The following is a 71386-nucleotide window of genomic DNA, read 5'->3' on the forward strand; positions in this document are numbered from 1 at the left end:
GAGGGGGCAGAGGGGAGGGCAGAGGCATGTGGGCCCTCCCTGCTCCACCACGTCCCAGCCCAGGGCCCTGGCAGGGGCAGAGTTAGCTGCCCCAGAGTCGGCGGGGATCCAGCTGCAACACGCTGACCCTGGGGGGCCGGGATTTGCAGCCAGCCCTAAGGCAGCTGTCCCTGGGCCACTTCCTGCCTCCCCTGGGGTGGGTACCTCCTGCGTCCAGGCATTGTCCGACTCCTCCAGGTAAACCACAGAGGGCACTCCAGGCCAGTCATCGTCCATGTCTGGGGCGTGGACCGGACTAGGAAGAGGATCTGCCTTGAGCTGTTCCAGAACCAGCGGGATGTCCTTTCCCTCTGCAGGTTTCCCCCCAAATGGGCTGTGGGTCTGGTCTTTTATACTTCCGACCCCGCTCTTCTCCTTCCAGCGAGGGGGGTGAGGAGGCTTAGGCTCTGCCCTCCCAGGGGTGAGTAACGCTCCCTCACTCACCCCAGAGGAGGGAGGCCCTCCTGCCCTACTACAGTCAGTAATAAAAAGATTAAATAAGATTGGTCCCAAAACCGATCCCTGAGAACTCCATTAGTAACCTCCTTCCAGCCTGACAGTTCACCTTTCAGTACGACCTGTTGTAGTCTCCCCTTTAACCAGTTCCTTATCCACCTTTCAATTTTCATATTGATCCCCATCTTTTCCAATTTAACTAATAATTCCCCATGTGGAACTGTATCAAATGCCTTACTGAAATCAAGGTAAATTAGATTCACTGCATTTCCTTTGTCTAAAAAATCTGTTACCGTCTCAAAGAAGGAGATTAGGTCGGTTTGGCACTATCTAACTTTTATAAAACCATGTTGTATTTTGTCCCAATTACCATTGACCTCAATGTCCTTAACTACTTTCTCATTCAAAATTTTTTCCAAGACCTTGCGTACTACAGATGTCAAACTGACAGGCCTATAGTTACTCAGACCACTTTTTTTCCTCTTTCTTAAAAATAGGAACTATGTTAGCAGTTCTCCAGTCATACAGTACAACCCCTGAGTTTACTGATTCATTAACAAGATCTTGCTAATGGGCTTGCAATTTCATGTGCCAGTTCCTTTAATACTCTTGGAAGAAGATTATCTGGACCCCCCGCTTTCATCCCATTAAGCTGTTCGAGTTTGGCTTCTACCTTGGATGTGGTAATATCTACCTCCATATCCTCATTCCTATTTGTTATCCTACCATTATCCCTAAGCTCCTCATTAAAGACTGAGGCAAAGTATTTGTTTAGCTATTGGGCCATGCCTAGGTTATCCTTAACCTCCACTCCATCCTCAGAGTTTAGCGGTCCCACTTCTTCTTTCTTTGTTTTCTTCTTATTTATATGGCTATAGAACCTTTTACTATTGGTTTTAATTCCCTTTGCAAGGTCCAACTCTACATGGAGCTTGGAGAAATTGGAGAGGGTCCAGAGAAGAGCAAGAAGAATGATTAAAGGTCTTGAGAACATGACCTATGAAGGAAGGCTGAAAGAACTGGGTTTATTTAGTTTGGAAAAGAGAAGACTGAGAGGGGACATGATAGCAGTTTTCAGGTATCTAAAAGGGTGTCATCAGGAGGAGGAAGAAAACTTGTTCACCTTAGCCTCTAATGATAGAACAAGCAGCAATGGGCTTAAACTTCAGCAAGGGAGATTTAGGTTGGACATTAGGAAAAAGTTCCTAACTGTCAGGGTAGTTAAACACTGGAATAAATTGCCTAGGGAGGTTGTGGAATCTCCATCTCTGGAGATATTTAAGAGTAGGTTAGATAAATGTCTATCAGGGATGGTCTAGACAATATTTGGTCCTGCCATGAGGGCAGGGGACTGGACTCGATGACCTCTCGAGGTCCCTTCCAGTCCTAGAGTCTATGAATCTGTGGCTTTTGGCCTTTCTCACTTTATCCCTTCATGTTCTGACCTCAATAAGGTAGCTTTCCATACTGATCACTCCCATCTTTCCATTCCTTGTAGGCTTTCTGCTTTTTTCTTAATCACCTCTCTGAGATGCTTACTCATCCAGCTTGGTCTACAACTCCTGCCTATGAATTTTTTCACTTTCTTGGGATGCAGGCTTCTGATAGTTTCTGCAACTTTGACTTGAAGTAATTCCAGGCTTCCTCCACCTTTAGATCCCCAAGTTCTTCAATCCAATCCACTTCCCTAACTAATTTCCTTAATTCTTTAAAGTTAGACCTTTTGAAATAAAAAACCCTAGTCACAGATCTATTTTTGTTTATCCTTCCATCTAGTTTGAACTGAATTAGCTCATGATCACTCAAACCAAGGTTGTCCCCTACAGCCATTTCTTCTATGATATCCTCACTACTCACCAAAACCAAATCTAAAATGGCATCTCCTCTTGTTGGTTCTTCAACTACTTGGTGAAGGAATCCATCAGCTATCACATCCAGGAAAATCTAAGCCCTATTATTATTACTAGCACTTGTCCTCCAGTCTATATCTGGGAAGTTAAAGTCTCCCATAATTACACAATTCCCATTAGTGTTTACTTCATTAAAAACAGTAAAGAGGTCTCTATTCATATCCAGATCGGATCCCAGCGGTCTATAGCACACCCCAAGCACTCTCTCAGGGGAGGCTCTAGTAGCTTTCTTCCCCAATGTGATTTTTGCCCAGACAAACTCTGTCTTATTCATTCCATCACTTCTTATTTCTTTACAGTTTACCTCATATTTAATTAAGTAAAAAGCAGGCATTTTCTAATTTATTAGAAGCTGCTGCCGAACTTCCACTGTGGAATTTAATCCCTGCTTGCTGCAGGGGGTGAAGGGATAGCTCAGTGGTTTGAGTATTGGCCTGCTATACCTAGAGTTGTGAGCTCAATCCTTGGGGGGGGCCATTTGGGGATTGGTCCTGCTTTGAGTAGGAGGTTGGACTAGATGATCTGCTGAGGTCCCCTCCAACCCTAATAAACTATGATTCTAAAAATTAATATTGGCCATTCCAAGCTTGTATTAAACTCCCAAGGTTACAGCTTTTCTCTGACCTTGGATGGGTAGATGCTGCCATCACACAAGTGCAAAACCCCTTTGACAACCCAGGAATGCACATTTGGGAATTCCTTCCTGTGGGGTACCCTTAAGCCCTTTCACTCCCCCCCCCCACCACAGGGAAGAGCTCAGAAAAAAAAATTGCTACCAGCTAATAAAAAAAACAAAAACATGTGCACAAACCTCTTAAGACACAGAACTCCAATCCTGTTCTTTAAAAAGGTAAATTTTATTAAGAAAGAAAGAAAACATATCTGAAAACTCAGGCTATTGCTAGATTTAAAAAGAACAAATACAAAAATGACACATCAAGTATCAGAGGGGTAGCCATGTTAGTCTGGATCTGTAAAAGCACCAAAGAATCCTGTGGCACCTTATAGACTAACAGTCGTACTGAAGCATGAGCTTTCGTGGGTGAATACCCACTTTGTCAGATGCATCAAGAATAGCTTTCTTGAGGTCCAGCTTAAAGATTACAAGCAAAACAAAAACACTTGGGGTTAGCATAGAGGAATCCACAAGCCATAAAGAAATAAAAGCAATAAACCTAATCACACCTTCCTAGACACTCAGTGGTTTGAGCATTGATCTGCTAAATCCAGGGTTGTGAGTTCAATCCTTGAGGGGGCCATTTGGGAATTTAGTTGGGGATTGGTCCTGCTTTGAGCAGTGGGTTGGACTAGATAATCTCCTGAGGTCCCTTCCAACCCTAATAATCTATAATTTCCTGATCTACTTGCATATCTGGGGTTTCAAATGAGTAGTTTCTAGGTATGATCTGATGATTTTTCATATCTGACCCAAGCTTTTTATAGCATAACTTCTCCCTGTCTGTCTTTCCCCAAGAACCACAATAGACAGACAAAAGGGGAGTCTTGTTTCAATCTAAAAAGTTCTAGCCTTCCCCTTGGCTCTTTTGGTCAGCTGCCCATTCCTTCTTTTTACCTATACATAGCAGTGAGACTTTTAACCTTTCACAGGTAAAGTAAATAGAGAACAGCTACTAAGATGGATTATAGTTAACTGGCTGGCTGGGTGTCCATAAAAGGGAGCTACCTCCCCCCCATCTTCATTTATCACACTCAGTCAAGATGCAGTTTGACTGCTGCTCGCCCATTTGGCCCACTCTTTCAGGACACCCATTCCAGCTGCTGCTCTCCCTTAAGTCCCTCACCAGCACATCTCATATCACAAAAGCTCAAGACCCAGACATGAGTTAGAAAATATGAGAATCCTTGATGCCAGGGCCCTTCTGGCTCTTATGGCAAATGTATAGTCCCACCTGTGAACCAGTTAGTGTGATCCCAATACTGTTCCTTATTGTTCACTTCTTTGAATTGGGCTTTTGTATTTTATGACAGAAACTTCAAGCAAAATCAACTACAGAGGAACATGAGATACTCCACAGCCAAGGTGGATGGGTTGAAGGAGGAGTGAAGTTCCTACAGTGATGTTGAGCAGCAGAGAGGAAAGATTTTTTTTGTAGCATGTTTGGACTTCTTGGATAGCGCTCATAGCTTCTTGGAAGAATTTGGATGCCTAGAGCGATCACCAGAATTCCAAGTCACACCGAGCTCAAGTAGAATAAGAAAAGAGGTGGAGCCCTTTTCCCACTGCAAGCTGTAGCATCACTTGACTTGCACTGGAGGTTTTCTGAAGAATACACACATTCTTTGCTATCGACAGGGATTACATTTTTTAGACCCTCCTTCCCAGTAATAGTCTTTCGCTTTCACTCCATTTGTGAATTGCACCTAGGGATTAAAGAGGACACGTACAGTATTCCTGTGAGGAGACAGACCACAGAAGAGCCCTTCTTACCGCGACATATCTCTGTAAAACATGGACTGTAAATAGGACCCCAGGTTAGGCTTGTGATTTTTTTTTTTAACTCTGGTCCAATTTTAAAGGTTGCAAATAAGTTTTCCACTATTCCACACACAGCCAGCCTGAGTGTCTTTCAGGGTTTGTTCTCTCTCTTTTTATTAATTGTGGGGCGCTTTACTGGGATTGGTCATTTCCATCTATCTAGATACATACAGGGGCCCTGTCATGGTTACAGCTGATTACTATAAATCAGAAAGAGGAAGTGTCAAGGCTGATTCCCCACTCTGGTACTTCGAGTGCAGAAGGTGGGGGCCCACAAGGACTCTAAAAATTAATACTGGCCACTCCAGGCTTGTATTAAACCCAAGTAAAACCCCCTGTTGAGAACCCAGGAAGGTGCACTTGGGAATTCCTTCACACAGGGTATCTCCAAGCCCTTTCACACACACCTCAGGGAAGAGCTGAGAAAAAAGCAAAGGAAATCAGCTCTTGCCACTGGCTAATTGAACAACATGTGCACAAACCTCTTAAGGACACAAAAATCCAATCTTGTTCTTAAAAAAGGTAAATTTTATTAAACCTCAAAAGAAAGGAAATACATTTGGAACTTGGGCTTTTTGCTAGATCTTAAAAGAGACAATTACAAAAATTAAGCATCAAGATAGCTCTCTTGAGGTTCAGCTTAAAAGTTACAAGCAAAACAGAAGCATCTGGTGTTAGCACAGAGAAGTCCACAAACCAAGAAATAAAAAAAATAACCCTAATCACATCTCCCTAGACATTCCCTGATTTACTTACACATCTGGAGTTTCAGGTAAGTAGGTTGAAGAGCTGATTTGATGCTTTTTCATATCTGGTTTTAAAGCTGGTTACAGCATTGCTGTTCTGTCTCTACTCTCCAGAGAGCAGCAACAACAGACAAAAGGGAAATCTTGTTTCAATTTTAAAAAGTTTTAGCCTTCCCATTGGCTCCTTTGGCCAGGTGCCCACTCACTTCCTTTTACCTATGCATTGCAGTGACTTTTAACCCTTTACAGGTAAAGCAAGTAGAGAACAGCTACCAAGAGGGATTTTATAGCTAATCAGCTGGATGGGTCCATAAAAGGGAGCAACCCCCGCCGCATTTATCACAGGAAGAGATTTAACAGTGTCGTTATCACAGAGACATTCGTTCACCATTATTCATATCTCAGTCATGCCTTTTCTGTGTATAGTTCTAAAACCCTGAACCAGTCAGCCTTGTCCAGTGTTGGTTATTGATTTCTAATAACTCTCACCTGATACTATATTGAGCTCATGCTATTTGGCAAGTGGCAGTTTCAGATGGTCATGCCACAGACTTGGAAATGGATTCAGCTGTAGTCAAATGATCTCTCATCCCCCCGCACACACAATGGGCTAGCTAGAGAGGGACAGTGCAAGAAACTGGCTCCATCCAGCCTCTCTGGACTGGTTTCTTCTATTACAACATCCCCATGTTTAAGTTAGACAAACTGCCCAAGCAGGTTATTGTTTGTTGTCTCCTGTCTACATTCAGGTCCAGACTACACCATTTGGAAGGTGTCTCCATCTTTCACCTCAGTGATGTGCAAAAGACACCTTCTCTCCCCAGGTATCACTCAGGAGAATTCCAATACGTCTCAAGTCAAAATGCCTCATAATGCTCACTTCATTAGTTCCCTTTACAGTGCGAGGAGTCAACCTCCCCACCACTCCTACCTTGTTTCCTATTGAGACTCAGATTGCTGCTTCTATTTTAGATGCAGAGCATCCAAGGAGCCCTGCCACGAAGACTCCACAAACAGCTTCCTTCAGACAAGCAGTTGCAGCATCCACTTAGTGACAGATCCGAGAAACACTCTCCACTGCTGCCTAACATCATCCAGGGTCTCAACCATATGAACATCCAGACCCATGATCTAACAACCCCAGTCAAGCAGTGCCGATGGAACCTGAAAAGCATGGTATTGGCAGCAGCCAATCTCCCACAGTAATGGTGGGGCTTCTGTGAGCAAGTGCAACCCCTCCTCCCTAGCCTAGAGGTTGATCGTATTTTCAAAATAAAACCACGGTGTTGGGAGGTGTCACACTGAACAATATTTTTGTGGTGGGAGGAGGGAGACAGGTGGGGAGGGCGAAAGAAAAAGTGACATGCTCTCCCTACCCCAGACTCCTCACCTTTCACAACGAACAACCAAGGCACTTAACAGCAAAGGGCAAAATGGGAAAAAACAGAACATATCACTCTGCAACCCATTTCCTATTCTTAGCCCTATCCTCTTGCCCTCATACCCATGCGGGTAACAAGATGGGTAACAGCCATCAATTTCTTCCCATACTGCACCATCCTCTAGTGCAGGGGTGGGCAAACTTTTTGGCCCGAGGGCCACATCTGCGTGGGAAAGTTGCATGCAGGGCCATGAATGTAGGGCTGGGGTAGGAGGTTGGGGTGCGAGAGGGAGTGTGGGATGTGGGAGGGGGTGTGGTGTGCAGGAAGGGGCTCGGGGCAGAGGGGGGGTGCAGGGTGTACAAGGGGGGTCAGGGAAGGGGGTTGGTGTGTAGGAGGGGGTGTGGAGTGTGGGAGGGGGCTCAGGGCAGGGGATTGAGGTGCAGGAGGGGTGTGGCAGGGGGTGGGGTGCAGGCAAGGTGTGGCAGGAAGCTCAGAGCAGAGATTTGGGTGCGGGGTGCAGGAGGGGTTTGGGGTGTAGGCTCCGGCCCAGCACCGCTTACCTGGAGCAGCTCCGGGGTGGCAGTGGCACGCTCCGGTGCCAGGACAGGCTCCTTGCCTGCTGGCATGGCCCTGCACCATTCCCGGAAGCAGCCAGCTCCACATCCCTGCGGCCCCTGGGGAAGAGGGGGCCTTGCCTGTGGGTACCTCCCCTGAAGCTCCCATTGGCCACGATTCCCCATTTCTGGCCAATGGGAGCTGTGGGGGGCAGTGCCTGCAGACGAGAACAGTGCATGGAACCCTCTGCCCCAACTCCCCCAAAGGCTGCAGGGACGTGGTGCTGGCCACTTCCAGGAGCGGCATGGGGCCTGCAGCACCACGGGGGTGGCAATCCCATGGGCCTGATCCAAAGCCCTGATGGGCCAGATCTAGCCCATGGACCATAGTTTGCCCACCCCTGGTCTAGTGCCAAATATACATTTTGCTTGGCATTTCATTTTTTATCCTAATTTTCCCTTTTGTGGCAGTGCTGTTTCTTTTTACGGTCATGGTACACTTTAGCCATGAGCAACTACAAAATCAAGTCCTCCTACTGAAGCTAAATTACAGCAGGCTACTCTGCATTATGCTGAAAAACTGAGTCACTCAAACATTTGCAATTTCTTCATAGCTACATATGATTTTAAGATGGACTTTCACCTGGTGTCAGTAGACTAAAATTTACTTCACACACACAGAGACATGGAACAATTGAGACATGTGCCAAGTGTCTGCTTTGGCCACTCTGCTCTCATGCGGCACTTCTTCCTCAGCCATTCGTCTCTTTAGACTGTAAGATCCTTGGGGCAGGGACCATGTCTTCTTGTGGACCTGATTATTTGTTCACAATGGTTTTTACACTTGTTTAACACTGAGGACTTCCATGGAGTAACTGCTAATTTACGCTGGAGTAACTGGGAGAAGACTCAAACCCTCTGTAGTTATACAGCCTCTGCAAAAGCACACCATGGATGCTAGTGTAAGCAGAGTCAGGAAGAGCTCTACTCTGACATCTGGTGGTGAATTGTGGCGAGTGTGGAAAAGAACTTCAGGGGCTGATCTTGTTTGCATAGGCACACCCACCCTGCCTAGCATGAGCCCACAGCAGCCCAAAATGGTCACTTTGGCAGCTGTGGGATCCCATATCTCTGTTATTGGGGCAGGAGGAATAAAGTGTCATTACCCTGCTTATGTGAATCAAGGACAATGAAACTGTTTTATGATGGAGGGTCTCACCATCAACTAAGTTGCACTCACTAGACAAGGGACATGGGTTCTAAAACCTAGTGAGTTGAGAGATGCTGGAGGTAAGTGTTTGCATCTGGGAGTGAGAGTTGCTTTTGTGAGCCTTAAATGCTAATTGTATCACTTTCTTGGTCTACTGTTGAATGTCAGAACTAATTTTGATTCTATTAGGAATCTAGTTGTAGGCTGCTGAGCTAAATTCACTTTAAGTCCATGGTGCACAAGCACTGGGGCTCTCCTACTACAAGCTGAAATCACTGAGTGCTGTGTTACCTAGTGTGGGAGCCTGAAGCTATATTGCTAGCAGAGTGAAGCAGTTTGTGGGAGGGTTGGAGCGGGACCATGGAACAGCAAGCAGAGTGGAGCAGTTTGTGGGAACAGCTGGAGCGGCTCACAGGACGGCTGGCAGAGTGGAGCAGTTTGTGGGACAGTTGGAGCGGCCCAACGAACAGTGAGTGGAGCTGAGCAGTTTGTGAGGGTGACCTGGAGGAGCAGAGCAGCTGGTAAAGCGGAGCAGTTCGTGGTGAAAGCGGAAGCAGCACCCCACGGAGAGGAGGGGCAGTTGGCCTTGGACCATGTAAGGTGCCCCTTAACATCCTGTGCCCCCCTCTCCACCCAGACTGGGGAGGTAAAACTCTACAGATAAACTTTTGAACTCTGGGGCTGCACTGACTCGGGACAGAGACTTTTGGGTTGTGGGACTTTTGGGACTTTGGGTGATTTTTGGGTTGCTGGACTCAAGAACCAAAGGGAAAGGACACAGCCTAATTTGCTGGGCTGGGTCCTTGCTCTTGATTTGGTCTATGAACTCTAGTTGTGGTGTTGTTAAACATTTTCTGCTACACCGAGATTCCATGCTTGCGAGAGGGGAAGTATTGCCTCTTTGAGGCAGCCAGGGGTGTGTGTAAGATTTTCCCAGGTCACTGGGTGGGAGCTCAAGCTGGTTTTGCATTACGCTGTTGGGAGGGGACCCCTATGTATTGAACCCAGCCCTTGCTGCTATCAACTCGGCCTGGCAGAAGGGTTACACAAGTATAATAAATAACAATAAGGCATGAAATCTAGTCAAAAGCACACACAGACGTAACTGTCACTGACATATTTCAGTGTTAATTTAGGAGGCAAAATGTTAACAGTTGTGAATAGACATTTAATCAGGGGATCTTACTAACACCCAGAACAATTGGGCAATGTCCTATGTGTACATAGCACTTTACGATTCTATAGGTGTTCTGCCATACTGTGCAGAGGAAGCCATCTTGGATTGGGTCCTAGGTAACCACAAAGGGTTAGTTTCTCCCCCCACCATTATGTTAGATAGAATAGGGCCTGTGCTTTCTTCCTATCTGCTATGGCAGTGGATCTCAGTCTATTTACCATCACGCCCTGCCTTTATCAAAGCAAATGTGCTCTGGCCCCAGCTGCTGTCCATGCAGACCCGCTACACATGAAACGCTGACTTGCACAGAATGGAAATGTCCGCTGCTGTCACGAGGGGCAGAGGGCAGGGGGAAGCTCACTTGTCCACGTGGATCCGATTGCCACCCAAGCGGAGACTGCGGAGGAGCCTAGTCAAAACAGAGCCACTAACTGGAGAGAGAGACAAAGACGGAGCCCTCTAGGACCCTTAGAGAGACTGGGAAAGGGGAGCTGGAGAAGAGAGGTCCCACTAATAACACAAAGGGGAACAGTGACTCCAAGGGGGCAGCATAGGGGGCAGCCTGTGCCCCTGCAGCCTCAGCCTCTGCCATCCTTCTTGCCATGAGGCCCACTCGGCTGTTGCCACCTGCTCTAGAGACTGTATGATTGCTTGGCTCTTGCAGAGTGGCACTGTCATCCCAGCAGCCCCTGACAGCAGGGGAGTTCCTGCAGGGCAAGCTCAGTCCATGCAGCTCTGCCAGGTGTAGGAGACTTTTGGCCATGTCTACACTACTCACTGCAGCACTGTGGGGGGTTCTGCAACTGTAGTTAATCACTGCTCTGAGCGGCAGTAGCTAGGTCAACAGATGAATTCTTTCACTGCGCCAGCTGCGTCTATACAGGGTGCAGGCAGCTTAATGACAGCACTTAGAGTATGACGTTTTCATACCCCTGAGCAATACAGCTAGGTTGCTCTAATTTTTAAGGGTAGACCAGGCTGTCGTTGGAGGTGGAACAAGTCCACAGGGCAATCCAAAGAGAATCCCAGGCAGCCATTTTGTATCTGCGAGACTGAAAATGAAGAGGACAGATGTGTCAGTTCCACCCCCACAGCACCAGGCTCCCCTCGTTTGAGAGAGCCGGAGCTATGTTGTAAAAAAGTTTATCACCCAGCAATTCAGCCCTGATCTGTGTTGCCAGTGGAAGCTGCACCAGCATTGCTATCCTCCAAAGTTCAAAAATCAGTCAGTCAGAGCTCTCCAAAACCACAAGGTTGGCCCCAAAGTCATGAGTTTTGAAAAGAGACTATATTGCGGGGTCTGGTCTGGCTTTTGGTTTTTAACTTCCCCTGCACCACACCCATGTGTGTCGCCAGCTCTCCCAGATTTACAGAGTAAGGGGATTTGTGCCACTGATACTGGTGCTGCTCACTTCTGCCTGATGGCTTAGAGCCTCCAGCTTCTTCCCAAACCTCAGATTTCCAATTATTTAATACTGCACCCCCAGCTCCACAACCGTCCAGTCCAGTAATTAATTATGCACCCTGCTCCTTGTCCTTCATTGTGCCTCTGCTCCTCCTGTAGCTCCAGGGCTGTGCCACCTCCTCTCCCAGCCCTGGGGCAGCCTGCTGCAGGGTCCCCTTCTCCCTCTACACAGGCCTAGAGGGGCAGCTCTTCACCCCCATCTCCCCTGTCCCAGGCCTGGCATTGCAGGGGGAGAGCGACAGAGGGGGCTCTTTCTGCTCCCTTTTATCCCCCCTCTCCCACAACTCCTCAGACACCTGGGTAGAGGGAAGCTCTGTTTGCCTCCCACAGTGGCTCTGGTGGGCTGCTCTTCTCCAGAGGCAGGGCAGGCAGCCAGGCAGAGGGGTTTGCCCTGGGCAGGACTGGAGCAACTCAAATCATTGTGAGGCTGGCTCCTTCAACAAGGACCAAATCAATCATAGCACTTATGATTGAAGGGTGATTTGGCAACACTGCAGCAGCCTCTGCTCCACGTCTGTCAGGAGTCCATGGGACTATATGGGTCCCTTGTCTCTTTTATTTATTAAATACTAGACTCATAGACTAAGGCCAGATGGGACCATCGTGATCATCTAGTCTGTCCTCCTGCACATCGCAGTCCACAGAACCTCACCCACCCACTCTTGTAATAGATCGCTAACCTCCATCTGAGTTACTGAAGGCCTCAAATCATGATTTAAAGCACTTGTGGGCAATCTGTAGCCCTCAGGCTGCAAGCAGCCCGTCAGGGTAATCTGCTGGCGGGCCGCCAGACTGTTTGGTTACATGTGCAGAGCTCTCAGGGGCTGCAGTTCACCGTTCCCAGCAAATGGGAGCTGCAGGAAATGGCAGCCAGCATGTCTCTACAGCCCACACCACTTCCCGCAGCTTTTGGCTGGGAAAAATTGGAAAGATGTGGAAAAACTGGAAAGAGTCCAGCAGAGGGCAACAAATTATTAGGGGGCTGGAGCACATGACTTGAGAGGAGAGGCTGAGGGAACTGGGATTGTTTAGTCTGCAGAAGAGAAGAATGAGGGGGGATTTGATAGCTGCTTTCAATTACCTGAAAGGAGGTTCCAAAGAGGATGGATCTAGACTGTTCTCAGTGGTAGCAGATGACAGAACAAGGAGTAATGGTCTCAAGTTGCAGTGGGGGAGGTTTAGGTTGGATATTAGGAAAAACTTTTTCACTAGGAGGGTAGTGAAGCACTGGAATGGGTTACCTAGGCATGTGGTGGAATCTCCTTCCTTAGAGGTTTTTAAGGTCAGGCTTGACAAAGCCCTGGCTGGGATGATTTAGTTGGGAATTGGTCCTGCTTTGAGCAGGGGGTTGGACTAGATGACCTCCTGAGGTCCCTTCCAACCCTGATATTCTATGATTCTATGAATGGCGAACCTGGGAGCTGCAGCCAGCCATGTAAATGTAAACAAACCTTCTGGAGACCTACCAGTGGATTATCCTGACAGGCCGCATGCAGCCCAGGCCGCAGGTTGCCGACCACTGGTTTAAAAACTTCAAGTTATAGAGAATCCCTCATTTAAACTAGTTTAAACCTGCAAGTGACCCAGGCCCCATGCTGCAGAGGAAGGTAAAAAAAACCCAGGTCTTCTGCCAATCTGACCTGAGGGGAAATTCCATCCCAACCTCAAATATGACGATCAGAAAGACAATGAGCATGTGGGCAAAACCCACCAGGCAGACATTTAGGAAAGAATTCTCTGTAGTAACTCAGAGCCCTTCCCATCTAGAGTCCCATCACCAATCACTGGAGAGATTTGCTACTAGCAGTCACAGATCAGCTACATGCCACTGTAGGCTGTCTCATCATACCATCCCCTCCATAAACTTACCAAGCTCAGTCTTGAAGCTAGTTAGGTTCTTTGTCCTCACTACTCCCCTTGGAAGGCTGTTCCAGAACTTCACTTCTCTGATGGTTAGAAACTTTCATCTAGAGCTCGACCAGCTCTGTGTGTGTCCAGCCCAGGCTCCCTGCCTCTCATGCAACACTGCACTGGAAGCAGAGATTCATCCAAGACTCATCTGCAGGGCTGAGTGCTCTCACCTGTAATGGCATGCCAAAAGCACTATGCATGACTCCACAAACATGGCAGCTAACTCTCTGCAGACTGTTTTTCTGACAGGAAGATCTCCTAGGGATGTAGAGGGAATACCGTCTAGCCGCTACAACACGTCATTGAAAGTCAGGCAATCTGGGCTCTCTTCTTGACTCTTCCAGTGACTTGCTGCAACATCCTTTAACTGCTCTGCACCTCAGTTTTCCCATATGTAAAATACACATAAAAGGGCAGATTAGGGTTTTGTGGGGCCCCTGGGCCAAAGAAAGTGGCAGCCCTTCCCACCCCTTCTGCCTGCAGTCCCCCCACTACGCCCACCCAGTGCTCCAGCTGGGGAGCTGGGTTGTGGCCTGAGAGCCACTGGAATGCTGAACAGGCAGAGCAGGGCAAGCCCCTAAAGCCTGACCCCACTCCCCAGCTGGAGTGCTGGGCAAGTGGAGGGAGGCGGGCAAGCCCACATGTCCCAACCCTGGTCCCCGGCAGGAGCACCAGGTGGCTGGCGTGGGTAAGGTGTGTGGGCACCCATTTTTCCGGGCCCCACCAATTACCCAAGGCCCCTGGGCACAGGCACAGTTATCCCAGTGGCTAATATGCCATTTGTACACGTTACACATAGCCTAGCACTATAAATGAGCATGGTGCCTGGAGATCCTTGGAGGAAAGGTGCTCTGGGTGTGCAGCATATGAATGTTAGGCTGTGGAAGAGTCTAAAGGAAGGGGCTGGATGCTGCACTGCTTGGGGCATCTAAACAAGGCAAATCGAAATAGTAGCCAAATGTAGAAAAGGGAACGTTGTGCGGTAAAGATTTACAAAGCCCCCACTTGCATGTTTTTTATCACAGCTTTACTTCTATTAAAAGCCAAGTGCATCGAGCAGAACACAGACCTACTGGCCCACTCTTGTACAAAAATAAACACCCGCCCTCCCCTGCTGTTAAAAAAAAATCTGGATGTTGTTAACCATGTAAGCTAAGCTTCCCAGAGGGTTATTGTCTTTTCAGCTAAAATGCTTAATTGACAAGTATGAGTCATAACAGCACTGCGTAGAAGTGCTCCATGTTTTACACAGTAACTGGGGTAGGCAACTTGGGTCCAGATCTTCAACTGATTTCAGTGGAGTTAGAATCCTAACTACCTTTGAGGATCTGGGCCTAAGTCTCTGTACTGGCCCATGATGTGGACAAGGCCTGGGCCCTTAGGGGAAAACAAAACTGTCTTCCATCAAGTTATCAAAACACCAGTCTGCTAACACCTGATCATTAGCAGAGAGCTGATTTCTAGACTTTTGATCACCTGATCTCTCACTGGCTCCAGTGCCATTTCTAATGTCTTTCTTCCACTTTGAACTGATGTGACTTCACTGCAGAGATGGCAGGCAACATAGAGAGATCTAGGGCTTTGAGCCACAAGCACAGACAGCCCAGGGCAGGGCAGGGCAGGGATCTTTGGAGATCATCCATATCAAAAATGTTTTGGGCCATCTGAGTGGTCAGATTGGCTAAAATGACTATGAGAACTACCCAAACAAGCTATAGCTCAGGCGTCGGCAACCTTTCAGCAGTGGTGTGCCGAGTCTTCATGTATACACTCTAATTTAAGGCTTCATGTGCCGGTAATACATTTGAACGTTTTTTAGAAGGTCTCTCTGTAAGTCTATAATATATAACCAAACTACTGTTATATGTAAAATAAACAAGGTTTTCAAAATGTTTCAGAAGCTTTATTTAAAATTAAATTAAAATGCAGATCTTCTTAGTTTAGTGTGATCCTTGCCCTTGCCTTTCCTTGCTGAGTTTTCCAATGTCTAGTGGCACCTATTTAGATACTTTAAGCTGCACACAGGCTTCTGAGTTATAAGTTGATAACCGGCTGGCAGGAAGTCAGTGGCTGGAACCTCAGATCGGCAGTTGAGGTGAGCAGAGCTGGCGGCTGGTAGGGTGGAGCAGGGCCGGAGGCCTGGACCTTGTCTGGCAGGGGGCCTGCGCTGGAACTCCAACTGGAAGCAAGGTGAGTGGGGCTGCGGGGACCCCAGCTGGCAAGGGGCCAGCAGCCAGAACCCCAGAGCAGCAGTGGGCTGACCACTACCGCTCTGGTGTTTCCACTACCGGCTCCTGCCAGCTGGGGTCTCAGCCGGCTTCCAGCCTGGGGTTCCTTCCCCCAGGCCAGCAGCAGGTGCTGAGTGGTGCTGCGGCGGGGGGGGGAGAAACCCCGGCTGGCACGGGGAAAGCAGCAGGAACCCCAGAGCGGTGGCAGGCTGAGCAGTTCAGGCCACCCCGCGTGCCATGAAAAATGGCTCGCGTGCCTCTGGGTAAACAGGGCCATTCCTTATAAATAGGTAGGAAAGCCACATTAAATAGAATAAAGCCCTTGAAACATAGGCCTGTATTGTTAGGGGATTAAGAATAGATACTACTTGTATTTGTCTATTTACCTGTATCTTGTTATAAGTTTAACAATGTGATCTACTTAGCTTATAGATACTAAACTTCAGGGGGAGGGATAGCGCAGTGGTTTGAGCATTGGCCTGCTAAACTCAGGGTTGTGAACTCAACCCTTGAGGGGGCCATTTAGGGAACTGGGGGAAAAAAATCTGTCTGAGGATTGGTCATGCTTTGAGCAGGGGGTTGGACTAGATGATCTCCTGAGGTCCCTTCCAACCCTGATAGTCTGTGACTACTATGGGCTATTGATTCAGAGATCAAAGGGGAATATTAACATTTAGATGAAACTAGTAGTAGTGTCTTTGAAGTTTGTAGTCAACTACCTGTGAACTGTTCAAATGGTTAAGTGCCTTATGCTAATGAATGAAACTAATTATCTGTGTGTGTCGAGGACACAGGGATTTACTTCAAAGCAACAATATACACTGCCTATTCTTCATCCAGGAAGGCCCCTGCTGAGATGCGTGCTGTTAAGAGGCTATTAGCCTGCTAGAGAGGTGTAAAGGAAGCTTCAGGCCCGGTCCTTACCCTTTCAGATCTGCTTAAACTTTTGTTAGGGGAAATTCAGCTCACAAACCTGAGGCCTCCTGGTGCGCCCTGGATTATCCCTGCAAATTCTCATGAAAGAATTAGAACAAACTCTACCCATGGATTATTGCACTATAACCTATTGAACTGATTCTGGGAGGACTTTTACAAATCAGCAGTTCATCATCTTTTCTCTGAAACTGACCTAAGAACATTATTCAGTTCTGCATGTATAACAATCTTTTAATCTCAGTAACTCTCCTTTTAAAATAAATTCTAGATTTAGTTAATAAGAATTGCCTGTATGCGTATATTTAGGTAAGATCTGAAATATTTTTTGACCTGGTGGGTAACGTGTGTCCAATCTCTTGGGACTGGTAGAACTTTATATATGGTGAATAAGGTTTTCAGTAACCTTCACTATATAGACGTGGGGCCATCTGGGTGGGAGCCAAAGGCTGGATTGCTTAAAGTGAACTGTATTTCAGCTTCTTGGTAACCAGTAAAGTATTACAAAAGCCGTTTGGTTACTGGTGTGGTGAATCTAATTATAAGAATAAACTACCAGTTTGGGGGATTGTCTTCCCTATTCTCTGCAGTTTGCCCTGATTGAGCAATCTCAGTGGCCCCTCCAGCAACCATAGTCACGGAAGGATAAACTAATGGGGTGGGGAATGGTTTCTGTAAGAAGGGCGGTGGGGACTGAGCAAGGGAAGATGGGGACTGAAAGAGACCATTTATGTAAAATGCTTTGAGACTCACAAGCAGAAATTCCCGCTATCACAACCTAGGTTTCCTCTAAGTTGTGTGGCCACACAGCTGCCCATTAAGCCATGTGCAAGGACTCAGGGCTGCGGTGGGGAGAGATGCCTCTCCCCCCAGCACGGACCTGCCCCGCCCGGACTTGCCACAGCAGGGGGAGAGGAGCCCCTCTCTTGGCCTGGCCCAGGCCTGCTGGAGCTGCCGCAGGCAGGGAGAGGCACGTCTCTCCCTCTGCCCTGAGCTCCTGCAGCGAGAGGGCTGAGGGGAGTTCTCTCTCCCTCCCGCAGCCCTGGGGTGGCCCACACCCCAAACCCCTCATCCCTGGCCACACCCCCGAGTCCACACCCCAAACCCCTAGCCCTGAGCCCTCACCCCTGCACCCAACCCTCTGCAAGCCTGAGCCCCCTCCTGCACCCCAAACCCTTCATTCCCAGCCCCACCCAAGAGCCCTGCCCCCCCTCTTCTCCAGCCCTGAGTCCCCTCGTACATCCCAAACCCCTCATCCCCAGTCCAGAGCCCTCACACTCCCCCAACCCTCTGCCCCAGCCCTGAGTCCCCTTCCACACTCCAAACCCACCACATGAATATTGTTATGTGCATCACTATGAAGATGATGTGTCACACATCACCTCCATATTGGTGCACGTAACAAAATTCATTCAGCACATGGATGTAAAAAATTATAGGGAACACTGATCACAACCACTGGCAGTGCAGTTCCTGGCTGATGTTCCTCTCACTAACTCCAAAGCTGGTCCAGGAGCTCAGAACCCACAGGAGATAAAATACTATTCCCAAAGACTCAAATATAACACACAAAATTCTGATTTTTAGTGAATTTTGACTACAGCAGCAATGGGTAAAAAGGCCTTAGGAAGGGCGGATTCAACATACACATTTTGCCCAAAGTTTCTTAATGTTGGAGAAGACACTGCTGTCAGTCATTCTCTTGGGACTGAAAACACCCTACAGCAAACAGATTATGTTCTGTTATGATGTGCCCTAAACTAACAAGAGCTGGTGACATCTAAGAAGCGAAGATAGTGCTACAATGTCCACAGCAGCTCCTTTCATCCAATTAGATCACAAAGCGCTTACAACCAGAGACATGTCACCCTTTGCTAGAGTGTTACTGTTAATCAGTGCACAGCAGCACCACTCAGTTTAGAGACAGGAAGGAAAGAATATCATATGATTCAAAATACAAGGGGAAGCTAGGGAGGTAGAATGTAATTACCCATGTTGGAATTTGGCCAGGACACCAGGGTCAAAACTACTACTCTTATGACAAGTGCCATAGGACTAGACCAGACACTAGGTTGGTCTCTGAAAGACAGCTCCTCCAGCATCACACAGTACTGGTTCAGTACTGAGAGGGAAGAGCACCACCTAGCAATCCATTCCAGCAGCACTACTTCCTGCAGCACCTGGGTTTTCCATGGACATCTCCCATCTAAGCACCCATGTGGCTCAGCCCTTCTTAGCTTGGTGGATCAGACAGGATCACAGTTGGAGGTGATCCAGGTAAAGGACTGCACTATTCATGTAACCTGTTGGATGGTAAGCCCCAGGGTAGTGGTACTTCAAAGCCCTTGTCTTCAGAACCCCTCAGCTATCAGGTAGAGATGATGACTGGAAGATTTAAAAGAGAAATGGAGTTAGAAACCAGCATGAAATTTAATTATTTTGTTTGACAAGTGGGCAGAGGGAAAACAATTACTAGGAAAAGTTTATTTCTTGGCTCTCTCTCTGGGCGTGGTGACGGCCGGCAGGACAGCAGGCTGGATTCAGGGTCAGTCTGGCAGCTCATCATTCATCAGCACAGGGAACCGCTCGCCTCCTTCACAGAGTTGGGTGTAAACTGAGCGGTACAGATGAGATGGAGAATCATCATGAGGGAGCCTGGATTCCAGAATGGGGAGAAGCTCAGCTATCAAGACCTGGGTGGAAGCAGACACCACAGCAGCAGGTTGAAAGGCAGAGCACATTTCTAGGGCCTCCAAGTGGTTGTACGAAGCAGTAAAAGCTAGTCAGGGCATTATGAGTAATAATATCCATATTCAGAGGGGTAGCCATGTTAGTCTGGATCTGTAAAAGCAGCAAAGAATCCTGTGGCACCTTATAGACTAACAGACATTTTGGAGCATGAGCTTTCGTGGGTGAAAGCATCTGACGAAGTGGGTATTCACCCACGAAAGCTCATGCTCCAAAATGTCTGTTAGTCTATAAGGTGCCACAGGATTCTTTGCTGCTTTTACAATATCCAAATTGCTGAAGGATGGATTTCTTTCTTCAGCTTTAACTATCAAAGTGTCTATTCTGTGCTCATTGGGGATGCACCACAGAGTAACCCACAGTTGCCCTATGTCTAACACATCTTGTAGGGCAGCATGGTACAAATACTACTACTTATCCTTCACCACACATGGCTATACAGGGGGAGAGACTGCTCAGTGGTTTGAGCACTGGCCTGCTAAACCCAGGGTTGTGAGTTCAATCCTTGAGGGGGCCATTTAGGGAACTGGGGTAAAAATCTGTCTGGGGATTGGTCCGGCTTTGAGCAGGGAGTTGAACTAGATGACCTCCTAAGGTCCCTTCCAACCTTGATATCTATGGTTCTATGCCACTCCCACACAATGGCCCCCTCCTGGATTCTAGCTCCAGAGTTGTCTGACTCTACACAAGACACACTTACCCTCTGTGTCTCAGCCTCCATTCATTACAGTGAGAATGTCTGAGCCTTTGGAAAGAGCTTTGAAATCCACCCATGTACAAAGCTATGCAAATAGCAGGTCTAAAGTATGTGAGGGAGTGCTAAAACAACAGCTGCATTCACCCGTCTACACTTGCCCGTGACTTTTTGCGGTGAAACTCAGAAGTTTCGCTACAAAAAGAAAACCACCTCCATGAGAGGCGAACAGTTCTTACCGGTGATGCTTTTGCGATGATGTGCCAGTGAAGACACCTTATTCCTGTTTATAGAGCTTTCAGCCTCTGCAGGAATCCCACAGTGCCTAGGTGACCACGCTGGCCAGTCGCTTTGCTGCCAGGTAAACAGACATCCAGCCCTCCCCACGTAAAGCCCAGGGAACTCAAACTCCCCTTCCTGTTTTCTTGGCAAGTGCCCACTTATTATCTGGCCAGGTGACAATGCCTGCTCCACGGAGCAAACGATCTCCTGCTTGGAGCAATGCTGAGCTACAGAAGCTGATCAGTGTTTGGGAGAGAGCTGCACGGTGGGATAGCTACCCTCACTGTGCTGCTCTCATCTGTGATGGAAGTGCTGCAAATGTAAACACTCTCCGCAGCCTGTGGAAGTGAGTACACAAACCAGAGCTCTTCTTCCACCGATTCACTATCATTGTTGACAGGGGCGGCTCCAGGCACGAGCATGCCAAGTGCGTGCCTGGGACGGCAAGCCACGGGGGGCGCTCTGCTGGTCGCCACGAGGGCGGCAGGCAGGTTGCCGTTGGCGGCAAGCCTGCAGAGGGTCTGCTGGTCCCACGGCTTTGGAGAACTTCCTCCAGGCGTGCCGCCGAATCCGCGGGACCGGGGACCTCCTGCAGGCAAGCCGCCGAATCCGCGGGACCGGGGACCTCCTGCAGGCAAGCTGCCGAAGGCAGCCTGTCTGCCGTGCTTGGGGCGGCAAAATACCTAGAGCTGCCCCTGACTGTTGAAACTGACAGCACAAAAACTCTGCAAGTGTAGACATAGCCTAACTCTCCCTTTGCTCATGAAGGTTTTCTGCTCTGCTACCGTTTCTTTTCCAACATGTCCCTCACTCAGCTCAGGTGACTGGCATGTCAAAGTGCAGCAGTAGGATGGCACAGGGGATGCCTTAATGGCTAAACCCTCACACTTCACCTCTGGCTGGAGGGCTCTTAGCTCATTCTGGAGGTTCTAAGTGAGAGTTCAGTCCTGGGGAATGGAGTCTGTATGGCTAAACCACTGCAAATAATTCAGCGCAATGGGCAATCCTTTGTGCCGAAGGCACCCAGCTCTGAGCTGGTGTGGACATTGATCTCTCTTCTCATTCTTATTGGTGGACCAGCAAGGTCAAGGTCAATAACAGGGCAGCCTGAGACTGAAGGAACGTGAATATAGTGCTCCCCTCTGGCCCCAGAGGAGGGGCTAGACTGCTGATGGGGAAGATCACAATGCAGGTGCACAACTCAGGCAATGGCCCCCAATGGGGTCTCTAGCTATTAATGTGACATAAAGAATAGACGAGGATGATGTTCTCCCTACAATAGCAGTATTAAGGGGGGGGAAGCCAACACCCCTCCCCCCGCAACAAACTAAAAAAAGAACAAAGTCTAATAAACATGGTCTAATTCCTGCAATGTTGGTCCAGCCATGTTGGTCCCAGGATATTAGTGAGACAAGTGGGAGAGGTAACATCTTTTATTGGACCAGCTTCTGCTGGTGAGAGAGAGAAGGTTTTGAGTTTACACTGAGCTCTTCTTCAGGCCTGGGAAAGGTACAGCAGCAGGTACAGTAACACGAGGTGGAACAGATTGTTTAGCACAAGTAGTTAATAACTGGAGAGGTGTTAACAGGACATTGCCTTGAATGGTACCTTTAAATGCATGTTAACTACTCATGCTAACCATCCGTTCCACCTTGTAACTTGGCTGTGACTGTCTGACCACATTTCCCAGCCATGACTAAGAGCTCTGTACAAACCCGAAAGCGTGTCTCTCTCACCAACAGAAGTTGGTCCAATAATTGCTTCATCCACCTCCGCTCTCTAATGCTCTAGTTCAATCAGAAGTTATGGCCTGGGTTATGCAGGAGCTAACTGGATGATCACAAGGGTCCCTTTTGGTCTTAACAACGAATGCATCTTTGAAATGAATCAGAGCATGAAAGGACAGGACATGGACATGCTGAGCAAACCCCATGGCTTGGGAACTAGCTGCTGCGAGAACTAACTGTGCTGCTGCTGTTCCCTCCTCCCCAATAAAATAAAAAAATAAAAAGAAATTAGAGATATACCTATCTCCTAGAACTGAAACGGACCTCAAAAAGTCATTGAGTCCAGCCCCTCACCTTCGCTAGCAGAACCAAGTACTGATTTTTGCCCCAGATCCCTAAGTTGCCCCCTCAAGGATTGAACTCACAACCCTGGGTTCAGCAGGCCAATGCTCAAACCACTGAGCTATCCTTCTCCCTGGGAGGGATAGCTCAGTGGTTTGAGCACTGGCCTGCTAAACCCAGGGTTGTGAGCTCAATCCTTGAGGAGGCCATTTAGGGATCTGGGGCAAACACTGGTCCTACTAGTGAAGGCGGGGGACTGGACTCAATGACCTTTCAAGGTCCCTTTCAGTTCTATGAAATAGGTATATCTCACCATGTATTTCTGCTGTTGAGTTACCTTCTGTATGTCAATTTGCTGGCGCAGCATCAGCACCTGCAGTTTCAAGGCAGCCATGTCCCTCAGCTCCTGGAAGCTGGAGTAAAAAAGGAGAGGTGTTGCCAGGACACCCGGGTCTCCACATCTTCGTCCTCTGAGTGGAGCACAATCTGCAGGGGAGGTCCCCACACAGTGAGTACAGTCTGTCGGGTGTACCACGACCTGGGACTCCGCAGCTATTGGGGTGGGAGGGTACAAATAAAATCAGCAAGTGGCATTTGCTTTTCCAGAATTTTGGATGAATTTAGTGTTTATAAAAATAAAAAATGATGGACTCGTAGTCATATATAGAACCAGGCACAGGCCAAGCTTCCACTACACAGGGTGGCCAGTGCACCTCCCTCCTGACTTGCAACCTCCCTTACTAGTCCAGTCCCAGGTCCTTTCTAAACAGAGACTGATGATGATTGTGACAAATTGCTGCAATGGCTTCAATTGCAACCAGAGATTTAAATCCTCGTCTCCACTAATGATAGATAAGGATACAATGATGTCACAGGTGGTCACCACTGTCATGGAACCCGTGAATTTTGCAATGTATTTCTATTTGACCATGAAGACAGCGAACACGTTTTGCATAAACAGAAAACGATCATGGCTTAAAAATTATTGGCAGTGTCAGCAGCAGTGAAGGAGTCAAAGTGGTTGGAGCAGATGAACCCTTGAAGAGTAAACAGGACAACAGCAACAAAATAAGAGTAAAATGGGAAAACTAAGCAATGAGCAATGAAATTCATGAAATGTTTTGGGGTAAGCGGAGAAAAAATATTTTACACATCATCTTGATTTTACCAGAAAGACTAGTTGTGACAAGCATCTAGAAAGTGCAACACATAAGCACAAATGAGAGGCCTTAGAAGTGGAGGAAAACAGAAAACAAAACTTAAGAAAACAGTTACAGAGCTGTTAAAATTAACAGAAGCCTTTTCCTTACCCTTGACAATCCAACACTTGGAAGGCTTTTAGTATTCAACCTGCTCTAGTGCAGACCGGTTTTTAAAAGTTTTACTTACTCAAGGTTTTTGACTATCACATTCAAGAATTAAAAGAAACGTTGCAAGCCTTTGAAGGGATCAGCATTGTAGCAGATGAAACTACTGATGCTGAAGACAGATATGGGCTTATTATTCTTGCTCTCCTCTTCCCAACCAGCAGTGGCAATGTGGATACTTCAGCTGAAGGTGAACACAACAAGCTAGAAGGTTCTTTGCTGAATTGTGAGGTTTTGGAAGCAGTTAATTTTAAAATAGCAAGCTAGGCAATAAGGGAAACTGTTGAGAAATTCCCAATACCGTTTGATCGCAGCACTGCAGTTGTGACAGATAATGCCAAAAACATGGGGAAAGCTTGAGGTCAAGGCTTGAAACCTTTGTTTTTAAATGCTGTACACCTGACATGCATGGAAACATTTGCTTAACCTTTTGGCAAACTGTGAAGGAAAATATTTTTAAAAGTAAATGAAATAAACCTGCTTGCCCTGCATGGAAAGCTTGCTTTCACATGTTTTTAATGGAATAAGGGAAAAGTCTTCACATCTCACCAGCCCCAATCATAACCAGATGGAACAGCTGGTTAAAAGCAGGTCTTTATAACCTTGCACATGCTGAGGATTACGTTTCGTGGGCTGCGGTTTTTGTTTTGTTTCTTACACAAAGGAGACTGGTCAGAGAAGTTCAGGTGGAAGAGATTGTTGATCTCTGCCAATCTGCAGCAGTTATTGAAGAATTAGAGGCTCTTAAGAAGTCTGCATCCGAAATCATGAATACTCTCATGGTTTATGAAGGGCCCACAGTTCGTGCTCATCAAGTGAAAAATGGCACGTGCGACCTTGCGCTGGAGGCCAAGAGCTGCACTGAAACGTGCCAACATCCAGCAACAAAACCTGCACTTTTAGAAAAGTCAAAAAAATTAAGTTGTACATGGAAACTGTCTCAATCTCCCACTTTTGCCAACCTACTGACACTTCTTTCAGGGCATGCCATGCATTTCAGCCACATCAAGCAAAACACCTAAACATTTTTGAGGCCACAACATTTGAAAATATCTTACCGTATGAAGACAATATTTCAGCTCAGAGAGTATATTGGACTTACTGGGAAGCATTTCAAGAACTGAGCAGTGATGACATTTTACAGGTCTGGAAAAGCATGAAACCCTGATTTCCAGTTCTTGCAGTGGTTACCCTGTGATGCTTAACAGCACCAATCAACAGTGTGGACACAGAAAGACCATTCTCATCTTTAATAATGTGCTCAGGGATGAGAAATGTCGCATCAAAAGTGACACGCTCAATATATAACTTGGACGAAAATCACAGCCGTGTGTAAATGGAAATTAACCAAAAAGGATCACAAAGTTATTTTGTTATAAAATCAAACACTTTCCTGTTATGGTTGTTTGAAAAAAGTATTGTACAAAAATTAAAAATTCTAAAATAGTTTACTTCTGCAAAGAAAATAAAACTATATTGCATTAAACTGTTTAGCAGAAACATTGCACTGTTTGAATTCATAAATGCATATTTATGTTCATACTCCCTTATTACACAATTATTTTGTTGCTGTGACCATAGCGTGAAAATTTTTTTTTGCTGTGACTGTGCTGTAAATTATGCATAATTTTACTGTGACAAAATCATATCCATAATACTAGACTAGTCTCTTTAACCCACCAGTAATATTAACACACCCTGTCCATGAGTTCCTCCTCTCTCAGCTGCATCTTTGACATTTTATCTAACAACTTGGGTCTCAAGCTAATCACAAGCATCAAACTATTGTTCAAACAGGGCAAGCTGCTTAGACTCTTGACCATTACAGCAGATATTGGCCTCACCTGCTTGCAGCAGCTGTAGCTTGTGCAGACACTGGGATGCTGTGTCTTGCAGGCCTTCCAGGGTCAGGAGACATTCATACTCTCTCTCCCACGTTGGGTGGCCTGGAGGAGAAGCGGAGGGGAAAACTAGCAGGCCCGGAGGTATGAAGTTACACAGAACCATCGCTATTCAGTAATTCAGTTACATCCCAACCCCACACCAGCAAGTGAAAGGTACCATATCTGACTACTCCAAAGCAGGGAAGGGGACTATCACCTGCCCCCTCCATTGCTCTGGTCTCCTTAAGCCACAAACAGCTGAGTACACCTGGCAAGACACAGGCAGGTGGGGAAATAATTTCAGCTGCCATTAGTGCATTTCTTACCTGTGGTCTCAGCTTCCATGTACTGGCTCAGGAGAGAATGTGCATCACGTAGGACCATCACCTCCTCTTCTATCTCTGCAGGACTAAAAGCTGGTGCAGAGGAACAAAACTTATAGCAGCTTAAGGAGTGTTTCCTTTAGAACCAGGTGTGAGCATGGCAAACCCCTTCCTTCAGTCACCACCCTCACGCCCAGAGCGGAGTTCTTTGGGATTCCAGGACAGATGTAAAGGACAAGCAGCACACATGACAATACTGCAGAGAATGGAGATGGTGGGGGAGAGAAAGGATGTCTAAATGTGTTTACTGATGGCTCAGTTCGTCTGCATTAAAATACTCAAGTTTCTGCAAACAGTGAAGATCTGCAGTGGGAATGGAACTCTTTCTGTTACAGGCACAGCTCCTGGGAGATAGGGTACCTCTCTGATGGTTTGAAGAGGATGCCATCAAGCTGCACCATGTGGCTGCTGCCATCATCTAAAGGGGCAGGAGAGGTAAAAAAGGATACGGTCGCCTGCATTCTCTCTAGAAAGCAACTCCTTGCAGCAGCTGTGGCTGAGCTGCTTTGGCACAGATGACACTTCTCCCACAGTCTGAAAATTCAAGACAAGCAGGGGGAGGGGGAGGATTATACACACAGAGGCAACATCTTCCTGCACCCGGCATAACATTCCCCAGAGAACCTGTATGATTTCTACCAGCTTCTCCTTAGATGAAAGATTTCCAAGGTTTCTCTAATTCAGCTTGTTATGGCAGGACAGCATGTATGGGAAGAGGTGTGATGGTGCCGCCTCTCCACTAGGGTGCTCCAGGCACATTATAATGGACATCAGCAAGGTGGGCAGACAGATCCCAGGAATCTTGTGTTCGAGGGATCTCCTGGGAACACAGTGCCTTGTATAAAGAACGGAGGAGGAGAGCTGACAGTGGGATATATTCCGCCTACACAAGGTCTCCATAATTCTGCACTGACCCAACCACCTACAAGAATATGGCCACATGACACTAAGTATTTCAGCTACGCTCCAGAAACCTACCGCAGAAAATGAGGGATAGCAGCAGTACATTTAAAATAACTATCTAGTATGTGGCTGGCTGAACCATGGGCTAGTGCAGGGGTCGGCAATCTTTCAGAAGTGGTGTGCCAAGTCTTCATTTATTCAATCTAATTTAAGGTTTTGCATGCCAGTAATACATTTTAACGTTTTTAGAAGATCTTTTTCTATAAGTTTATAATACAGAACTAAACTATTGTTGTATGTAAAATAAAAAAGGTTTTAAAAATGTTTAAGAAACTTCATTTAAAATTAAATAAAAATGCAGAACCCCCCGGACCGGTGGCCAGGACCCGGGCAGTGTGAGTGCCACTGAAAATCAGCTCGTGTGCTGCCTTTGGTACGCATGCCATAGGTTGCCTACCCCTGGGCTAGTGTGTCCCATTCCTAGATTAAGTTTTAGCTCTGTCAAGACGGATCATTTTAAAGCTGCACTTTCAGAGGAAAGTTGTAATGAGAAACGGCAAGGTTAATGGAATAGGAAAAAATAGATATTACCCTGTTAGATGCATTTTCCCTGTAAGGGAACTTCGGGAATGTAGAGCTAACGTGGTAGGTTATTTTCACTTTGCCATGTAAGTTCAAAGAAGCAGTAAAGAGACTAAAATTGCATAGAAAAAATCAGGGAAATCTATATACTTGGCTAAGAGATGACTAGCAGGTGACTTATTGATAATCTGCAAGCATTTGGAAGGTGCCAATTCCCAAGAAGGGGAGAAATTGTTTGGGACACTACACACTCACTAGGTGCAATGTTAGGAACAAACGTGTGTATCTGACCCTGAATTCAGACTGGAAATTACAGGTTTCTAGCCCTCAGAAGAGGGAGGTTCTGGAAAAACCTAACTAGTTTTAAGATGGAGCTTGATAAATTCACAGATTCACATGACAAGTGGCCTGCAATAGCAGGGGACTGGACTCGGTGACTCTTCCAGTCCTACTTATGCTGAGCATCAAGACAGACATCACCCCAGTGGGTTCTACTAAACTGTGGAATGATCTCCCAAAGGAAATGGGTCAGAGCCCCATTGTTTGGGTAGTTGGTCAGACCAAGGGATGGTCTCTAACTTCTATGCCAGAGTATTTGCAAATACGTTTGCCCCACTGCAAAGTTATATACAGGCTAAAGGCCATGACTTTCCTTGGAATTCTTCATATTTTTAAAATGTTGGGGTGAATTTCGTAAGCTTTCGTGCCCTTGGAAGTGACAGTGTACCCCCACTGGCAGGCTCCATGCAAGCTCCTATGCACAGCTCTGCCAAGGTCCCTCAAGATGATCTGCAGCAATCCCTGGTATTCCAATCTCAGGCTTTCCACACAGCTCTGCCAATGCCCCTCAAATGCTGCAGCATTTTTTAGGCTTCCTCTCCAACAGGCGGCAAAGCCCAGGCCCCTCCCTTTACACCTCCCTCGCCACCAGAAAAGAATCCCAAGTAGGACTGGTGGTCATAGCTTTACCTGGAGTTCCTGGAATAGGCTTTCCTATAGGGAAGCGGTAGCTTCAACAAAGACCTGCAAAGAAGAGAGTCTACAGTAACGACTGCCAAAGAGCAGCGGAGCAGGATCAGGACACTGGACCCTGTTCCTAATCTTTTACATGAGGATAGCGAAGTCTACATTTGCAACAAATTTAGTGCTGGTGAAAAGCGCCAGCCTGACCACGCTGGAGACTGAATCCCCCATGCATTGAACAACTACAGCACCAGCCAGCCGAAGCATCCCCCAAGCTGCCCAATCAACCATCTCCAGCGAGCCCTGAAGGAATAGGATCTGCTTGGCTCAGTGACCACTGAGCAGCTTGAGAAGACTATCCATCACCATCACTCTGAGAAACAGGGAGGCAGGCCACTTGGAGCTGAGAGGCTCTGTGCATGTGTCCAAACCGCATGGTGATCCCATCCCATAAGCTGGAACACAGACTTGGAAGCAGGATCTACCAGCAGCTGCAGGGTGAAGGCTGTCCAAGCTAAAGGGAGCTGCCATTGCATGTTAATGAGGGATGGACACAGTGAAATCTCTCACTAACGAAATTGTATGGAGGGCCGATTGGGGGGAGTGGCCCGGCCCCCTTCCCCTATCTGCCCCCGCCTCACTTCTCGCCCCCTGATGGCTGCCCCAGGAACTCACAGCTCCATCGCCCAGAGCATTGCGCTGGTGGCAGGGCGAGCTGAGGCTGCAGGGGAGGGGGAACAGCAGGGGAGGGGCCAGGGGCGAGCCTCTCAAGCCAGGAGTTCAGGGGCCGGGCAGGGGGGTCTCGCGGGCCGCATGCTGCCCGTGGGCCGTAGTTTGCCCACCTCTAGTTCTGTGTCACTGGGGGCAGCAATGACACAGAACTAGGCCCCAGTGAATGCTAGGAAAGATCAGCTCCTGTGGGGACGAGCTGAGAAGAGAAATAGAGTTTGAATACTGAACAAACTAAGATTCCTAGTGCCTGCTAATGAGAATGTACCCCTTTTCCTGGAGAGTGAATGTGCGGGCCATGGTGCTCCCCACAGGGATATCTCCTGCTGTATGTCTCTGTGTCACTGGAGACTCTGCCAAGGAACCACGACAATCATTCTCTGGATCGACTCCCTGTAGGATGACAGCTGCTGAGTTTTCGCCACTAGCAGAGCCTCCAAAGGAAGAAGAGCTCTGCTGCTGGTGCAGGGGAGAGCTGGGTGAGCCAGGTGGTTCTGCAGCAGCACAGAACCCTTGCTGAATAACACTGGCAGCTGGCACAGTTTTCCTCACTTGTTGGAGGGCAGACCCTTTAGTCGAGCCCTTCCCAGCCACCTTTGGAGCCCTGGAGCTGTGACTGGTTGGTGCTTTCACAGGATCAGTCCTGTAGGGAGCTTTCAGCATATAGGCTGGGAGCTTTTTGGAAGAGGAAGCCTTTTTGCACACAGATGTCACCTTGATTGTCTTAGGGACACTCTCTTTAGACAAGGGTGCCTGCTGCATTCTAACAGCACTGGTAGCAGGTTTCTTCTCTGTTCCCTTCTTTCCTTCTGCAGCTCCTAGGGCCTCCAAAGGATTTCGCAGGGTGCTTTTCCGGACTCTTAATGCTCTCTCCAGGGCTCTGTTCAGCAGCTCCAGCTGCTCCAGTTCCTTAGGTGAAGGCTCACTTTCTATAACAGCAGAAGGCATATCAGGAAGCCATACTGACCAAGCCCCTTCATTCCCCATTCCTCACTACACTGGCTCACTCCTCTGGATTTATAAGAGGAGATCATAGTCTATAAGTGGTCCCTAACCTTTTTCGTCTGGCAGGTGCCAGACAATGAGCCACCGAGGACCGTGGCCGATGGACGAGCATCTGCCGAAATGCCGCCAAAAAGCGGCAACGTCAACAGGCGTTGCCACCGAAATGCCGCCGACAAGCGGCATCATCCAGAGGTGTCGCTGCCGAAATACCCCTGATTTTCGGCGGCATTTTGGCGGCAATGCCTCTGGATGACACTGCTTCTCAGCAGCACTTTGGCAGATGCTTGTCCACTGGACAGTACGCAGGTGCATATAGATGCCATGTCACCAGCGGGCACTGCGTTGGGGACCACTGGTCTATAACAAGGAAGCAGAGGGACTTTTCATTACACTCCTGCAGTCTCGGGTTGGCAAACTCCTGAAAGAGTCAGGATGGATGGCAATCGTGCAGAACCTGACATCTCTCCACAGTGACCAACCCTTCCACAAACAGGTGACATACACAGACGTCCCTTTCAGGCTTGCAGCTGTGGTGTCAAGACCCGTAGCTGGATTCTGCTCTCAGTTATCCAGGTGTGAATCCAGATTAAATCCATGGAAGTCAACAGAGGCACAGAAGAGAATCAGGCCTCTTGTTAGCAGGGAACAACAGAGGAATTCCAAAGAAGCAGATTAGATCATCACTGGCCAGACCGAGAACAGACAACACAGAGATGGCAAGAAGAAAAGGCTCACCTTGGTCACTCTTTGGACCATTCTCTGGCTTTGGACTCTCAGGAGTTTGCACTTTCCTGGGGAGGGGGAAACAAACACAGAACACATGAAGGATGTGATAGTACTCTGACAGCCAGGGTTAACAATGATGTAAGTTCCCACTATCCTTTGAGCAGGGACTGGCCAGCAGGAGAATTTCAGGGGACACTATACAGCCCACAGCACACACAACCCTTTAGTCAGTCCTCCCATCTCTTCTGCAGGGAGGCACCGTTCACTGGGCAGTATTGCATTGGTAGAGCTGGGGGTGAGAAAAGACATAGGACACGAACAGCAGAAGGCGCTGCAGGTCAGGACTAGGGAAGGAGATATTTGCTTAATGCTTCATTCAGGCCAGCAATACAGCGCAATCTCTTCACAAGCACAAAAAGCATATCCATGAAAACAGAAAAGCACAGCTCCGGAGCAGGGGACTATTACCTGGTGCTGTAGCAACTCAAAGAGTTTTATTATTGGCTGCATGACAAGCACAAGGCTGTGCCCCATTCACAGGAAGTCAGAATGCTGTGAAATCAGTACTAGAATGCTGAGGATTTTTTTTTTAAAGCAGCTTGTGAAAGAATATGCACAAGAACAAAGGATTTTTTAGCACAAGTCCTGCATGCACTTCCATGACCCAGGGCACCAAAATGGAACCCATTAAGGGAAGAAGGAAGTAGGTTTGTGCCCACTTTTTTTTTTTTTTCTTATTTATGATGGACAAACAACCCCAACCCTTTATGACCTTCTCTAAGAATTTTTTTTCAGCTTATATTCTTACATTAGACATCAAGGTCTGCCTTGTTTTTCTAGAAGATTCTCTGGACAACCAGAAAGCTATTAGCATTATGACATCAGAGACAGTATACCGGTGAAACACAATTCGTTACCACGCAGAGTCTCAATGGCAGAGCTGGGAATAAAATCCAGCTCTCCCAACTCCTGCTCTTGAGGTTTAGCCACTAGGTTATGCTCCCTCCTTGCCTCTACAAGACATCGAGCAATGCACGTATCTTTAGCAGCTTTCAGTCATCTTTTGCCACCCACTGACGACTCACCAGTCTCCAAGAAGGGCCCGACACAGGGTTAGATTGTCCTCTAGCTTCTTCTTTTGCTCAGCACAGTCTTCCAGGGCCTGACTGAGAATGGAAACCAGCCTGGAAATGGAACCACAGTTAGGTTTTACTTTCATCCTATCGCATTACAAATGCCATTGCCTCCTGCTTTGCACGCTGCCTTACCAGAAAGGCTAGATTTTAACCCATCTGCATCCATCCCAGATTAGGCACTTGGGGAAACCATGGACTGCCAGTCCTTCTGAGTGGATTGAAAACAATTACAAAACATTTTAACCATAACAACAGGGCTTTGCTCCTCTCCAAGGACCATATGAACATGAATTCAACCTCCCAGGCACCGTGTGATCTTTGGTACATCCAGGGGCGGCTCTAGCTTTTTTGCCACCCCAAGCACGGCAGGCAGGCAGCCAGCCTTCAGCGGCGCGCCTGTGGGAGGTCCCCAGTCCTGTGGATTTGGTGGCTTGCCTGCAGGAGGTCAGCTGGTTCCGTGGCTTCAGCACACCCGCTGCCGAACCCGCGGGACCGGGGACCTCTCGCAGGCAAGCCGCTGAAGGCTGCCTGACTGCTGCCCTCGCAGGGACCGGCAGGGCACCACCTGTGGCTTGCCGCCCCAGGCACGCACTTGGAGCGCTGGTGCCTGGAGCTGCCGCTGGGTACATCAATGACTCTCTCAGGGCCACTGGAAGGATCAGGAATAAAACACAGGAGTCCTGGCTTGCAACACCCTGCTATAACCATTAGGAACAAAGTGGGTTTTACCTATGAAAGCTTATGCCCAAATAAATCTGTTAGTCTTTAAGGTGCCACCAGACTTCCTGTTGTTTTTACTAGGAACACTGCCTCTAAGGCTTCTTCAAGAAGCCCTTCTCCACCCCCTACACGTAGTTCCACTGAGCGAGGAACAGCTGGGCACCAGGATCTACAAACATGCACTATTACTTAATTCTTTGGGTACAAAGGACTCCACTCCAGCTGCACTGCCTCTCAGTAGAATCACAGCTTTCCTTCGTAAAAAGTCTCTAATCTTCAGAGGTGTGGAGAGGAGTTTGGAAATGTAACAGAGGGCAAAGAACCCCAAATTCCGTATTTCTAAGCCAGTCGCATGATTTTGAGGCCTGGCTCATGGCATTTCAGCACTTGGGGACAGCAATACGGAGGGAGGCGGAGGGGAGAGCAAGGATTTTGCTATAAGCCTTCAAATGTGGGGAAGGAATACGGGGCTTGCATCTCCCCTCAGGGACTTCCATAGGGATTAAAGGAAGAAAGAATACAGCTATAAGCAGAGGCGGCTCTTTCTCTCCCCCACATCCCCGCTTGGGTACACAGATCCCCAAGGCCTCCCCCTCGCCTGGTGCAGCAAGAACTTTCCATCCCGATTCAATGTACATCAGCCCAGCTCTGGAACACAATACACCCCATCCCCCACTTTCCCTTGGGAACCCCAACTAGCCCCGCAGGAGCCTGCAAGCCCCACTCCCATTATACCACTCCATTGGGGACCCCAGCAGCCTAGCCCCGCAGGAGCCTGCCAGGCCCACCCCCATTATACCACTCCCTTGGGGACCCCAGCTAGCTAGCTAGCCCCCAGGACCCCGCCAGCCCCATTATACCGCTCCCTTGGGGACCCCAGCTAGCTAGCTAGCCCCCAGGACCCTGCCAGCCCCATTATACCGCTCCCTTGGGGACCCCAGCTAGCTAGCTAGCCCCCAGGACCCCGCCAGCCCCATTATACCACTCCCTTGGGGACCCCAGCTAGCTAGCTAGCCCCCAGGACCCTGCCAGCCCCATTATACCGCTCCCTTGGGGACCCCAGCTAGAAAGCCCCCAGGACCCTGCCAGCCCCATTATACCCGTCCATGGGGACCCCAGCTAGCTAGCCCCCAGGACCCTGCCAGCCCCCCTCGGTACCTCTCCATTGGGGACCCGCAACTGCTAGTCTCGCAGGACCCTGCCAGCCCGCTGCACACCGAGGCGAGGCGAGGCCAGGCCCGGCCCGGCCCGGCCCTGCCCTGCCCTGCCCACAGCTCTAGGGAGGAGACACAGCCCCAGACCCGGAGCTGCGTGGTGCAACCTGTGCAGGGCCGCGCACGCCCCTACCTGCGGGCACGGCCGGCCGGCACCATGCTGCGGCGGGGGCAGGCGCCGGACCCCCTTTCGCTCCCCGCTGCTTCCTGCAAACTGCCGCCGCCGCCGCCGCCGCCGCAAGCTCCGCCCTGCCGGGCTAGCTCCGCCTAGCGCAGGTCGGGCCGCAGCTGCGCGCTGCCTCCGCCGGCCGCAAGTGTCCGTGTCCCCTTCGCCGGGCGGGGAGCGGGTACCAGCACAGGCGGGGCAGCGGGAAGCAGAGGCGCCTGGCCCGGGGGCAGGGTCATCGCCCTACAGCGCGCTGCCACGGGGATCCATAGGGGGTACGTCTACATGGGGCACGTACAGGGCCGACCTTAGGATTTATGGTGCCCTAGGCGAGATTATTAAACTGGTGCCCCTGTGCCTGGTCTGCTCTTAGCAACACAAACATAAGCTTACAGTATTGGAAAACTTGCCACATTCACTTTATTAAAACCAGTTTAACTTAATGAAGCACACTGTAATGCTGATGGACTAGCACTAAAGAAGCAGCACTATAGAAAAAATTCTGATATGACAGAATGATGCAAATAATTTTTTTTTAATTTATCAAAATTTTATTGGAAATTTATATGAAAAGGTATTGAAACAAAGATTTGTTTTTAATTAAAAGCAATCTTTCTGGCTTTTTTGGCTGCAAAATCAGTAATAATGTCATCGTATGACAAAGACAAAGTTGTGTCTTGTTCGATTGCAAGAAAAGCAAGACCAGTTAAGCGTTCCTGACTCATGGTAGAGCGGAGATAGTTTTTAATGAGCTTTAGTTTTGAGAACCTCCGTTCTCCTGATGCTACTGTTACAGGAATTGTCAGTAGAATACAGTGGCAATATACACATTAGGATATATGTCAACAAGTTTGCGGGTATGAATAAACTGTACAATGTCCATCACCGATTTTTCATGTGGCAACATTGATGACAATGTACTCAATTCTTCGTACAGTTCAAGTCCATTTAAATCAAAACTATCACCGTGCTTCAGGAGGCTCTCTAGGTTTTTGCACTTTGTCATTAGTTGCTCTTGTTTTCCTATTTCGTTGAATTTAGTTATGTCATACAAAAATCCAAACTGTTCATGGTGTACTTGCAAGGTATTAAACCTTTCATCAACAGCAGATACTGCTTTATCCATCACAACATTAAAAAATTCAACCTCAAATTTATTTTCTGGATCATCTATGGGAATGATCTACTGTACAGATTCTTCACAAAGAAGTGTCCCTGGCCTTTTAAACTCATATTAACTATGTATTTACTTTATGAAAGTTGGAGAAAACATTGTGAAAACGTAAAACATTGGCTGCCCAACTTCTGGGCTGGCAAAAGTTATACTGACTCACAGGGAAAAAAAAAAGCAGGAGAATCTTAGTACAACATATGGTCACTTTATACCAGGGGTCGGCAACCTTTCAGAAGTGGTGTGCCAAGTTCACTGTAATTTAAGGTTTCTTGTGCCAGTAATACATTTTAATGTTTGTAGAAGTGTCATGGAGTCACCGGGCGATGCTCTGGAACTGCTCCCCACAAAGCCAGTCAGGACTTTGGGGAGCCTCCTCTCCCTTGGAGCAGACTTGTTCAGGGCAAGAAGCTCACCTCCTGGGTCTCTCCTTGGAGCATTCACCATCCTCTGCCCCTCCGTGCGCTTCCCAGAGCGAGCCCGCCTCAGTGGGGTCCTGGGGAAGCCACCGGGTCCTGCACCCCCACTTTGCAGTCAGATGTGACTCTTAGCCAGCCAGTAAAACAGAGGTTTATTCGATGACAGGAACAGGTCTAAATCAGAGCTTGTAGATACAGCGAACCAGACTCCTTGGCCAGGTCCATTCTGGGGGGCAGTGAACCAGACCCCCCCCGTCTGCACTTCACTCCTCGACCCCAGCCAGCTCCAGACTAACAACCCCTCCCAGCCCCTCCTCTCTCCTCAGCCCCTTTCCCGGGCCAGGAGGTCAGCTGATCCCTTTGTCTCCAACACCTTCAGCTGGCACCTTTGCAGAGAAGGGGCCTAGGCCATCAGTTGCTAGGAGACAGAGTGCCAGGCATTTAGGTGCACTGTCCCTTTGCTCTTCAGCAATCACATGCCCTTATTCCACCACCTAGATACTTAAGAACTGCATAGGGGACACTGAGGCACCAACACAGTATTCAGAGGAAACATCAAGAACATTCCCAGTTCGTCACAAGAAGGTTTCTCTCTACATCTATATTATATAAATAAACTATTGTTATTATCTGAGGTCTTGGCCACCGGTCCTGCTCAGGCCACTGCCAGCTGAGTAAATGAAACCCCAAACTGGCAGCGGGCTGGTGGCTGGAACCCTAGACAAGGATCCCAGGCCCTGCTCAGCCCGCTGCTGGTCTGGGGTTCTGACCACCAACTCCTGCCAGCCAGGATCCCGGCCGCCAACCCCCCCTCAGCCCGCTACCAGCCTGGGATTCTGCTCACCCAGGCTGGCAGGAGGCAGAGTGGGGCTGGCAGCTGAGCTCCTGACTGGCAAGGGGCCGGCAGCCAGAACCCCGGAGTAGCAGTAGGCTGAGTGCTGCTGGCACCCCAGACTGGCAGCAGACTGAGCCACTCAACCCCCCACCGGCCCTGCTCAGCCTGCCACCGGCCCACTCAGCCTGCTGCCGGCTGAGTGAATGGAACCCCAGACTGACAGCAGGTTGAGTGGTTCAGCTGGCCTGCTCAGCCCACTGCCAGCCAAGCCCTGTGTGACATTCCAATCCTGGCTGTCTGCCGAGGAAGTGAGTTACTTTCACTTTCATTCCTCAGCAGGCAGGCAGCCAGCTCCTGGGAAGGAGGGAGAAAGGAGGGGGTGCTCCTGGGGGCAGGGGGGAGAAGAATGGATGGGGCACAACAAAGGATACTGGTTCCAGAGCCACAGAGCCTGCCTCACCTGACCTCAGCCGGGGGGAAAGAGTCACACTCACAGGTGAGCTCCTTTCCCAACCCCCACCCCCTCCCCTTCCCAGAGACCCCAGCAGCCAATCCCGTCCCTCAGACTGTGCTGCATTCGGCTCTCTCTAGGACCCAGCAGCCCTGCTTCTACACTGTCTGGGCTGCCTGCTGAGTGGTGCCCCCAGGCAGTGTGGGGCCCTACGCCATCGCCTATTCTGCCTATGCCTAAGGACGGCCCTGCATAGGGGAGCGACTCTGAATTTAGTGCGCTACAGGTTAGGTCGATGTAAGCGGTCTTGCGTTTTGGGCTTGTCTGCAGTACCCGCCGGATCGGCACACAGTGATTAATCCAGCGGGGTTGATAAATCGACAGCAGAGCGCTCTCCCATCCACTCCAGTACTCCACCAGAACGAGACGCGCAAGCAGAGTCGACAGGAGAGCGTCAGCTGTCGACTTATTGTGGTGAAGACACCACGGTAAGTAGATCTAAGTACGTCGACTCAAGTAGCTGAAGTTGCATGCCTTAGGTCGACCCCATGAGGTAGTGTAGACAAGCCCCTAGTCGTAGTAGCTGCTATAAGTGCCTCTCAACCCTACTATTAACCCCCTTGCCTGTCGAGCTGTGTAGAGTCAATGTCAATTCATAGATTCATAGACTCTAGGACTGGAAGGGACCTCGAGAGGTCATCGAGTCCCCTGCGCTCATGGCAGGACCAAATACTGTCTAGACCATCCCTGATAGACATTTATCTAACCTACTCTTAAATATTTCCAGAGATGGAGATTCCACAACCTCCCTAGGCAATTTATTCCAGTGTTTAACCACCCTGACAGTTAGGAACTTTTTCCTAACGTCCAGCCTAAACCTCCCTTGCTGCAGTTTAAGCCCATTGCTTCTTGTTCTATCCTTAGAAGCTAAGGTGAACAAGTTTTCTCCCTCTTCCTTATGACATCCTTTTAGATACCTGAAAACTGCTATTATATCCCCTCTCAGTCTTCTCTTTTCCAAACTAAACAAACCCTGTTCTTTCAGCCTTCCTTCCTAGGTCATGTTCTCCAGACCTTTAATCATTCTTGTTGCTCTTCTCTGGATCCTCTCCAATTTCTCCACATCTTTCTTGAAATGCAGTGCCCAGAACTGGACACAATACTCCAGTTGAGGCCTAACCAGCGCAGAGTAGAGCGGAAGAATGACTTCTCGTGTCTTGCTCACAACACACCTGTTAATGCATCCCAGAATCACGTTTGCTTTTTTGCAACAGCATCATACTGTTGACTCATATTTAGCTTGTGTTCCACTATAACCCCTAGATCCCTTTCTGCCGTACTTCTTCCTAGACAGTCTCTTCCCAATCTGTATGTATGAAACTGATTGTTCCTTCCTAAGTGGAGCACTTTGCATTTGTCTTTGTTAAACTTCATCAAGTTTACCTCATACCATTTCTCCAATTTTTCCAGATCATTTTGAATTGTGACCCTGTCCTCCAAAGCAGTTGCAATCCCTCCCAGTTTGGTATCATCTGCAAACTTAATAAGCTTGTAGTTGGGTTGTTGCAATGTCAGTGCAGACCAATGGTCCCCTAACTGGGAGGTGCAGAGAAATGTCCGAAGGCTGCGGTGGGGCCCAGGTCAGCCCCCAGAGGGGGCAGGAAGGCAGCACCATCCAGCTCTGCTCTGTTCCCAGCTCTGCTCCAGCCCCACTCCCAGCCGCAGCTCGGGTCCCGGGCCCAACTCCACTCCTGGCTGCAGTCCCGGGCTTTGCCCTGGGCACTGATCATGGCTCCAAACTGCTGTTCCCCAGGGAAGGTGGTGCAGACAGGCTCCATTACAGGTAAGGAGGGCGTGATGGAAAAATTTGGTGTAGACAGTGTGTTGTTTACATCAACTGTTACTGGCTTTCAGGAGTGCACAATACCCCGGACCTACGCTGACAGTACAATGGAAACAAGCACTCCTGGTGAGATCGTGCACTGCTGACACTAGGAGCCAAGTGTGTGCATACGAGCAATTTAATGGCTGAGGTGGCTATATGCCAATGTAAGTTAGGTTGACATAATTTTGCAGTGTAGATATGGCCTAAGGGTGTGAATTTTAAAGTGGGTTGGTTAGACTCCATTAAACCCTTGTGTAGGTGCTCTTATTTGGAATTAAAGAGGTCTTAATTCACATTTAGCTTAATTCACTATAGGGTTTAATACAATTTAACTAATCTGCTTTAAATTTATGCCTCTAGTTAATTGGGATTAATTTTCCAGAGAGTCTCCTTGTAAACAAGCCCTGAGTAGCACCAGATCAGAAGTCTGTTTCCATGCAGTAATGATGATGGAGCCCTGGCACCACGTGCACCAACCCTGAAACAGGGCAGGGCTGCCCCATCCTGATATAACCCAGCGGGGCTGTCTGGGTCCCATAAGAGGGCCATGCATTTGCCATACACTGTGAGTTATATTCCCTGTAAACTGCGTGGCTGCCTATTAAGTGCCACACAGGTGCTCAGGGCTGCAGGAGGGAGAGATGCCTCTCCCCAAGCCCTGGACCTGCAGCGGCACCCCTCCCCTGGCCACAACCCAGCCTGGCCTGGACCTGCCGCGGCCAGGGGAGAGGCGCCTCTCCCCCTCAACCTACGTGCTGCTACAGGGAGAGAGAGAGCTTGGGGGGGGAAGTCCTCTCTCCCCACCGTAGCCCTTGGGAGCCCCACTGCACGCCAAACCCCTCATCCCCAACCTCACCCCAGATCCCACACCTCCATCCAGAGCCCTCACCCCCCCCCACACACTCCAACCCTCTGCCCCAGCCCAGAGTTCCTCATTCCCAGCCTCAGCCCGGAGCCCTCACCCCCTCTGCACTCCAACCCTCTGCCTCAGCCGTGAGCTCCCTTTCACACTCTGAACCCCTCGGCCCGCATGAATTTTGTTATGTGCACAATATAGAGGTGATGTGTTACACAACACCTCCGTATTGGTGCACAGAACAAAATTCTTTCCACACATGGGTGGGAAAAATTAGAGGGAGCACTGACTGTGAAACCCCATGTGAAAGAGCCAACCCCACAGCACAGCCAGCCCACGTCATTGAAAAGCAGCAGGATTCCCAGTACGCAAACACCAGCAACTGCCCTATGCCCAAAGAGCCACTGCACAGGCCACCCAGGGGGAACTCAGAAAGCCAGGCTTTGCTGCACCCCTTGTACAGAGCGGTCCTGTTGTTCCCCAGCTGCTATTTATTATTATATTTTATTATATATGTGTATTGTGGCAGCGCCTAGGAGCTTCACACGTGACCCAGGACCCATCGTTTTAGGTGCTGTACGTACACAGAAGAAAAAGCTGGTCCTTGCCCAGCAAACTGACAATCTAAGTGTAAGACCCGAGACAACAGCATGTGGATACAGACAGATGGGGAGCACAAGGAAACTATGCAACAGTGTTGGTCCCCAGGATGGGCTGCGGTCTCAACACACCAGCAGCCTAACCATTGACAAGCTAGTTTTGCAGGCATCATGTCAAAGTAGAGCATCATGTCAAAGAAGGGATCGCTGGCCCAAGCCACCTTCCACTCAGTATATGGCCCCCTACGGCTCACAAAACCAACCAAGCCAAGCTAGGAGAGGGCAGTTTTTGTTCTCTTCAGTACTGCTATTTGCTATGTTTCAATGACTGATAGAGCAGCTTTCTCTGTGGCATCCTAAGACGCTCTATGGGCTAAAATCCTCTTCCTAGCGCCCCAACCTAGAACTGGGCCTGGTGCTAGGGAAATGCCATGATGAAGAAATGCTAGTGCTAGGCTGTGGAATGACTCTACAACTGCTACTCCCATCTAATGGTCTTAGAGCACTCACCCCACCATGCTTGGTGGAGAAAGTGCCAGGGGTTAAAGCCAAAAGGAGCAGGAGAGAGGCCAGTTCTCCATCCTCCCCCACCCCTGGCTTTGGTAAGCAGCTCCCTCACAGCTCTGCATCCCTCGTTGAGTGAGAGTGCTCTTTCTTTCTCTAATCTGAATGAATAAGTAGAGGATCCAAACCATTCCCTCACCGATTATGGGAGTGCTCTGTGTCTGTCTGTATGTAAATAGTCAAGAAAGTGCCAGGAGATGGCCCACAAGAATATGTAACATAGCTTCTGGGTTTTGTAGCACTGCTTTTGTGCATTGCACTTGGCGTAGCTCTTTCCATCGGCTCTTAACATGGTGTCAGAAGTAAAAGAATTAACTCCCATTGATTTCTATTGGGCGTTAGATACCCAAATACCTTGGAGGGTCTGGGTCTGAGTCACTTCAGCAATGGCTGGGAGCAGCATGCCACTTCCCTGCTGCAAATCAAATGAATTGGGGATGGCTGGGAAAGCCAAAACTTCTTTAGGGCCTCATGCTGCACCCAGGTGTAGTGACTGCATGGCTAACAATGAAACCGTGGCAGTCAGAGTGGCTATGCTGAATACAATGTTGGGTAAGGGCTGCTTCAGGGCCACCTCTACAATCAGCTGTGCATCAGTGACCAGGGAGCCCTGGTAGAGCTGCTAGAGGGCTCTGTGCTAGTAGAGCAGGGGACAGAACTCAGCTGGTTCTTCAGCACCCCTAAGGAGGAACTCTGGTTTGTGAACTGCATTTGCACCCCTCAGTCCGCATCAGAGTGCTACTGTCAGGAAGAAGCCTTGTTCTGTCCCTGATTCTAAGCTCCTTTGACCTCTGTGCCGTAAGCTCATGAAATTGAGCCAGTTGTCAATTAGTTACTTCTCTTCTTCAGAGCCCTGTTTTCTGGCCTATGGAAGGCGGGTTTAAGACCTGAGGGGACCGGGTTTTACCTCACAGCACAGTCACTCTGTACAGCAGTTTGCTGCTGCGTTTTTATTAAAAATGTGTTTGTTATTATGGAGGGGCACGCAGTGAAGTGCAGTGCTAATCCAAATAGTGACTAATGCTGGCTGTTCAGTCTGGCCCACTGCAAGCATTCAAAAACTATGAGTCAGGCTCAGCAAAAAATCCTGATAGGCTGAAAAATCATGAGATTTAAAAAAATAATAAATGTTAGGTTCATTTTCTTTGCTGTCTAGTGTTTGAGCCTTCAGACTTCACATTTTCATGGTTTCTTTGCACCATAAAGGCTAGAGACTTTTTTCGTTTGCGTAAAAGTAAAAGTTAGATTCTCATATAATCACATGGCTCCAGGAGTTGGGGTTTTAAAAGAACCACAAAATATCATGAGATTCACAATAAAATCACATGAGATGGCCAACACCATTGTCACCATTTTACGATTGCAGATCAAGACTGCTCCAGGTACAAGTATAAAGATTGTTTTAGCTAACTCCTCGCTCTGCAAGCTCACCCTGGGATCTGAGGGTTTGGCTACACTTGCAGGTGTGCAGCGCTGGGAGTTAAAGCTGTCTTTGTACAGCTGTGTAGGGAAAGCGCTGCAGTGTGGCCACACTGACAGCTACCAGCGCTGCAGTGTGGCCACATCTGCAGCATTTGCAGCAGTGTTGGGAGTCGTGCATTATGGGCAGCTATCTCACAGAGCACCTCTTCCCATTCTGGCACCGTGCATTGTGGAAAGGGGGCGGAGGGTGTGGGTCATTCTGCTTCCTGGCCCAACGCTTGTGATGCATTGCTTCACATCCCAGCAATCCCTGGTTTCCGTCCACATTTGGCACCATCTCGACTCTCTCAACGGTTTCTGTGCAGCGCGATTTCTGTGGGAAATGGAGCCCGAACTGCTGAGGTGTATGCTGACGAGTCTCGCCAGCACATCACGTTTGGCGGTTGAGCTATTCCTTAAGATCCAAAGTGATGAGGAGTCCAATGATGATAGCGGGTCGTGTGACGCGTACAACACGAAATTGCTTGTGGCATTCACGGAAATGCACAGCACCGTGGAACGCCGCTTTTGGGCTCGGGAAACAAGCACTGAGTGGTGGGATCACATCATCATGGAAGTCTGGGATGACGAGCAGTGGCTGCAGAACTTTCAGATGAGAAGAGCCACTTTCATGAGACTGTGCTGAGCTCGCCCTCACCCTGCGGCTCAAGGACACAAGATTGAGAACTGCCCTGCTGGTGGAAAAGCAGGTGGCTATTGCAATCTGGAAGCTGGCAACTCCAGACAGATACCGATCAGTCGGGAACCAGTTTGGAGTGGGAAAGTCGACCGTTGGAATCGTGTTGATGTTTGCAGGGCCATTAATCGCATCCTGCTAAGAAGAACCGTGACTCTGGGGAACGTGCAGGACATTGTGGATGGCTTTGCACAAATGGGTTTCCCTAACTGTGGAGGGGCGATAGATGGGACGCATATTCCTATTCTGGCACCACCCCACCTAGCATCTGAGTATGTTAATCGGAAGGGGTATTTCTCCATGGTTCTCCAGGCACTTGTGGATCACCGTGGGTTTTTCACTGACATTAACAGGCTGGCCCGGAAAGGTGCATGATGCACGCTTCTTTAGCAACACTGGGCTATTCAGGAAGCTGCAGGCCGGGACTTTTTTCCCAGACCGGAAGATCACAGTAGGGGACGTCGAAAGGCCTATTGTGATCCTTGGAGACCCCATTTACCCATTAATGCCTTGGCTCATGAAACCATATACAGGGAACATTGACAGGAGCAAGTACTGGTTCAACTACAGGTTGAGCCGGTGCCAAATGACTGTGGAGTGTGCTTTTGGCCATTTAAAGGGGCGCTGGCGATCTCTGTATGGGAAGCTAGACTTGGGGGAAAGCAGCATCCCCGCAGTTATATCCTCGTGCTGTACCCTCCATAATATTTGTGAAGGGAAGGGTGAAAGATTCAGTCAGGCATGGACCTCCGAGGTTCAATGCCTGGAGGCTGAATTTGCACAGCCAGAGAGCAGGGCTACTAGAGAGGCCCAGCACAGGGCTGCAGGGATTAGGGATGCTTTGAGGGAGGAATTTGAGGCTGAAAACCAACAGTAATATTTGGTGCCTTGTACGGGAGTGAAGTGCAGTGGTTAGAATGTTAGTAGGAATCTGTGTTTCCTAAGATGATTTGCAGTGCCTGTTTCTTTCCTGGGCTAAGGTATCTTTGATTTTCTGCAATAATAAAGACTGTTTTCAAAGCCAAGAATTAATTTATTGAGAAGAAAAATACTTTATTGACAGACACACAACTTTTTGGGAGCCTAAAAGGGCAGGGAGGTGGGGTGGGGAACTGTACAGTCACAGGATTGAATATGTCCTGTCTGGAGTGCTGTGCAATGACTGCTGCACTTCAGGATGGCTATACTGCATGGTGATGGGGGTTGAGTGCAGAGGGTAAGGGGCATAGTTCTCAGGGCTGGTTGGTAAACGTACAGGTGTTGGAGGCAGCTGGTGTTGGTAAGAACCTGGATGCAGGAGAAGGGGGTTTTGAGCTGACATTAGGGCACAAGGGAAAGAGCTTTGGGACGGGGCAGGGCGGGCGCGATAGTGCTCTGCCTGCATGGCTACGAGTGCCTGGATAGAGTCTGCTTGGCGCGCCAGGATGTTTATCATCTGCTTTGTGCTTTCCTTCCTGTCCGCTGCGTTTTTCGGGTGGATCCTGCTTTCCCTTTCCCTCCAGTCCTGCACTTTTTGATTCTCTGTGACAGAGTGCTTCATAACTGCTTGCAGCATGTCTTCTTTGCTTTTTCACGGCTTCTTCCGGAGGTTTTGTAGTCTTTGAGACGTTGATAACACGGGCAGCCGAGATCACAAGGTTGCTTCTGTAAAGGCAAAAAATGCAACACTTAACAGAGGCAGCATTGTTTATACCAGACAGTTATTCCCACACAGTTAAGGAGTGTAACAGTCTTCACAATAGCATAATTTTCTCATCCCAAAGAGAGTGCACATAACCCAGGGAGCTCCGAAATGGTGAGTAAGGGGGACTGATTGCTTCAGGGCTCTACTGTCCTCGGGGGTTTCTGTGCGTTGGGGAAAGCAAACAGCTGCAGGGGGCACCTATACGGAACACTATCCTAACGTTTTCCACAGGAGTTGATCTTGGAAGATATCTCGCTGCTGCGGGTCACCTGGGAAGGGGGAATGATTGGTTCAGGGCTGTATTGGGGTTTCTGTGCGTTGGGGAAAGCAAACAGCTGCCGGGGGTACCTACACTGAACACTATCCCAACATTTTCCACAGGAGTTGATCCTGGAAGATGTCTCGCTGCTGCGGGTCACCTGGGAAGCGCGAGAGGGTCTTCTACAGCAATGCGGATTCCGCCCTGGCCTCTATGCAACTTGCCTGTGTGCAGCAATGGTGCCCCCACCTATCGTGGCACAGTGGCGCGGACGCGTTAGCCTGACTGGAACAAGGACCACAGTGGCTCTCCCAATAAACTTGTGCAAGTGTATTGCCCACACTCTGGCTTAAACTTTTGAAGAGATTACCGAGGCCGATTACCGCGACGTGATAGACCACATCAATGGGCTAGTCCACATCTAGGCATGCATGCATGCAGCCCTAACCCTCCCTCCTCTCCCAAAACATTTCCATCATGAAAATAAAAGCTGCTTACTGGGAACCTGCTCCTCTGTTTATCCTCCACCAAGTACCGACTGCTGCGACTGGCTACCTTCCTCCTGGCTTGAGAAGAGCTCCTGGCTGCATGCCTCCAGGGACTCCGAGGTGTCTCCTCCCACCCCAGTACCCTCACTCTCGCTTTCCTCCTCCTCCTCCTCCCCCCACTCTGAAGTGTCCATCGTGGTCCTCGGATTGGTAGTGAGGTCACCTCCAAGTATCGCGTCCAGCTCTTTGTAAAAATGGCAGGTCGTGGGGGCAGTGCCGGAGTGGGTGATTTCCCTCACGGGCTTTGCAATAGGCACTCCACAGCTCCTTCACTTTAACTCTGCACTGCAGCGTGTCCCGGTCATGGCCCCTTTCCAGCATGGCCCTTGATATCTGCCCATAGGTATCGTAATTCCTATGGCTGGAGCGCAGCTGAGACTGCACAGCTTCCTCCCCCTAAACACTGATGAGGTCCAGCAACTCACCATTGCTCCATGCTGGGGTTCGTTGGCCACGTGGAGCCATGGTCACCTGGAAAGATTCACTGATTGCACTCCACACCTGGCTGAGCAAACAGGAAGGGGATTTTTAAAATTTCCCAGGGCATTTAAAGGGTGGGTCACTGAGGCCAGGGCCGTAGAGTTCGAACTGATGAGCAGAGTGGCTGAACAGGCATTCTGATACTTCCGAATACCTCTGGAGGCCAATAACAGCGCTTTTGGTGGCCACACTGGAGGAGCAGCGCTGCATCAGCAGCACTATAGTCATTATTCTCCAGGTCGAGGTGGAGTACAACCAGCGCTGTAGCCAGGGAGATACAGCGCTGTATGTGCCTTGCAAGAGTGGACGGTGAGTGAGTTGCAGCGCTGTAAAGCCACTACCCACACTGCAACTCTCCAGTGTAAACAAGCCCTGAGAGTCATGCTGGGTTGTTCCTGACTTGTGCATCAGTAACAATAAAGACAGTAGCAATCAGAACTGTTAGCCATTCTGCTGGTGATGCATGTGCCTATATAGAATCCAGCTTACTGTCTCATGACCATATGGACTCTGCAGTGTTAACAGGAGTAATAAGTAGTTAAAACTTACTTTAGTCAGCAAAGTCAGCAGATACGATTGTGAACACACTCGGGAGGTGGGGTGGGGGTGGATGGGTGGAGCAGGAAGGTGCCACTTTGACACAGCTGCTTTTCTCAGTAAAACTGCGGTTTGCTTAGGCACAGTTTCCAGTGGGTTTGTTTGCTGGCCAAGTAAGGCCTTAACGTGGAATTGTGAGACCTTCTAAAATTCTGGTTTTGGCGCAAACTACAATTATCCCTGAAGATGTTTTTGACTGAAATAAGTTATAGATTGTCTGCCTTTACTCCAGATGGATGACATTTTTTGTTTGGCAGAGCTATTGACATGGATTTCTTATGAAAAAAGTTAAATGGTAGTTTCAGTTAAAGGATATGGGGGTGGAGGGTAAGCGAGGCAGGGAAAGTTACATAGCATATCTTGATACAGTGTGCCATTATGGCATTGATAAAGGCTACATTTGCTGTCTGGTTGTGATTTATCATTGGGTGCAATTTTATAACAATCCACTAGACGGCAAAATTCTACTTATAACTGAGTTGTACTTTTGTATTGAAATTGTATTCAAGAGCATTACATGGAAGATGAGAGGATTACATGATCCTGTTAAACACACCTGGAAACTGTTGACATTTATGCATTTTTAAAAAAAGACCAGATTGCTATAATCTAGGAAATGGACATGGGGTCTGGCCCTAAGCCACTGAAATCAAGTGGTGCTATGCCATTGACTTCAATGGGTTTTAGATCAAGCCTTGGCTGTCCAAAAATGTAAAACAAATTCCTTTCTGCACTAGCTGGGACAGGCGTGTGACTCCTCCAGAACATCAGACTACAGGGCCTGTGGCACTGATCCAGGAAGCACTCCAGTGGTTAGATGTTCGGCTGCCTGTGTGTGTTCTTCCTGTGTGCTGCCCCAGCTCTGTGCAGACGGACGGCACAGCAGACCTCGAGTGAACCACTCAATGACCACAAGATTTGTTACGGGGCAAAGGTGCCAGGCCAGGTTTATTGTCAACAAAGCACAGTCATAGCACCTGGCAGATGAGGATACTAAGACATGTATGCCTGTGACAATGGACGCAGCTCAGTGAATAGTGAGACTTTCCATTCCTCCCTCAGCTGGACAAAGATACTCCCTTTGAGATACATCTGTATACTCTGATACAAACAAGTTAGCACTGCCTCTGACATAGTTACTGCCCCCTGATGTGGCTAGTTATTACCCATCGTCTTGTACATGTTGGTTTGATTAAAACATCTTTATTACTTACTGTCATCCAGACCTTATCTTTTAGGAGGGGTCAGTTATTCCTGTTATCCCTGGGGAATGTTTTTGTACCATCCTTGATATCGGGATATTCTGGTACTACTTGATATCAGGATGAATTTGTGTGAATCATCTGTGCTTAGCACTTAGGAATGGTCTTTCCAGATTCTGTGAGGGGACTGCATGGTCACCTGTGCTGCTGAGTTCACCACGCTGACCAAACAGAAAGTGAAATTCAAAAGTTCCTGGGGATTTTCCTGTGTACCTGGCTAGTGCATCAGAGTTCAAAGTGCTGTCCAGAGCTGTCACAATGGAGCACTCTGGGATAGCTCCTGGAGGCCAATAATATAGATTTGCGTCCCCAAATTCGACCCAGCAAAGTTGATTTTAGTGCTACTCCCCTCTCCGGGGCGGAGTACGGAGGTCGATTTTAAGAGCCCTTTAGGTCGACGGAACGGAGTTGGTTGTGTGGACGCATTCATTTTTAAATCGACCTAATGCGGCTAAATTCGACCTAACTCCATCGTGTAGACCAGGCCTCAGGCTCTCTTCTTACTACAACTCCCATTCATTGCGAGGATGTTTTATAGAAGGCCCTTATGGCAGCTCTCAATTCCAGCAGGGAAACTGAATGCATAGACATTTCATGCTTCCAGTGCTGTGGCATACCCTCCCCTCCTGCCTCAGGGTTAAACCACTCCTTGTATTACCGAGCCTGTACCAGTCATTCTCTTGGATTGAGTATTCATTCATCATTATTTATTCTGTGTCTGCAGCCCCCCAGCACTGCAGCATATGAGCGTCCTGCAAGCATTAATGAAGTATATCTTTGTAACAGGTTCAGAGAGATCAAGACAGTTGTTCAAGGTCACACAGCAAGTCAGTTTGCAGAACTGGGAACAGAACTCAGGAGTCCTGACTCCTCCATCCCTGCGCTAAACACCACTGCAGCTATACCCTATGTACTCTGAGAATATGTAGTGATGATGATGATGCCAGGCAACTTGGCATTTACAGGCTGATCACTGCCTTTCCGCTTTGGTGTTCACTGCTCTATTCCTCATACTAGTCAATGGGTTTTTTCCCTAAGTAGGAAATATTGAATAGGGCTTGGATACAGACAGAGGGATTAAACTATAGAAAATCTAAGTTTCAGCTAAACAGAAATATTAGATTCTTTTTAGCCTAGCTGGATGGAAATTGACATTGACTACAGAAAGCATGTATTCAAAGCAAGAATCCACAGCTATAGTCACCTTACCTAGAAGAAAAATTAACACTGAATAATAGCAGGATCAGGAGATTAGAAAAAGCACCTAGAGCAACAATTTATTTTGCATAAGACCCCTGGTAATAAAAAAGCTCTGGGAAAAAAACCCAGTGGAACTACATATGAAGTACACACTGTCCCTCCTTTTCAAACTTAGGTGCTTAAAATTAGGCTCCTAAATCCATAATGAGGCACTGAAATAAATGGCCCACTTTTCAGAGGTGCTGAGCACCCACAAGTCACTATTAATCCCATATGTTTGAGTTGTGGGCTAGTGAGCCTCCATGCACTCACATTAGATATCTAAGGATAAATACAGCAAAGACATCAAATGTGTTCACATAACCATAAATCTTCAGTCATTACAGACCTGGTCTTGCAGCCTTTAGTCACATGAGTAGAAATGGAAATCCTCAAGTGTCTATGGGCTGCAGGATGGGGCTCTAAACTATCAAAACCTATAACAGTAGTTCCATTTCCTAATACCATGCACTGGAACAATGCAGGTTATCATGACTTATCACAAATCCTGAAGGAAAAATGTACAATGATGATTATGCAAAATATCAGCAAAAGGTTTATTTACAAAAGACAAGAAGGTGAAAATATCTATGCAATGTAAAGGCCAATGGGAGCTGTTGGTAGAATGTAAGCTACAGCTCACTTCTTCGGATGCATAGTATGGAACACACAGACAGGAGATATTTATACATACAGAGAACATGAAAAGGTGGAAGTATGCATACCAACAGGAAGAGTCTAATCAATTGAGATGAGCTATCATCAGCAGGAGAGAAAAAACTTTTGAAGTGATAATTGAGATGACCCATAGAAGGTGTGAGGAGAACTTAACATATTTCCCTAGTCATGTCAACCCTGCTCCAGTGCTTGTGGGAGAAGTGTGGGGTCTGAAACACCTGGGCCTCAGCGTATCACCCTCCATCCAGTGGGCCAGTGGAGAGGTTCAATGGGACCCTAAAGATGATGCTAAAAACCTGTATGAACCAGCACCCACAGGACTGGGACAAGTATTTACCCCATCTGCTGTTCGCATACTGGGAAGTGGCCCGGGAATTCTCTCCTTTCGAGTTGCTGTATGGGAGGAGAGTGAGGGGACCCCTTGACTTGATGAGGGACAAATGGAAGGGGAAGGCCTCCCTGATGGAGAATCAGTGGGAAAAGCTCACTGAGCTCATGGACTTGGTCGGGGAGAATCTAGCCAGGGCCCAAGGGAAGCAGAAGGTCTGGTATGACCAATCAGCACGTGCCTGCTCCTATGCCACCAGGGACCAGGTGATGGTTCTCATTCCCTTGAGAAAGAACAAACAACAAGGTGCCTGGGATGAGCCCTCTAAGGTCATCAAGCAGCTGAATGAGGTGAACTATTTAGTGGAATTGTCTAACCAGGCTCACAGACACCGGGTGTACCATGTCAACATGATGAAGCCGTACTTTGACAGGGAGAATTTGGTACTGATTATGTGTGGCCAGTGGAAGGAGCAGGGAGATGATCCCCTGGTGGATCTATTCTCTGAGACAGGGACTGGCCCTTCGCTGGAATCAATTCCCCTCTCTGACCAGCTAACGTCTGCCCAGCAGGCAGAGATCTGAGGGGTGCTCGATTCCTACCAGCAGCTGTTCTCCACTGGCCTGGGCTCACTAACTTGGCTGTCCACCAGGTGGAGACAGGAGCTGATCCTCCTGTAAGATGCTCCCTGTTCCAGGTCACTGGGGAAACAGCCCAGAACCTGGAGAGAGAGGTCAAGGACATGCTGGCTTTAGGGGTGATCCAGCCATCCTCTAGCCCTTGGGCCTCTTACGTAGTGCTGGTAAACCCAGTTTAATGATGAGATCAACACTGTAAAAGAGGCTGCTCTGATCGAGAGAGAGAAGGAGAGAGAGACTGGAGGCAATGAAAGCTGGAGAGGTTTAGAGCTGGCCATGATGTTTCTAAAACATCTGTAACAATTCACAGAAGTCCTTGCAAAAAGGGTGCTTTGGGACTCCCCTGAGCTTTGCTGACTTCGGGCCATGCTGCAGAGCCAGCTATCAGATGTGCTATAATAGCAGCATATAACAAAGCTGAAGCAATGCAGCTGAGCCTCACTCACGTGTGCCCCCATAAAACCAAACAGCCGTGTTTTACATTGCTCATACAGGAGTGAAATTAGTCCCCTTCCTGGTGAATGAGTATGTTACAAATGATCCAGTTAGCATGCCATCCAGACCCTTGGGCAAAGCTGAAGTCTTACTGCACATCAAGGGGAAGTCCCTTCCCTAAGAACCTTCTATCTGAACAGATGGGTAGAAGGTTGTGTGCAGCTAGTCATATATTCAGAGTCCCCACATGATTACTGTGTTTATGTGGTTTTGTCAGTGGAGTCTCTCACTGATCATTTATAGTCCAGCCAGATGGAGACATGAGGTCCCCCGTCATTTAAACTCCCTCATTAAAGGTCCTTCTTCACAGAAGCACCTGTTTCATGGCAGTATGGGTGGGAAGAGACTCCCTGAAGAATCTGTGAATGGTGCAATGGAGATTCCTATTGTACTGTCTATGTCAGGGGTCGGCAAAGGTGGCATGCGCACTGATTTTTGATGGCATGACGGGTGGGCTGAGCTGCTCAGCCCGCCGCTGCTCTGGGGCTTTCCACCTCCGGCTCCTGCCAGCCAGAGTCCCATTGCCAGTCCCACTCAGCGTCCGCTGCTGGCTTGGGTGAAGGAACCCCAGGCTGGCAGGGGGCTGAGACCCCAAATGGGAGGAGCCGGCGGCCGAAACCCCAGAACGGTGGCAGGCTGAGCATTGGACCAGGCAGGGCAGATGATTTCCTCTTTCCTCAGTTGCCTAATTACAATGAGAATATAAATATATTTTGCTGGGTACTTGTCCCTTCCTCTTCCCTTTCTCAACACAAAATGGTTTGTTCCCTGGGAAGGGAGGTTGTAGCTTGACAAACTCCACAACTGCCCTGACCCCAATCATACACTATGCCCCACTGGATTTTCCTTCTCCCTCTGTCTCCAGTCTGATTACTCCAATGGAAAACAACCCAGGAGCAGAGAAAGTGGAGTTGGTACCCAAGGGAGTGTCACTGGGAAGGGAGAGGTGCAGGACTGGGATGGGCAGCAGTGGCTCCTGGGGACAATCCTGGCACAGAGCTCTGAGGACAGCGGGAGCTCAGTACTGACTGCTGAGAAGCAATGGAACAAGGCACACACACAATTGTGTACACAGGAGCATGGCAGCTCCAGAGCAGCATCACATACAGGGAGGGACCAAGACAAACTCAAATCCCTTCCCCCTCCCCCAGGACAGGAGTGACCCATTATGATCAGGGACTGGAATAGCCCCTGAGGGAGCTGTTCCTCCACACAGCCTTTACTTCTGGGCTGGACAGTTCTTAACACTCCTATTGGAGAGTGGGGCTGCAGGCTTAGCATACCCCCTAGAGGTAAATACAGAGTGTTTGCACAGTGGTCACTATTGGCATGAGTATGGCTATGGCTTCCAACAGCACTGACCAGCCAGGGACCCTGAACTCCCTTCTCTCTCCTAGGTGAGAGTTCAGGCACAGGACTAGGGGAAGCTTGGCCTCATTTATATGTGCCTAGAGCTTTACAGATAATTCAAAATCCTGAACTGCTGCAAACCAGCATAACTCCAGCTTCTTGCTGGTCTACAGCAGCTGAAGATCTGACCCAAGGACCTTGCCTTGGGCTTACACTCTAATAGAATGACTGGGTGATCACACACTCTGGAGGAAGAGAGGGAGGGAGGTTGGGTGTGGAATGGCTGAGACAGCAGCAGAGAGTCCCAACCTTGCAGGGAGCCTGGGTTTTTAGCAGATCATAGATGTTAGCAGAGTTTGGCTTGTTTGTCTTTGTTTTTGCCTAGTTCTTCAGACATTTATTATTTGTAGTTTTTCACCACTGAAATACAAGTGTGCTGGAACAATGTGTATAGTGGGAGTGCTGAGAGCCATTGAACTAAACTGCAAACAGGGCCGGCTTTAGGCCGATTTGCCCGATTCCCCCGAATTGGGCCCCCCGCCTGAGGACCCCGGGCCGCAGCGTCTCTCTGGGAAGCAAAGCTCTGCGTCTCCGGGAAGCAGCAGCTGTTGCTGCTAAGCAACAAGAGACGCTGGCCGCTGGCCGGTTGAGGCAGAGGCAGCCGCATGGGTGTTGCAGATCAGGAGGAGGAAGGGGGAGAAGGCACATGGTCTTTGCAGCCTTCCTTCCCCTCCCCTGCCCTTCCCCCAGCACTCACCTAGAGGAGACGCGAAGGGAGTTTCTGGCCCGGTGGGAGACAGGAATCTCTGCAGTGGACCTCAGTCACCTGAGCAGCTGCTGGGGCTTCCAAAGGTGAGTGTTTGACCCTGTGATTCCCTGTAGGTTTGTAATATTGGGTTGGTTTTGTGGTTTTCGGTGGTGTTGCTGTTTGAGGGTGAGTTTGTGCATGCCTGTGTCTGTTTCAAAACTAAAGTCGGGATCATGTAATGTAACCCAGGAAAAAAGCCCCGAGCCGGTACTTAGTGCTGTGAACTCCAGGGAGAGAGAGAGGGAGGTTTGGAGGAGGAAATGAAATACATCAAGAGGGGAGAATGCGAAAGGTCTGCAACACGGCACGGCAGGCTGAGACTTATCTCCTCCCTCGAGGGGAAACTGAGGCACAGAGTGATCTGATTCCCCTCTCCAAATTATTTTGCAAAGGAAGGGGACTAGGGCTCCTATCCAAACCAGTTCCCTTCCCATCAACTCTGCTTTCCCTGCTGCAAGACCGCTGTAGGGGCTGAATATTTCCATTAAACTATGGCTCCTTCATTTGCCCTACAACAATAAATTAGACCAGCTTGGGGCGGGGGCTATTCCCCCCCAAAACTGTGTGGATATTAAGGTTATTTTGAGGGAGGACATGATAATATTCCAGATCAATCACATGCCCAGCTCAGCTTTCTAGCCATCCAGCAGCTCTAGGGCAGGGAAGGAAGGTGCTCTTGGTGCAGAGTGGTTGCAAAATGGCTGAATTTAGCGGGGGGGTGGGTCCGGTTGAAATCCCGCCTGATGCAGCCACACAGAATCACTGGTAGCGCTGGGAGAGGCCAGGAGTGGAAACAGGTGGCCCGGGGGTGTGGGGATATTTGCCCTCAGTCCTGGGCTCTGGGATGGACTAGGCTGGATGGTGGGTTCAGTCTAGTCTTCCAGCCTGTTGCTCTCACTGGGGTTTGTGGTTTTCATCTAGCTCCACCGAAAAGATCAAACAAGCCCAGTAGAAAAGCGGAGTGAGAGAGGCGGGAAAGGGTGTGTAAGGGGTTAAAGTGACTCATCAACGAAAGAGTAAAACCAGAGTTTGACTGGGTTTCCCCCCAGCCACCACTCCTGCAAACACTGGGCAAGGGGCAGCCCCATTCCCCACCGAGGCTACGGTGAGGGGCAGCAGAGGAGGAAGGAAGCCATGTGTGATGGCAGTCCCCTCCCCTCCCACCCCCCCCACACCACCATCCCCTCTCTGGCCCCCAAACTCTGTCCCAGAGCCTGCACCCCTCCACCCTTCCTGCACTCCACCCCGTGCCCTAGCCCAGAGCCTGCACTCAGTGCCCAAACTCCATCCCACTCAGCCTGGGCAAAGCTCTCCTTGGTCTGGCTCCCAGCCCCTCTCCAAGGGTTGCAGCTGTCTGGAGGTGCTGTCTTCCACACCTTCCTAATTCACACCTCATTCATTCAACAGGACAATTGATTACAAAGTGGGGGGAAGATCTTATTCTACTCCTAGCAAAAAGACACTTTTCTTTTACCTTAATTACACTACCTTTGGGGCCTGCTATAACATATTACTAAGGTTCAATACAAAGTCATATAAAAGTTATACAAAAATGCATAATGCAGAGATTTATCTACAACTGCATTGATTGACTGGTGTGTGCAGTAATATAGTAACCCCTGGGTCTTTGAATGAGGCTTTATACTTGGGGGGAGGTGAGGGGGCAAGTGGCTTGTGGGCAAAGAGGCAAGCACTCAGTCAGCAGGAGTTTTAGGGGCTGGCATGGGGGTTTCTGGCAGTGGAGAGAGAAGATGAAAGGAGGCGAGTGATGGTTGGGGGACTGACTAGAAGGGATGCAGCAAGCCAGCAGGAGGCTAGAGGGTGAAGAGGGGTGTGATGGTGGGGCTGAGCAGGGAGGGGGCAGGACCTATTTTACTGCTGTGATCTAGTCATCCCATGTGTGCCATTTCTTCCCATCCCCCCCAACCTTGTTTTGACGGGGCAGAGCTGGGGAAGGAGGGTTTATTTCCACAGGGCTGGGTGGCGCTGAGGGGGGAAGGAGGGGCAATTTTATATTAATAAGGAAATATTTTATAAATTTTAATAAAATAAACATTAGTGAAGAAAATCAGTTGTACAACTATCAAAACAAATTATTTTCCTAATATGAAAGTGCAAATCAGCTAATTAATATATGACGCAACGTATGTAATATATAATTTTGTTATTATTTATATAGTCATGGAAAGTAAATAATACATGGAAGAAATGAAAGGGTTTTTTTTAAGGAATTTTTGTTTTAGTCATCCCTGCCGGGGCCCCATCGAAACTGTTCTAATTGGGCCCCGCATTTCCTAAAGCCGGCCCTGACTGCAAACCCTGTATATAATGGAAACCACTTCAAGCCAGGGGATGTGGCAGCACCCCAGCACCCCTAGTTCCAGCACCTATGCTGAAAAGTTCTGACTTTGGAAGTCTTCATGGAAGAAACTTGATTTGAGTGCAGAGAAGGGTGCTCAGCTGGCATCCAAGAGAAGAGAGATTGCTCCTAGTGCACAGGGGAGCATGGACGATGATGGTGTGAAGAGAAGGGAGGAAGTGGACTAAGGAGATGGGATGCTTGAATGAAGCGAAGGAAGTGAGAAGGGAAGAGAGGAGAGAAGAGACACAGAGGTGGAGCTGTGCAAGACCTGGAGGGGGAAGACTAGATGCTTGTGCTTGATGCATAAGGTGAAGGATCTGAACAGATGTGGTCTGAGCTGCTGGAGAGGGAGGCAGCTTTCACAGTTGTATTAGTGAATAGTGAAGAGTGAGGGGAGAAGTGGGGAGGAAGAGGTGACAGAGGTCAGTTGGGGGAGATAATCAAGGCACAGACAAGGCATTTGTGGATGGGGATGGCGAGAATAGGGCAGGTTTTAGAGATGCTGTTGAGGGAGAACTGGGTGGCAAACAAATATGGGCATGTGGAGAAGGATAGGAGTTGAACCTGGCACTGAGTTTGTTATAGAAGAGAGAGGAGGTACAGATGAGACAGGAGGGAAATAAGTTTCGGTTTTGTATTGCAGTTGGTGGCAGCACATCCAGGGAGAGAAGCAGGAAGAGGGTCTGAGATGTGAGGATGGGCAGAGAGGGAGAGGTAAGGTGACTTCACTCTCCAGGGATGTCAGTCAGGTCCTTTTTGGAACTATCATAGACTATGATACATTCACTATCATAGACAATGTCACAAGCTCACCCAAAGCTGCAGGCTGCTACTGTTGCTCAGAAATGTGCAAGGGAGGGAATGGTAGCCAGGGTCGTTTTCTCACTGGCCCGGTTACACTGTGTGTACTGAGGGAAGCAGAGGGCTGATTCTTCAGAGCAGAGGGCTGATTCTTCAGAGTGGGAGATAGCCCCAAAGCAGAGAGAGCCAGAACAGCCAATCCCCAACTATTTTGTCAGCTTGTTCAGCCAGCCATGGCAACATGAACTCTGCAGCAACAAGAAGGGATGAGACTTCAAGGACTAGAAAGGAACCATCCTTGTGTGCAATGAGATCTGGGTTCAGATACTGGCTCTGCCTCTGACTCACTGTGTGACTCTAGGCAAGTCATTTAGGGCCTGATCCAAAGCCCATTGAAATCCATAGAAAGACTCCAATGGGAAAGCCAGTGGACTTTGGATCAGGCCCTTCATCTCTGTGTCTCAGTTTCCCATCTGTAAAATGGAGGTAATAATAACATAGCCTTTCTGCTAGCCCTTGTTTGTTTAGGCTTCTCTTGCTATGGATATGTACAGTGCTTAGCACAAAGGGGCCCTGGTCTTGGTTGAGATGTCTAGGTCCTACTGGAATACAAATAAATAAATATCTGCTATCTGACTTCATGCTCACTAGGGGGAATGTTCAAACATCAGCATCTTTACCACAGAGAGTCAAGGTTTCTCAGTCTAAGAACAGTTTGTCTTTCCCCATCAGGTTAAAAAAAGCAAACCCAAACCTTTCCCATTAACTTCAAGGGGCAATTTTTTCCCATCTCAAGGTATTTTTAACTAGGGCTCTCAGGAGTATTTCACTATGTCAGCTTGGGAAGTATGTAGCCTGGGATCCAAGACTTCCATAACTGTGCAATGGGAAGGAAGAGGCTGCAGCTGCTATTGGAATGGCATGCCTGTAACTCTCTCAGCTAGGTACCTCTGCCAGCCAGGGGCACTGCTGGGGCCAGCCGCATGAAACCCTTCCTTAGTAAATGTAAACGCACATAAAGAAATACCCACGGCTTCTGTTCCCTAATGCTGGTTGTGACACCTTGGCACCCCAATATTCACCACTATCATGTAATTAGGATCTGTTTTGTACAAAGTATGTCTTGTAAGATATCATTCTAAAAGTCTTTATCTGCTAGACAATATCTCATTAGATTGTATGCGTAGCATTGTATGTGAAGTTATGAAGTTTGGCTATGTATGTGTTACTAAAACATGCTGAGGTTGAAAACACCCACAAGCAGCCTTTCAGGTACAACAGTAAAAAAACCAAACAATGTTAATGGCTTGTTGAGGAAATGCACGCAAGCACAAGGATTACTTCAGGAACTATGTTGTGACGTTATTGACATGAACTGTGACCATATAGATCATTGTTGTAACCAAGGTCCTATAGTTGCACCAAATCTTGTACAGAGGAGGTCAAATAAGGTTTCTATGAAAAGGTTGTAATCTGCTGGTTATAATTATGTTGTCTGTATGTGTGTATCATTTTTGTATTTGAAATTATGAATATTGGCTATGTACTTGTATCTCAATGTGTTTGATTCTAAGTAGCATCAGTGAAGCATTTGGTCAGCTTCTTGAGAAAGGACTATTCTGAGTAAGTGCCCAATCAAGAAACACTTAACTGACAATGGATGGTGGGAGACTCCAATCTACATCTGAGGAACCTTCCTGGGAATGTTCAAGGTAGCATGCGAGCAATGGCTGCCGCTGGCAAATTGAGTTATGCATGGACATGTGACTTGCCCATGTGACTCCAAACTCCATCTTACTGCTGTGATTTTCCACAGTAAGAGCAAAGGGGTCCTTTCACATGGCAGAGAATATAAAAGGCCCTGGAAACCCCTCCATTTTGTCTTCAATCCTGCTTCTGACCTCTGGAGGAACTATGCTTGAAACTGAAGCTCTGAACAAAGGACGGAACCACCCATCCAAGCTGAGTGTTTGTACTCCAGAGACTTAATTGGTTAAAATCAGCATTAATCCCATCAAGCCTGAAACAAGCCTGAACTAGAACTTCGCAATTATTGTATGTATTTGTTTCCATTTAACCAATTTTAACTCTCATCTATATTTCTTTCTTTTTATGGATAAACCTTTAGAATTTAGATTCTAAAGGATTGCCAACAGCATGATTTGTGAGTAAGATCTAACTGGTATATTGACCTGGGTCTTGGGCTTGGTCCATTGGGATCGGGAGAACCTTTTTTTTTCTTTTACTGGGGTATTGGTATTTGGTCCCACCAAATGCCGCCCTGTTACATGTGTACAATAGAAACCTCTCAGAGATAGCACTACACAATGGGAACTGTTTGACCCAGGTCACAGCAAAAAAGCTTTCCAGCAAGTGGGAAGAAGATATAAAAGGGTGGAAATGACATCATGATGGTACCTCACTCTCCATACAACGCCACACTTGGAAACACCTGAGGGACAAGGACTGAACTTTGGGAAGTGATGATCCCAAGCTAGAGGGAATTTTAGCCCATGTATGAAAATCTGGGAAAGCTAAGGCAACTTGTACCTTAAGAATCTGCCAGCTTGTTTATCACTCGGTGTGAGAATTTGCTAATTGATATCCTACCTATCTAGTGTGTTAAGCTCAGTTTGTGGTTTTGTTTATTTACTAAGGTAATCTGCTTTGATCTGTTTGCTATCACTTACAATCACTTACAATCTTTTGTAGCTAATAAACTTATTTTGTTTTGTCTAAAACCAGTGTGTGGTTTTAACTTGGGGCAGAAAGCTGTTGCATATCTCTCTCCACATTGAGGGAGAGGCAACTTTTAAGAACTTATGCTGTACAGTTCCCTGTGCAGTGCAAGATGGTATAGTTTTGGGTTTACACTCCAGAGGGGGTGCGTGCTGTAGCAACTGGGAGGTGCCTTAGCTGAGCCTTCCCATGCAGAGCTGATCTCAGCATCTGTGTGAAGCCGCAACTGGGTACATCCCTATCTGTGTGTAGTCTGGTGAAAGAGCAAGCTTGGAGAGCTTGGCAACTTATTACAGCACCACAGTGTGAAAGGGAGCCCAGGCTGGTGAGTCAGGCAGGCTCAATGGTACCCCAGTTCCAAGTGGCATCTCGGGGGGAACCCATCACACTGGTCATAGGCAGAAGCAAGAATTAGCCCTGACACACACTATCTCCCTCGCCATTATAAACGGGCCAGAAGCCTTTGTCATGGCCTTTTACCTGTGACTGAAGATGCTGATGGTAGCATTGCCCATACCCTGTACCACTGAAATCATCCACAGAGAGGGGTCATCTCCTCACAGCACTCAGGGAGTTCTGAGTGAAATCCTTACCTGATTCCCACATTGAGAGGAAAGTAGACTGCAGAACTGGCTCTGTCTAGTGGAGCTGGCTAATTAAAGACCAAGGATCACAGTATGATCTCACATTTGTCTTAATGGCTCAATCATTCTTCCAAGATCAGTGCGCTGTTTGGAAGAGGTGTCAGTCACCTCCCTGGTACTCTTCCCCCTTTTCCTGGGAATCTGCAGAGGCCGAGGTACCAGGGGAATGAGTAGGGGGTTACACAGATGGTCCTTTCCACCTATGCATGTCAGCCAGTTGCTAAATGCACCCCAAATTTCTTTGGACCCTGATATAAAGGCCCCTGCGGAGTTGACCCATTCTGCACAAAATGGTCCAGGGGAATTCACTACTGGTGAAATCCATAAAGCTGTAAGGAAGCTTAAGGGAAACAAGATGGCAGGAATTGGTGGAATTCCTGTGGCACTGTTAAGAAGTGCTGGACCAGCTAGTCTTTTGTGGCTGCAGATGCTGTTCGGTGTCATCTGGAGAATGGAGCAGCAAATGAGACTATTGCAACAATTGCAGCATTACTTTTCTATTATCCCTGGGAAAGTTTTTGTTTTTGTCTCGTTGGCCTGAGCTGCTGCTATCTTAATGAGCTAGAGAATACCACAACAAGCTGGCTTCACTCCTGGCTCTTCCACAGCGGAGCAAATCTTCACCGTGCTGGCATACTGAGAAGGCATGAGAATTCAAGCACCAGTTCACATTACATTTGTAGATATCAAGGCCATGTTTGACGCTGTTGACAGGGAATCACTTTGGCTGATTTTGAAATTAACAGGCCCTTCCGACAAGCTCTGTAGAATAACTCCTCAAGCTGTATTCTTGTAAATGCCAAAGAAACCATCTTCTGAATTAAGTTGGGCATTCAGTGAGGTTGCATTGCCACCCCAGAACTCCTCAACACTGTCATAGACTACATGCTTGACCAAACACTAAGTAAATGCATTTTAGCCATACGCCTTGATGATAAGAACCTCACCAACATCGACTTTGCTGACAACATAGTGTAGTTGTCGAATCAATGGATGAGCTAGTTGCAGTATTTAAAGTCTGGAAAGCTCAGCGGCAAAAGTCAACCTAAAATTTTGGGGGGTAAAAACCAAAATTCTTCCAGTCAGAGATTTCAAATACACTGCAGGCTCCAGCCTCTTAGTGGCTGACCGCCTGGTCAAGACTCAACAACCTCGGCTCTGTTGTTGAAAACATGGGCAGCCTAGAGAAAGAACTTTAAATCCACACTGCAAAAGCATCATCAGTAATGGGTGCCTCATTAAGAATGTCTTTCACAAACCAAACACCCTGATAGGTAGAGAAATGGAGCTGAAGATATATAATGCTGTGGTGGTCAGTATCTGACCTATGGGACTCAAACATGGCCCTTACTGTCAAGATTGAAAAGAAGTTGGACTTAATTGAGAAGAAGCATCTTCAAATGATCGAAAATGGTATGAATTCAAGCTGAATTAAGAGATCCATTTTCAAACTAAACAGATCCCACTCTCTCAAATGGTCTCCCAATACTCCCTAACATCGTACAGTCATCTGTTCCGAATCTTCTCAACTTCCCTGTGAGAATCATCTTTTACTTTGTCCCAGTGAAAACAGGAGGGAAAAGACCACCCCCGGAAGACCTTAAACAGAATGGCTGAATGACGTCATCTGCCACCTGTCCCTCACAGGCATCTTACACCGTAACATGCCAGACTTGGCTCAGGACAGAACATCATGGAGGCACATAGTGGCTGCATTCAGTGGCTTCTACGATATCCAATCAACAGCATTAAAACTAATGATTTCAGTGAATCAGCTAGATTCTCCAAGCAGTACATACCTAATTCCATGGGAGGCAAATCCTCACCCAGATTTCTTTCTCCTAGTCCTGGTCTCACTGTTATTTCTGCATGAAGACATGAATAGGAGCATGAGACAGCCGGCAGCTAGACCCAAATTTCCAAAAGTGGCCTCTGATTTTGGGTGCATTGGTTTTGGGTGCTCCGCTTGACACACCTTGGTCCTAGTTTTCAGAGGAACTGAGCATTCTCCACTCTCAAACTGTTACAAATTAAAATGTCGCACTAAAAATGTGGTCCTTAGTGTTTGCAAGCTTCCTTCGATGGGCACTGGCTATTCCAAAGTTAAGAGAGGGGAATGTAGATTAGAGCAACTAGAGTCATGCTGAGTCAGAGTTCCTTGGGAACTTCAGCCTGGAATGGGAAATCTCCTGCAGAACAAAACAGGAAATAGAAATAGACAAGGTGGGAAGGAACAATGGAGTAAGGTCAATGTGGTGAAAATGACTGACAGCTGCCAAAGTGATGCTGGGGAATAAGATGGATTTTAAAAGACACATCAGGGGAAAAGATATACCAGAGTGAAAGCAATGATAAACGAAAGGGATGAAACCCATGATGGCACTGATCCCCAATCCTGAAATTGAATCCCCCCTGGTAGTCCCTTAAGCCCCACTGAAGTCAGTGGGATTCACAATAGATGTAAGGATCCTCTTGCATAAATCTGACTGCAGGAATAGGGCCCTGCTTTTTAACTCAGTCTTTAACCTGGGGGCTAAAGGAAATCTTGTTGGACAATTAGAATGTAATAAAGTCCTTGTAAGATACTAAATGGCAAGAAGCAGGGAGAGGGGAATGCTTGGAAGATGTAAAAATCTGCACAAATGGACCAAGCTACCTTTGAGAAGTATCTGATGTGGGAGGCTAGGTATCAGAAGTCCTAGGTTCCAGTTTTGCCACTGACCTGCTGTGTGACCCTGGAAAAGTCTCTTCCTCACTCTGTGCCTCCATTTTCCCACCTTTTGTCTGCTGAATCTGAGTGCAAGCTTTTTGGGGGCAGGGACTATTTCACATTTTTGTGTGTGCACAGCACCTAGCACAATGGGGCCCTATCTTGGTTGGGGCCTCGTGGCTCTGTAATACTGACAAAAGTCAAGGGGATTAGTGGCAGGAAACAAATATGGTTTCAAGAATCAATGAAAAAAGAAGAGGGACTGGCAATTACTGCACAATAATCTAACTTCAATCCTTAATGAAATGGAACAAATGTGAAGAGGGAGGAAATCTCTAAACATCTGTGTCCCCAAGTAAACGGGACACCACGTGGGTTTGTGGGTCCGCTTGTTTGGTTCTGATTACAAGGTGATGACCCTAAAGATTATCAGAACTATGAGCCAGGAGAAGCATGGGTGTATTAAGAACATCTTTTAATTGCTTTTCTTTTTTTAATTATAAAATTATGAAAGGAAGGGAATATAGGTGCTGAGATAGGAGAGCGATGAATGGGATAGAAGTGGCTCTTAGATAAATGGTTGATGTAATATATTTGGATTTTAGTAAGGCAGTTGATGCCATGTCTCACAAAACCTCATATGCAAAATTAATTCAACTGGGCTATGAAGGAAAGGTAATGGGGATTGTGTCAAATTGCACAGGATGATATCTAGTGTATAGCTGCAAGAATCCCTGATAAGTCTGATGTGTTTTTTCATATCATCATCTTTGTTAGTCGGGTGTGGAGCCTTTCAATTCTAGGGCAGGAGTTCAAACCCAGCTCAAATTGATAGTGATGGCATCTATTGCCTAGGTAAAACAAGTTGATGGCCTCCATCCACTTTCTTGTGGACAACGGTCAACATCACAAAAGCCATTATCACAACTGGCACCCTCATTAGCAGTCTTAGCAGAGAATCTAGAAATGAGTGAACCTGGATAATTAACTATAGTACCTTCCCAGCTCCCTCCAGTGGTCCGAGCTGTTGTGCTGAGCTCATGCTGTACCTGGTCTGTGTATAAATAGAGAGCTAATTCTCTAGGGCTATCAGAACCTTTCAGAGGAACTAAGCTGACTTGACAAATTGTTAATTAAAAAATCTCAAATCAAAACAAAAGGCACAGCCTGAAGATACAACACATCAGCTCCTTGATCTGCACTTTTCAAAAACAAATACTATCAGTTGATGTACCATGTATGTGAGCATTAGTAGATGTCTTTGTTAAGCACCACCTCGGTCAGCTAGCCGTTAAGAATTGGAGGTGGAAGCCTTTGTGATGAGAGAAGATAGTGAGGCATCAAAGCATACAGCCATTTTATATTGGGCGTGGGGGATAGCTGTCACTGGAAGCTGAGTGGGTGTATCTCATGGGATGAGCTATTGTCACTGTCTGGGCTGCAATCTTTGACTGTGACCAATAGAACCTGTGTTTAAGGTATGATAATAATTGTAATGGACATTCACTAATTTTCTTAAAATAGGTCTCCCTTCTCTAAACTGACACACGCTATCAGGCTGGTGTGTGGCAGGCTTTCCTTTCACATCAAGCAAATTGCCCTACTTTTGCCTGCCCTTCAATGCAAAATCCCCCTTTGAACTTCAGATTGGTGCCAGAGAAATCAGAGCCTCATTTAAAATCAAGGACAGCGTGTGCCAAAAAAACAAAAAAGGCTCTTAAGACTCAGGGATATAAATAGATCTAGCAAAAAAAATTTGGATGACATTGAAAACTGTGACCTTGCTGGGAGATTCATTCCAGATTCAAGACTGATAGGTAGGAGGCTCATCCTTGCTACACAGAAAGCAGGGTGCCCCAGACTGTGCTGAGGAGAGCATGGGGTTGTTGATAGCTGCTGGTGAAGCAGCTGCAGCTTGCTAACCCTGCCAAGAGCCAGTGTTGCTGTGTACCTTGTGTCAGAGGCAGTACATTGCTGCACTGATCACTGAAGGCAAATGCCTTTGAGAAGGGAGCCCACAATGGGACGTGATTGTGCTGAGAACAAGCTGATATTTTTAAGACTCAGGTTCCTTTTGCTGGTTACCCTAGGGCAGATTCACCAAGGACGTGTGATTCAGCCTTATGGGTTGGGAATAAGAAGGGCTAAAGAGAGGCAAATTCCACGCTAAGGGTATGTCTACACTACAGGATTACTCCGATTTTACAGAATTTGATTTTTGGAAGCAGATTGTATAAAGTCGAGTGCACGCGGCCACACTAAGCACATTAATTCGGTGGTGTGCGTCCATAGTACCGAGGCTAGAGTCAACTTCTGGAGCGTTGCACTGTGGGTAGCTATCCCATAGTTCCCGCAGTATCCCCTGCCCATTGGAATTCTGGGTTGAGATCCCAATGCCTGATGGGGCAAAAAACATTGTCGTGGGTGGTTCTGGGTACATGTCATCAGTCCCCCCTCTTCCTCCCTCCCTCCGTGAAAGCAACGGCAGACAACCGTTTCGTGCCTTTTTTCCTGGGTTACCTGTGCAGATGCCATACCATGGCAACCATGGAGCCCGCTCAGTCATGAACATTGTAAACACCTCACACATTATGGTGCAGATTATGCTGAACCAGAACCTGGACAACCAGGCGAGGAGGAGGTGGCAGCGTGGCGATGAGAGTCATGAGGACATGGACACAGAATTCTCTCAAACTGCGGGCCCCGGGGCTTTGGAGATCATGCTGTTAATGGGGCAGGTTCATGTCATGGAACGCTGATTTTGGGCCCCGGAAACAAGCACAGACCTGTGGGACCGCATAGTGTTGCGGGTGTGGGACAATTCTCAGTGGCTGTGAAACTTTCGCATGCATAAGGGCACTTTCATGAAACTTTGTGATTTGCCTTCCCCTGCCCTGAAGCGCCAGAATACCAAGATGAGAGCAGCCCTCACAGTTGAGAAGTGAGTGGTGATAGCCCTGTGGAAGTCTGCAATGCCAGACAGCTACTGGTTAGTAGGGAATCAATTTGGAGTGGGCAAATCTACTGTGGGGGCTGCTGTGATGCAGGTAGCCAAAGCAATCACTGAGCAGCTCCTACCAAAGGTAGTGACTCTGGGACATGTGCAGGTCATATTGGATGGCTTTGCTGCAATGGGATTCCCTAACTGTGGTGGAGTGATAGATGGAACCCATATTCCTATCTTGGCACTGGAGCACCAGGGCAGCCAGTACATAAACCGCAAGGGATACTTTTCAATGGTGCTGCAAGCACTGGTGGATCACAAGGGACGTTTCACCAACATCAACATGGGATAGCCAGGAAGGGTTCATGACGCTCATGTCTTCAGGAACACTAATCTGTTTAAATGGCTGCAGCAAGGGATTTGCTTCCCAGACCAGAAAATAACCGTTGGGGATGTTGAAATGCCTTTAGTTATCCTTGGGGACCCAGCCTACCCCTTAATGCCCTGGCTCATGAAGCCATAGACAGACAGCCTGGACAATAGTCAGGTAGTCAGGAGCTGTTCAACTACAGGCTAAGCAAGTGCAGAATGGTGGTAGAATGTGCATTTGGATGTTTAAAGGGACGCTGGTGCACTTTACTGACTCACTCAGACCTCAGCCAAACCAATATTCCCATTGTTATTGCTGCTTGCTGTGTGCTCCACAATCGCTGTGAGAGTAAGAGGGAAACATTTATGGAGGGGTGGGAGGTTGACGCAAATCGCCTGGCCGCTGATTACGTGCAGCCAAACACCAAGGCAATTAGAAGAGCACACCAGGAAGCAGTGCGCATCAGAGAAGCTTTGAAAACCAGTTTCATGACTGGCCAGGCTATGGTGTGAGAGTTCTGTTTGTTTCTCCTTGATGAAAACCTGCCCCCTTGATTGACTCATTCCCTGTAAGCCACCCACCCTCCCCCCTTTGATCACAGCTTGCTATCAAAGGAAATAAAGTCACTATAATTTTAAAAACATGTATTCTTTATTAATTGATTATAAAAATAGGGAGAGAACTGACAAGGTAGCCTGGGTGGGGTGTGGGAGGAGGGGAGGAGGGAAGGAAGGAAAAGGCTACTTCAAAACTGGTTGAATGACAGCCTTTTGCTTGGGCTGTTCACTGGGGTGGAGTGGCAGGGTGCACAGAGCCTCCCCCCCCCCCCGGCGTTCTTGGGCGTCTGGGTGAGGAGGCTATGGAACATGAGGAGGGCGGTTATACAGGGGCTGCAGCAGCACTCTGTGATCCTGCTGCCATTCCTGAAGCTCCACCAGATGCCAGAGCATGTCCGTTTGATCCTGCAGTAGCTGCAGCATTGGATCCTGCCTCCTTTGATTTTCCTGCCGCCCCCTCTCATCTTGAGCGTCCCTCCTGTCCTCACGTTCATCCCTTCTGTCCTCACGTTCATCCCTCCTTGTGCTCACATTCGTTGGCCGCTTTCCTGTACTGTGATACTGTGTCTTTCCACTCATACAAATGAGCTCTTTCACTGTGGGTCGACAGCATGATCTCAGAGAACATTTCATCTTGTGTGCATTTTTTTCACCACCTTATCTGAGATAGCCTTCGGGATGGAGGAGGGAGGCTTGAAAAATTTGCAGCTGCAGGAGGGAAAAAAGTGAGAGAAGTATTTAAAAAGATACATTTTATAGAACAATGTGTGTACTCTTTCACGGTGAACAACACTATTCACATTACATAGCACATGTGAATTCAGTACAAGGTCACATTTTGCATCTTAATATTGAGTGCCTGTGGCTTTGGTGTTAGAGATCACAGACGCAGGGCTGGGCAACAGAATTCGGCTTGCATGCAGCCATGGTAAACCATTGTCTTTTGGCTTCTGCAACCTTCATAAAAGCAGCACCCTCCTTTCCCATACCAAGCCCATTGAGTGCTGTGGTTTTCTCGTTAACATGCTGCTGCAGAAACCAAACTAACCCCGCCAACCAATTCTCTGGGATGATCACTTTACCCCTCCCCACACCATGTGGCTGGTATCAGGGAAGATCCCCGTTAGCCAAACACGAACAGCTCAGGGCCAATGCCCTCCCTCCCCCTCCCGCTTGACTAACTGCAGGGAAGGATTTCTTTTGAGCCACAGGCAAACAGCCCAGTAGGAATGGACACCTCTATCCCCTTAATTAAATTCTCGTATTTCAACCAGGTTACCATGAATGATATCACTCTCCTGAGGATAATACAGCGAGATAAAGAACGGATGTTGCTTGAATGCCAGCAAACACCGGGACCATACGCTGCCAGGCTTTGTCATGCAATGATACCAGATTACTTGCTACTAGCATGGCGTGGTAAAATGTCCTAACGTGGAGGACGGAATAAGGCTGCCCTGCCCAGAAACCTTCTGCAAAGGCTTTTGGAGTACCTCCAGGAGAGCTTCATGGAGATGTCCCTGGAGGATTTCCGCTCCATTCCCAGACACATTAACAGACTTTTCCAGTAGCTGTACTGGTCGCAAATGCATCCCAAGTCCTCAGGGTAAATTAATCATTAAAAATCTTTTGCTTTTAAACCATGTTTTATATCTACAAAGGTACATTCACCAGAGGTCCCTTCTATGGCTTCATGGTCTGGGATACTGCCTTGGGAGGGTTTGGAGGGTATGTCATTCAGGCTGAGAAAAAGCTCCTGGCTGTTGGGGAGAACGGAGTGCTGTGTGCTCTCCGCAAGCTCACCCTCCACCTCCTCCTTATCATCATCTTCCCCGTCTGCGAAATCCTCAGGCATGGCTGAGAATACCCCCTTGTCAAGGTTCCTTCCCCACTCTGAACTTTAGGGTACAAATGTGGGGACCTTCATGGACACTTCTAAGCTTAATTACTAGCTTAGATTTGGTAACTCTGCCACCATCCAGAAATTTCAGTGTCTGGAGCACTTCCTGTCCCCTCAAAACTCTCCCTTCCCTGGGTGGCCTTGAGGGACTTCACCAATTCCCTGGTGAATACAGATCCAAACCCCTTGGATCTTAAAACAAGGAAAAATCAGTCAGGTTCTTAAAAAGGAAGCTTTTAATTAAAGAAGAAAGGTAAAAATCATCTCTGTAAAATCAGGATGGAAAATACTTTACAGGGTAATCAAATTCGTACAGCCCAGAGGAACCCCCTCTAGCCTTAGGTTCAAAGTTACAGCAAACAGAGGTAAAATCCTCTCAGCAAAGAAAGACATTTACAAGTTGAGAAAACAAAAATAAAACTAATCCGCCTTGCCTGTCTGTTACTTACAATTTTGAAACATGAAAGACTGATTCAGAAAGATTTGGAGAGCCTAGACTGACGTCTGGTCCCTCTTAGTCCCAAGAGCGAACAACACCCAAAAACAAAGAGTGCAAACAAAGACTTCCCTCCGCCAAGATTTGAAAGTATCTTGTCCCCTTATTGGTCCTCTGGTCAGGTGTCAGCCAGGTTTACTGAGCTTCTTAACCCTTTACAGGTAAAAAAGGCATTAACCCTTAACTATCTGTTTATGACACCCCTCCTCAGAATCCATGGTCAGAAGTGGGGTAGTAGTGCTGGCACACTTTAAAATTGCATGCAGTTCAGCGTAGAAGCGGCATGTCAATGGATCTGCACTGGACCGTCGGTTTGCTTCTTTGGTTTTCTGGTACACTTGTCTGAGCCCTTAACTTTCACATGGCACTGTAGTGAGTCCCTATTGTGTCCTCCTTCCATCACGCCCTTGGAAACTTTTTCAAATGTTTTAGCATTCCGTCTTTTGGAATGTAGTTCTGCTAGCATGGAATCCTCTCACCATATAGTGATCAGATCCAGTATCTCTCATACGGTCCATGCTGGAGCTCTTTTTCGATTCTCGGACTGCAAGGTTACCTGTGCTGATGAGCTCTGCATGGTCACCTGTGCTGATCAGCTCTCCACACTGGGCAAACAGGAAATGAAATTCAAAAGTTGCTGGGGCTTTTCCTGTCTACCTGGCCAGTGCATCCGAGTTCAGATTGCTGTCCAGAGCGGTCACAATGGTGCACTGTGGGATAGCTCCTGGAGGCCAAAACCGTTGAATTGCATCCACACTAACCCTAATTCGAACTGGCAATGTTGATTTCAGCACTACTCCCCTCGTTGGGGAGGAGTACAGAAATCGATTTTAAGAGCCTTTTATGTCGAAGTAAATGGCTTTGTTGTGTGGACAGGTGCAGGGTTCATTTGATTTAGCGCTGCTAAATTCGACCTAAACTCATAGTGTAGACCAGGCCTAACAGAGAGATACTAATCATTGGGGCTATTATCTTGTGATGAATATAATGATGATGAAAGGTGCTAGTATAACAGATCTGAAGACTGAAATCCAATATTTATCCAATCCCATATTTATCCCCGACACAGACAGTGCTTCTCCCATGCAACAGTAATGTGTATTAACTCTGATCACAGAGGAGCTCCATCTCCATAGGCCACTCAGTCCTTGGACTGTCTGCTGAGATTAACAATAATGGGACTGCTTTAGTACCAATTGTACAAACATCTGTTTGCAAAGAATCTGATGGAGACCACTCAGCTCATTTCACCTAGGCCACCAAGTCTTCTGGAATACAAACAGCTTACATTTATGTGCATCTTTCACTCCAGAGGAGCCCACAGTGCTCACTTTGGACACAATGTACTTTACATGCAGCTCCACTGAAATCCAGCCACCTCTAGGGAGGGCAACAAACAGCCACACATAGCACATTTCACAACAGAACTGGGATAGTCAAGGGCAAACAGGCAGAACATTGGTCTCATCTAGAAGCTCCTCAAACAGCAAACTGCAGTGAACTCAAACAATCTCCATTGGAAGGATGAAGAGCCGAATTATTTTGCAGAGATTTAAACTTGTGGTTTCGGGGAGTTTCTCAGAGAAAAAATTGGCATGGGGCGCAGTTTCTCCCTTTGCAGGGCAGGATCCTTCCTTCTCACACAGAAGCCTGCTGGGAAGCTGTCTTGGCTAATGTGTCAATCACATCCCTAGAGGGGTGTGGTCTGCAGGTTAGGGATTATGGCCAGCCCTCCAACCCAGCTAATATCAGCAGCAAAAGGCCTGGCTGGCAGACGGCGGCATGCACGAATCTTCACCTCAGTGGAGCAGCAATGTCTATCCACTGTGTAGTGTTTTAGCCCAGCCTGTGCTGGCAAGATCCTTGTGACAGTGCCGTGCTGGGTAGAGTAGGATTTGGCCCTATGCTTGTACCATTTCAATGAATAAGTGGGTATTACTATTCCTTGCTCATCTGCGTTCACGTGATTTAAATCATAGCCTGGCATCCCAACCGTGAAAAAGTACCAGATTCTGAAAAACTGTTGCTGCTGCTGCTGGCTTCCCAGCATAGAATAATTGCTGTTTTATGAGCTCAATGAGACCAGGGAGGAGGAGACTATGGACATTAATCACTAATCATTTTTCTCATCACCCATCGTTTTACAGCTGAGTTACAGAGAAGCAAAGGGCCCTTTTGCATTACTCTGTGGGGAGAGTGCCTAACAAGAGAATAACATTACAATGGCAGTGGGTGCTGGTGATATCTGAACCAGGCTGCCACACTCTTCCCAGCAGCAACTTGCCATTAATCAAGCCAGAATGGAGAGCTCTACAGAGCTCAAAGTTTCTTGCTGGAAAGACAAGAAGACTTGTGTGAAAGTGAATACTAGTACTACTGTTCTTTTGGTCACTGCTGACTGTGGGTAGATACCAGCTTGAGCCACAAAGAAGATACTGATGTTCTTTGACTTCCTTCTATCAGGCACCGCACCCCCAAGTC

At 48.0% G+C, this 71386-nt stretch overlaps 1 protein-coding gene and 1 long non-coding RNA gene across 4 annotated transcripts; one reads left to right on the forward strand and one right to left on the reverse strand.

Moving 5' to 3' along the window:
* Positions 1-18068: 18068 nt before the first annotated feature.
* On the reverse strand, positions 18069-34133 carry TEDC2 (tubulin epsilon and delta complex 2). 3 transcript variants are annotated; one of them, XR_007776350.1, is made up of 11 exons: positions 34046-34133; positions 31928-32026; positions 30852-30907; positions 29380-30040; positions 28389-28442; positions 26384-26468; positions 25878-25986; positions 25513-25614; positions 22639-22853; positions 18982-19201; positions 18069-18893 (listed from the first exon to the last, which is right to left on the reverse strand). XR_007776350.1 is itself a non-coding variant. In XM_050968301.1 (10 exons), exons 1-10 carry the CDS (start codon positions 34069-34071, stop codon positions 19055-19057), a joined length of 1554 nt encoding a protein of 517 aa, XP_050824258.1. In that variant the 5' UTR covers positions 34072-34133; the 3' UTR covers positions 18920-19054. The 3 variants fall into 3 exon arrangements, 2 of the variants coding, with proteins under 2 accessions (XP_050824258.1, XP_050824259.1); XM_050968301.1 differs by lacking the exon at positions 18069-18893 and having other exon boundaries at positions 18920-19201; XM_050968302.1 differs by lacking the exons at positions 18069-18893; positions 34046-34133 and adding an exon at positions 33857-33932 and having other exon boundaries at positions 18920-19201.
* Positions 34134-34246: 113 nt separating this feature from the next.
* On the forward strand, positions 34247-47803 carry LOC127058461 (uncharacterized). Its single transcript, XR_007776377.1, has 2 exons — positions 34247-34353; positions 45082-47803. It is a non-coding gene; the product is annotated as an uncharacterized LOC127058461 (long non-coding RNA).
* The last annotated feature ends 23583 nt before the right edge of the window (positions 47804-71386 follow it).

This window comes from Gopherus flavomarginatus, chromosome 9 (assembly GCF_025201925.1).
Source record: "Gopherus flavomarginatus isolate rGopFla2 chromosome 9, rGopFla2.mat.asm, whole genome shotgun sequence".
In the NCBI taxonomy this organism is placed as follows: Eukaryota; Metazoa; Chordata; order Testudines; family Testudinidae; genus Gopherus; species Gopherus flavomarginatus.

Coding starts and splice junctions, on each gene's coding strand:
- TEDC2 (XM_050968301.1), bottom strand. CDS start 34,071: ATGGTGCCGGCCGGCCGTGCCCGCAG. Junction 32,027..34,045: donor CCGGCCGGCCGTGCCCGCAG/GTAGGGGCGTGC, acceptor TTCCATTTCCAG/GCTGGTTTCCATTCTCAGTC. Junction 28,443..29,379: donor TTCACTCTCCAGGAAAAGGG/GTACATTCTCAT, acceptor TCTTCTTTGCAG/GTCTTTGTTGAAGCTACCGC.